General features: G+C 41.6%; 2 protein-coding genes across 6 annotated transcripts; both read right to left on the bottom strand.

Moving 5' to 3' along the window:
• On the bottom strand, positions 20,773-46,678 carry SAAL1 (serum amyloid A like 1). Of its 3 annotated transcripts, none has more exons than XM_003122940.4 (12): positions 46,500-46,678; positions 44,803-44,916; positions 39,360-39,443; positions 35,214-35,293; positions 33,499-33,558; positions 33,251-33,366; positions 32,418-32,598; positions 30,143-30,225; positions 29,866-30,054; positions 26,450-26,646; positions 24,500-24,592; positions 20,773-23,748 (listed from the first exon to the last, which is right to left on the bottom strand). In XM_003122940.4, exons 1-12 carry the CDS (start codon positions 46,629-46,631, stop codon positions 23,656-23,658), a joined length of 1,422 nt encoding a protein of 473 aa, XP_003122988.1. In that variant the 5' UTR covers positions 46,632-46,678; the 3' UTR covers positions 20,773-23,655. The 3 variants fall into 3 exon arrangements, with proteins under 3 accessions (XP_003122988.1, XP_013849962.1, XP_005661153.1); XM_005661096.3 differs by having other exon boundaries at positions 21,000-23,748; positions 26,450-26,643; positions 46,500-46,669; XM_013994508.2 differs by lacking the exon at positions 44,803-44,916.
• SAA3 (serum amyloid A-3 protein) lies at positions 49,401-54,002 on the bottom strand. 3 transcript variants are annotated; one of them, XM_013994502.2, is made up of 4 exons: positions 53,856-54,002; positions 53,177-53,271; positions 50,114-50,252; positions 49,401-49,711 (listed from the first exon to the last, which is right to left on the bottom strand). In XM_013994502.2, the coding sequence occupies exons 2-4, from the start codon at positions 53,265-53,267 to the stop codon at positions 49,549-49,551; spliced, it is 393 nt and encodes a 130-aa protein (XP_013849956.1). In that variant the 5' UTR covers positions 53,268-53,271; positions 53,856-54,002; the 3' UTR covers positions 49,401-49,548. The 3 variants fall into 3 exon arrangements, with proteins under 3 accessions (XP_013849956.1, XP_013849957.1, NP_001038017.1); XM_013994503.2 differs by having other exon boundaries at positions 53,177-53,268; positions 53,856-53,980; NM_001044552.1 differs by lacking the exon at positions 53,856-54,002 and having other exon boundaries at positions 49,549-49,711; positions 53,177-53,267.

Raw genomic sequence — 66,273 nt, 5'->3', positions numbered from 1 at the left:
ATCGAGTTGGAAATTCCCTCCAAATCAAAAGATAACGTCTCCTATTAACATGACATCTCCGTTGGCTTGTACTGCTTCTCCTGCTTTGCAACCAAGGCAGGAACGCCTCTACCGCCCAGATAGCTCTGTTTCTAGGTTAAGTGATAGTCCAGTCCTGCCTCATCATTCTCTTAGTGACTTCTCTCGTTACTTAAAGCAGAGCAATCATTGACCTTTTTGGAAGGGAAGTGCTCAGTACGTTTCCAACTAAAAAAACTTCAAAGCTGCAAACAGATGAGCATGCTGTATTAGCAGAAAATCTTATGTAAACAACATGGCACTGAAGCAAAAAATTTAGACTAGGTTATTTATTGACTGAATGCACAGCCCATAAGATCTTGCCCTAAAGGGCCATGTATGTAACTCATTATATTGTAAGACATTTTTTTGCTTCAATTTTTTCACGTTTATTTTTTTCATTATAGCTGGCTGCTTCAATTTTTTTTTTTTTCTGTCTTTTTGCCATTTCTTGGGCTGCTCCCACAGCACATGGAGGTTCCCAGGCTAGGGGTCGAATCGGAGCTGTAGCCGCTGGCCTACGCCAGAGTCACAGCAACACAGGATCCGAGCCGCGTCTGCAACCTACACCACAGCTGATGGCAACGCCAGATCCTTAACCCACTGAGCAAGGCCAGGGATCGAACCCACAACCTCATGGTTCGTTAACCACTGAGCCACGATGGGAACTCCTCTTTCAATTCTTTTTTTTTTTTTTTTTTTTTTTTTGCTATTTCTTGGGCCGCTCCCGCGGCATATGGAGGTTCCCAGGCTAGGGGTCGAATCGGAGCTGTAGCCACCGGCCTATGCCAGAGCCACAGCAACGCGGGATCCGAGCCGCGTCTGCAACCTACACCACAGCTCACGGCAACGCCGGATCGTTAACCCACTGAGCAAGGGCAGGGACCGAACCCGCAACCTCATGGTTACTAGTCGGATTCGTTAACCACTGCGCCACGACGGGAACTCCCTCTTTCAATTCTTTAAGTCAAGTTTGTTGATGTATAATTTACACAGTAAAATTAACACTTTTGAAGGCGTTCCCATTGTGGCTCAGTGGAAATGAACCCAACTAGTACCCATGAGGATGCAGGTTCAATCCCTAGCCTCGTTCGGCGGGTTAAGGATCCTCTATTGCCATGAGCTGTGGTGTAGGTCACAGATGCGGCTCAGATCCCATGTTGCTGTGGCTGCGGTGTAGGCCGGCAGCTGTAGCTCTGATTCAACCCCTAGCTTGGGACTTTACACATGCTGCACCTGTGGCCCTAAAAAACAAACAAATAAAAAATTAACACTTTTTAGATGTACATTTCTGTGAGTTTTGACAAACATATTCAGTTGCGTAACCACTAATATTTAGAATAAAGAACATTTCCATCACCTCAAAAGAGCTCCCTTGTTTCAATTCTCTCCACCCACATCCAAGCTCTGGTAACCACTGTTATTTATGTCCCTCTAGTTTTTCCTTTCCTGGAATGTCACTTAACATTGGTATGTATAGGTTTTTGGCCCTTGGCACTTAACATGATGCTTTTTAATTTCGTGCATTTTGTTGCATGTAACAATAATTTGTTCCTTTCCATTGCTGAGTATAGGTATACTTTAAAATGCAGGACATCTACGGCTTTCAAATGCATTTTTTCTTTTATGTGCATGATAGTTCTTTTTTTTTTCCTCTTCTTTTTAAGGCCTCACCTGTGGCATACGGAAGTTGCCAGCTTACACCACAGCCACAGCAATGCAAGATCCAAGGCACCTCTGCAACCTATACCACAGCTCGTGGCAATGCCAGATCTTTAACCCACTGAGAGATGCCAGGGATCAAACTCTCATTCTCACAGACACAATGCCATGTTCTTAACCTGCTAAGCCACAACAAGAACTCCTCTGCATGATAATTCTATGAGGTAAATATTATCCTCATTTTTCAGGTAAAGAACCTTAAGCACAGGAGTTCCCATCATGTCTCAGCAAAAATTAATCTGACCAGCAACCATAAGGACACAGGTTCAATCCCTGGCCTTGCTCAGTGGGTTAAGGATCCAGTGTTGCCATGAGCTGCGGTGTAGGTAGCAGACGTGGCTCTGATCTGTTGTTGCTATGGCTGTGGTGTAAGCCAGCAGTTACAACTCCAATTCGACCCCTAGCCTGGGAACCTCCATATGCCGCAAGTGTGGCCCTAAAGCAAAACAAAACAAAAAAACAAAAAAGAGAGAGAGAAATAAACTCAAGCACAGGGAGGCTCTTATGACCCTTTTCTGGCACAGGCTGGTAAACAGAATCAAGAATCAAGCAAAGGCATTCTGACTTTAAATCTAGTGTTCTTACTATAATACCATGAAAAACACTGGCCAGGTAGAGACTTTTCAGAACCAAGCTGAAGTCAAAGATGGCTTTCCTAAAGTTGGGTCTATAGAAGGGCTTGGACCATCTCTAGTAAAGAAGAGAGACAGGGGCCACATCATTCAGTGAGTCCATTGCCAAAGAGATCAGGATAGCAGGTTGGGCACTGGCCCTAGGTGGAGAAACTTGAGAAGCTGATATAAAGACGCCTAATGTTACCTCGAAGGATTGAGCAAAGCAGGAATCTTCTCTGAGCCTCTCTGAACATACTTAGATCCTACAACCCTGGGAGACTCCAGGCATCCAGGCTTTCCCACTTCTCTGACAGAATTCTAAGATGACCTTGACCCTTCCCAAAAACATCTCCAGCATTGTGCCACTAATTAAGAATTTTCATTAGACTCAATGATGCAATTTAAATTCACATACTGTGACACAGAAAAAGATCTATCAGCTGCAGAAATTATGTTTCCATATTAGAAGTGTTTAATTACTTCTTAATACCCAATTGATAATCACAAAGTGAAAAAATGACATTTCCATGGAAGTTATGGAAGATGTAAACAAATCGACACTTGAAGAAAAGCAGCAGCATTAGTGAGCATATTCATTTTCCACTGTTGCTGTAACAAACTGCCACAAACTTAACGGTTTAAAACAACACAAATTTGGAAGTTTCCATGTGGCTCAGTGGGTAAAGGATCTGGTGCTGCCACAGCTGTGATGCAGGTTGCAACTGAAGCGTGGGTTTGATCCAGGCCCAGGAACTTCCGAATGCTGGAATTAAAACTATCCTCAGTCTATGGAGTTGCCATTGTGGCTCAGCAGAAATGAACCCAACTAGTATACACATGAAGATGCAGGTGTGATCCCTGACCTTGCTCAGTGGGTTAAGGATCGGGTGTTGCCATGATCTGTGGTGTAGGTCGAAGACCTGGCTCGGATCTGGCATTGCTGTGGCTGTGGCATAGGACAGCAGCTGCAGCTCTCATTCAACCCCTAGGGCAGGAACTTCTATATGCCACAGGTGTTACCCCCTACCCCACAAAAAGCAAACAGACAGACAGACACACACACACACACACACACACACACACAAACTACAAAGCTGCCCTCAGTCTAAATTAGATTCCCCATTTGTCCCTTTCTCATATCAGCCCTTTCACTTTAGAGCACTTGCAAACAACTTATTAGTTATTAGTGTGACTACTGTTTATTTACAGCCTGCCACAGGAGAAGAATTGTGTTGTTTTTTTCTTTTTATGGCCACACCCACAGCATATGGAAGTTCCCAGGCTAGGGGTCAAATTGGAGCTGCAGCTGAAGCTTAAGCCACAGCCATGGCAACACCGGATCTGAGCCACCTCTGTGACCTATACCACAGCCTGCAGCAATGCCAGATCCTTAACCCACTGAGGGAGGCCAGAGATTGAACCTGCATCCTCACACATCAAGTCCTTAACTAGCTGAGATATAAGCTAGTCATATCTCCATTGGCTACCCCCGTGCCTGGCACATGGTAGTTTCTCAATAAGCAATCATTCAAATAATGACAACTGAATGATAAAACTTATGTTTGATTATCCATGCATATATGCAATGAGGCTAGCATTTCTGTAGAACAGATTCTCAGATGTGGAATACTGCCAGATTGCCTTCCAAAAAGATGACACCAACTCACATTCCTACTCTCAAGAATATGAAACAACATCCTCATCCTAACCAACAGTGGATGTTTTCTTTCATGCTGGAGTTTAAAGGGCCTCCAAAAATCACATTTGTTTTCCCTCCTCTCAGTTCTAATGTGGACAGGTGTGGGGGTTGAGGACTAGGAGTGGTAGCAGGGAGACTGATAGAAAGGCTGTTGAAGGGAGTTCTCGTTGTGGTGCAGCAGAAACGAATCTGACTAGGAACCATGAGGTTTCGGGTTCAATCCCTGGCCTTGCTCAGTGGGTTAAGGATCCGTCATTGCCATGAGCTGTAGTGTAGGTGGCAGATGTGGCTCGGATCTGGCATTGATGTGACTGTGGTACAGGCCGGCAGCTGCATCTCCGATTAGACCAGTAGCCTGTGAACCTCCATATGCTGAGGGTGCAGCCCTAAAAAGCAAAAAAGAAAGAAAGGCTATTGAAGCATCACAGCTGAAATATGAGAGTGGCTATGGGCAGAGTGAAGGTGAAGAGAATAGAGGACCAACTGAGGATATGCCTTGGAGATGGAGCAGTAGGTCAGTTGATAGCAGGGGCTGGGAGAGGGGAGTAGTACAGGAAAGAGGGTTTCAAAAATAATTCTTAGGCTTTTTACTTAACAATTGGGTAGACTGTGGTTCCATTTATTGAAATGCAGATGGGAGAAGGGAGAGAAGGTGTCTCAAGGAGGAAAATATTAAGTCTTATTTTAGACTTGTTAGGCTTGAAATGTCTCCTAGTTATCCAAATGAAGATGTCATGTAGGCATTAAGAAATGGGACTCCATGGAGTTCGCATTGTGGCTCAGGGGTAATACCCCCAACTAGTATCCAAAGGTTCGATCCTTAGCCCTGCTCAGTGGGTTAAGGGTCTGGCGTGACTGTGGCTGTGGAGTAGGCCAGCAGCTGCAGCTCCTCTTCCATCCCTAGCCTGGGAACCTCTATATGCCACAGGTACAGCCCTAAAAACACACAAGAAAGAAAGAAAGAAAAGAAAGAAAAGAAAAGAAAAGAAAAGAAAAGAAAAGAAAAGAAAAGAAAAGAAAGAAAGAAAGAAAGAAAGAAAGAAAGAAAGAAAGAAAGAAAGAAAGAAAGAGAAAGAAAGGAGGGAGGGAGGGAGGGAAGGAAGGAAGGAAGGAAGGAAAGAAAGGCAGGAAAGAAAGAAAGAGAGAGAGGGAGGGAGGGAAGGGAAGGCAGGCAGAAAGAAAGAAAGAAATGGGACTCCAGGAGTTTTCTTGTGACACAGGGGGTTAAGGATCCAGCATTGTCACTGTAGCAACTTGGGTCCCTGATGTGGCTCAGGTTCAGTTCCTGGCATGGGAACTTCCACATGCCATGAGCATGGCCAAAAAAGAAAAAAGAAAGAAAGGAAAGGAAAGGAAATAGGACTCCAAAATTTAGAAAGATCACAGGCAGAGATATAAATTCAGAAGTCACTATATAAAGATTATATACACACACACACACATATATACAATCATACCTACATGTGTGTGTGTGTGTGTGTGTGTGTGTGTGTGTGTATGAATGTAATGTCACAGAGCCAAGAGGAGAATGTGTTTTAAGAAGATTCCTTCGATTGCCTTTAATGCTAGTCCAAGTTGACAGAAGTATAACCACTGGATTCAGCAACAGGGATCCCTGGGATCCTTGATAAGAGCAAGGTCAGTGAGCTGGGACAGACGAGAACCAGTTAACTTGAGCAGAGGTGAGTTTAGGACAGAGATGATGTCAGCTCTTTCAGTTTGGTTGTAAAGAGAAACAGAAAAATGTAGCATCTGGAGGGGAACGTGAGGCAAAGAGAGGGATCTTTTTTCTAAATAGGAGATACTAGAGAAAGAATGATCAAGTAGGGCAGAAGAAATGGATGATTTAGGAAAGTGAGAAGATAACTGTAGAAGCAAAGTCCATCCCATTGACCTCATTAGTTCTGATCGGATAGTCAGGTGAGATTCTTGACTTCCTGGGTATATAATCATATCTTCTGAAGGGGCACTTGGAAAAAATTATAGCACTTTTCAAATAAGTGGTCATTGTAAAAGTCAGTGTAATGGTTTGTTTGGGGGGAAAGCAGGAGTTATGACTGAGAAAGGGCCCATAGAGGGGTGTCCGGTTGACTGACAAAGTTCTATTTCTGATGGAAACAGGAGTATTTGATTTTTAATTATTCAATAAGATATAGTTTTCTGCTTCTGTTTTATTTGATTAGAAAAAGATTGATGAAAAAGAAGTTATGAAAAAAGAATATTTTTGACCCTTTCTTTTTAATATTTAAACCTTATACCTATTTGTTTTTCATCCTATTGTATTAAGAAGGGCTGTCAGAACAATTTTCAATAACAACATCCTGTTTTGTTCCAGACTTTAATGGGAATGTTTCTAATGTTTCAATTAAGAATCATATCTGCTATTGGTATTATGTTAATGAAATATTATTTTATTTCAGACCCTTTGTCTGAAATAAAAATAAAAGTTTTTATAAAAAACTTTTATAAAAAGTTTAAACTTTTTATAAAAAAACTTTTATAAAAAAAATAAAGTTTTTCTGTTAAACTTTGCCAAAAGAATTGTTGGCATTTCCTAAAATGATCACATGGCCCTTCTTTTTTTGGTCCATACACAAAAATATTTTCTAATGTTATATTATCCTTGCATTCATGGGACAAACTCATCTTGATAACGATGGTTTTTTGGAGGGTTTTTTGCATTTTTTTTTTTTTAGGGCTGCACCTGTGGCATATGGAAGTTACCAGACTAGAGTTCTAATCAGAGCTACAGCTACCAACCTACACCACAGCCACAGCCACAGCCACGTGGGATCTGAGCCATAGCTGCAACCTATACCACAGCTCATGGCAACACCGGACCCATAACCCACTGAGCAAGGCCAGGGATCAAACCCACATCCTCACAGATACTAATTGGATTAGTTTCCACTGCACCACAACGGGAACTCCTGATGGTCTTTTTAAATGTATATTTTTATATTTTTAAAAAATATGGTGCTGGTACAACCACTATGGAAAAGAGTATGGAGGTTCCTCAGAAAACTAAATATAGAACTACCATATGATCCAGCAATCCCACTCCTGGGCATAAATCCAGACAAAACTACAATTCAAAAAAATGCATGCACCCCTATGTTCATAGCAGCACTATTCACAATAGCTACGACATGGAAACTAACTAAATGTCCATCTACAGATGAAAGGATTAAGCATATATGGTACAATGGAATACTACTCAGTCATAAAAAGAATGAAATAATGCCATTTGCAGCAACATGTATGCAACTAGAGATTCTATTCTAAGTGAGGTCAGAAAGAGAAAGACAAATACCATATACATGTGGAATCTAAAACATGGCAAAACAGAAACAGACTCACAGACATAGAGAACAGACTTGTAGCTGCCAAGGGGTAGAGGGGAGGGATTGGAATGGACTGGGAGTTTGGGGTTAGTAAATGCAAACTATTACATTTAGACTGGATAAGCAATGAGGTCCTACTGTATAGCACAGGCAACTACATCCAGTCTCTAGGGATAGACCATGATGGAAAATAACAAAAGAAAGGGAATGTATATATATGTATGACAGAGTCACTTTGCAGAAATGGGCATAACATTGTAAATCAACTATAATAAATAAAAATTTTAAAAATATGGTGCTGAATATTATTTGCTAGTTATTTTGTTTAGAATTTTTGCATCCATACTAAAAATAAGATTGGCCTGTAGTTTCCTTTTTGTGTGTGTGACTGTTCTCATCCAGTTTTGTTAACAGGGTTATCTCCACAGAAATAATTCAGAAATTTCCCACCATTTTCTGTTGACTTGAGGTAGAGAAACTTTCTTCATCCAGAAAACAGACAATATTACCTCCCTTGTGAGACTGTTGTATTAATACTACTATATATGTAAATCCTCCAGATCAGGTCCTAGTATACACTAAGTACTCCATAATTTTCTTACAGCTCAATATAAAGTAGATTATCACCACAGACAAGAACATTTATTTTAATACATGTCTTAAGCATAAATTTTTTTCTCCTTTTTCAGCCACACCACACCATATGCAAGTTCCCAGCTCGGGAATCAAATCTGAGCTGCATCTGTAACCTGTGCTACAGATGTGGCAACACCAGATCTTTAACCCACTGCATCACAGCAGAAACTCCAACCTTGAAATCTTAATACAAATATCTTATAAAAGTTTGAAAATTAACAACAGCATTGGTGATCTGAATAACTGTTTAAAAGTTGTAGTCCCAACATGTCATACTTCTAAGATAGCCAAAGGCATGTTGAATTTTTGGTTTTGATTAAATATACATCAAACGGGGGTGTGTACTGTATGAAACATATGGAGAACTTTCTTTTTTGTGCAGTTACACCTCACATGTTAGAAGCCATATGGGATTCTACATTTTCAAATGGAAATTAGTTTGATGAGGCAAAGGGATGAGAAGAGAGATCAGGTCAGACATAATCTCTTTTGAGTCCTCAAGATCTAAAGCTACTAAATCTCCCTCCAAAAAGCACAGTAATCTTCACAACATGGTGCCATCAAGGATCTCTCATCTCTGGTAACACCCGAATGGCTTTATGGGAAGGGCTGGTACAAGTCTGTTTATACACAGCTTTATGCAAGATTCACTCCAAATCTGCTTCGATTCTCAATTACACTTTAAAAATTACAAATGGAAACCCTGTTTTTCACTTGAGTATCTTTGCTTCAACACATTACTCCAAGAGATGGTGGCTTGTGGTCATTTCAAACACATTGAGCAAAAGAGCCCAGTTACTATCAGTCATGACAAAGCCTTTTACTTGCTGTACATTGTAGCTTGCCTGAAGTCACACCGAGGGTGACAGAGAGAGGCCAGAATCCAAGAACTCACTTAACCCAGAGAATTTTCCACCTCAATGAACCACAAAATTTAAAAAAATGTAAAAAAAAGGACAAAGGAAATCAAAAGATTTATTTCCTTATTTGTTTGTCTGTTTGTCTTTTTAGGGCCGCACCCATGGCATATGGAGGTTCCCAGGCTAGGGGTTGAATCAGAGCCATAGCCGCCGGCCTATGCCAGAGCCACAGCAACGCTGGATCTGAGCCGCCTCTGTGACCTACACCACAGCTCATGATAATGCCGGATCTTTAACCCACTGAGAGAGGCCAGGGATCAAACTCACAACCTCATGGTTCCTAGTCGGATTTGTTTCTGCTGCACTGTGACGGGAACTCGTATTTCCTTTTTCAGTTTCTTCAAGTTTCTAGATTTCTTTGACTTTTTCATCAAAGTCATATATAAACTCCCTAGACTGTTATTAAGAGATAATATTTTTGTCTTTTGAATTGGAGCTACATTTGCTGGCCTACACAACAGCCACAGCAACACCAGACCTGAGCCATGTCTGCGACCTACACCACAGCTCACGGCAACACCAGATCCTTAACCCACTTAGCGAAGCCAGGGATTGAACCTGCATCCTCATGTATACTAGTTGGGTTTGTAACCCACTGAACCACTTAAGATAACTATGAAGGCACCCAATACCATCTGGAAAAGCCAAGACATCCATGGAGCATGATTTACATAAAAGACAAAGAGAAGGGTGCTCCCTGGAGTTGCACAATACAGCTTTCCTACTCAAGTTTATTTCATAAAGCACACAGTGAGAAAATGCCACTGTTTGGAAGTGGTGGCTATTCAGATTTTTAGGATGACAAAGAATATCTTACAGCCTGAGAAGCAACTGCACTTGGAGAAATAGGGCCCAGTCAGGGCACACATGGTTTTCCCCCCAGTGTCTGATGTCTTAATATTTGCTTTGTACTGTTTAAAGAGACATTATTACCCCTCTTATTCAAAGCAACAGGTCATTCCTCCTACAAGTCAAATAGCATGTGTTGGGGCTACAGAAAGCAAAACCAGTATCATTTGTCTAATTAATGATCTCTGAAGCGTTTATGAAAGGGTATCCATCACTGAATGTATACCAGGGAAAATGAGCAAATTTGACAATTAACATCCTTTCTTTGTTCTCCAACTGAGCTCAAGTGTGGTGGAGCTTTCACAGTCATTAGGAAGATTCTCAAAGACTGTATGTGCCCAATTGGAAGAGTCAAGAGAGGAAGGTATACCATTCAGACAGATGAGGAATGGCATTTCTGGGGGTCCACGAGGCCAGAAAGGGGAGACTGGAAAATCCTATCTACCTGGCATTCTGACCTTGGGCCCCACCCCAGTAGAAATTAGTTGGGGACACAGTTTTCTTAGGTGCCAGATATTAGGTGACTTTATAGACTCTATTGGGGCAGAAGTTAATCCCAAAAGCCCAGTCTTTCCCTACAGAGAAGCAGTCATGTCCTTAATCTGCCATTAGTCATCACTAGGGGCTCTGGCTTACATGTTACATAATATTTTCCTGAGAGGGCAACAAAGCCACTGATAATCAGATGCAGAAATACTTGGATGCGATCTGCTAAATGGGTGTTTGATACACAGAAGGGCCCAAGAGAACTCGAAACAAAGCATGGCTGGGAAAAGGGAGCCTCAGAGAACCCTGAGCAGCCTTTGTACTCTGTGGATCACATGGGTAAATACAGATCACACGGCCACTTAGCAAGTTCAGAACCACTTCAAAACACCACTGAGAGCCTCTCATCGCCTCCTGCACAGCGAGTGGCTCCAGTCCTTCCTCTTCAGACTGTGGTCGTGCTCACCCCATTGAGAGTCATGGAGACACACTTCCAGGCATGCACCTGGCCAAAGGCAAAGAAGAAGAAGTTCCACACGTGGCCATCCTGTCTGCCAACTGGCCCACATCTGCAGCAGACATGGTTATTGTTTGCCTCTGTAATAAAATCATTGAATAAATGTTGTAGAGCTTTAAATCAGCCTCATAAGGGTTACCAGGCAACTCCTCTAGGAAAGGTAAGGGGGGATGGGGAGGTACAGAACTCCAGGGATACAGTAAAAAAGATCAGGGTGTCACTTAAAATGGCCTTGTACTGGAAACACTATGAAATCAAACTTTGGTGCCGATCATGAAATTCAATCAACACAATGGTCTTGGAAGAAGCCCAAGCAAGCGAGGGCCCTAAGCCAGTGGTCCCCAAACTTTGCTGTACATGAGAACCACTTGGGGAGCCTTGAAAATCCTGATGCCCAGTTTGCACCCCATACCAATTAATCCTGAATGTCTGGAGGTGAGAGCTGACATCAGTGGTTTTTTATAAAGATCCCTAGGTGATTCCTATGTGTATCACAGTTTGGGAACCACTTTAAGCTTTATTAGCTTCAGGTAGGTCTGCCTCTTGATATGGAGCATAGTTCTTGTTCACTTACTTGATATTTGTGGAACAAATGCTGCATTCCAGCCACTGTGACCGCAGCAGTCAGCCCTGGACCTGACACATAGCTGGCAGTCACTAAATGCTTGTTGATGTATAAATGAACACTGCTTAGGCACTCTTCTTTTTCACCGAGACTGGTTATACACTAGATTTGGAATTCTCCTGTTTTTTTTTTTTATTTTAGATGTGTCAGCTTTTAAAGGAACAATGGCTTTAACCCCCAGATCTAGCCCCTCCGTGGCTCCACCATACGCATGAGGTGATCCCTATGGATTCTAAATACAAAAGATGTCAGTCAGCAAGCCTCCTGAAATGTAACGAAATGTCTTTTTCATCCATTGTTCTCCTTTTTGTTTTCCTGGAAGTGAATCTTTACTGAGTATATCTGACTGTAAAAATTCCAAAACAAGTGTGTAAGGATTCTCAGTGCCAAAACTCTGGCACCTCCATCTCCCCTCTTTCCTCATGCTACAGGCTCTCAAAATCCAACTTACACTGTTACTCAGATGTGGAGAGGAAAAGTAACAGCTTCATTTTGTTACCATAACAAATCTGGTATTTCTCTGGAGCCCCCAGCTGTAATAGCAGGAAAATTAAAAACAAAAAACAAACAAACAAACAAAAAACCCATAGGTCCAATTCCATTTAAATCACTCTAGTCCAATAATTTAAATAAGCCCTTTAAGACAGTACAAGCTTGGGAGTTCCCACTGTTGCTCAGTGGTAACAAACCCGACTAGTATCCATGAGGACTCAGGTCTGACCTCTGGCCTTGCTGGTGTTGCTGAGCTGTGGTGTAGGTCGGAGACATGGCTCAGATCCAGCGTAGCTGTGGCTGTGGTGTAGGCCAGGAGCTGCAACTCTGATTTGACCCTAGCCTGGGAACTTCCACATGCCGTAGGTGTAGCCCTAAAAAAAAAAAAAAAAAGACAGTGCAATCTTTAATTTAAAAAAATAAAAATGGTTGGACTCTTATATAGCTGCCTCCTGAGATGGTGTCCAGGTGTAGAGGGGTGTAGCTGAGACCTCATGGTGGGTGTGAAGAGGATCATGCTCTTTGCAACTCTTACCCCTTAGCTTCCAGAATGCTTCTATAAGTTATTCAGGACAAACAGCACAGCAAGAATGTTTGCTGCTTCACTGTCCCTTGAGGTTATGTCCTAAAGCTTCTGCAAATTCAGAATTCTGTCTCTTTGGGAATGGGTCAGGCTCCACAGTGCTCCCTGAGTGCCTAGGCCTCATCTCAGTTCCCACTGGCAACAAACCCTTGAGTGCCCTACGTACACATCATTCCTCCAGCCTCTGCTGTGCCATCACCATGTCCAGCTATGGCAGGCCTGTTAGCATGTCTACTAGATCTGAGAGCCTCCCTCTGCAGATGGGATGTGACCCAGCTCTCCGCCGCTGGACGTGCTTTCCATGTAAGGTCCCACAAAAGAGTGGGGGTGAGCAGTTATCTGATGTTCTTAATTTCCATGGAGGATGGGCAATGGTGGAGGGGAGCTTGCTGTTGGGCCTGCATTTAACTGCAGGGAACTATCCACCCACAACAGACCTATAAATCTTACACTTATGTAAATCTCAAGAAAGCCCTCAATCTCTGACTAGCATGTAACTTGGAGAAGTAAAAGTATATCATTTCCAGGAAAGTGACATGAACTCTGACTTTTGGAAACTAATGGAATAAATGGCTATTAATTAACTATTTTCCTCCTGTCTCAGATGGACAACTTCTTAATCCCACTGAGCATAGGACTTAACATATATGGCAAGTTGAACATATTACAACTTACTGTGGCTGAATGGAGGGAAGAGTTCATCCGCAATTCAGTTCCTCTCTTACTGGTTCGGGAAACGCCAACAAAGCACTTACTGATCACATATTAGAAGTTTTTCCCTGACTGAAGATGTGACGGGAGACCCGTGTTCTTTGAACATCCATTTTCTTCCCCAGAGAACTAAATCTTCTGCCCGCTGAAATCCTCCGAGGCTCAGCAGCATCATTACAGCAACCAACACTAGTGCATAGGGTGAGGGAACTGGTCAAGAGTGATGGCAGGTGCTAAAAAGAACTGAGCTCAAATTTCAGAGCCAGAAAAGAATGAATAGATTTTAACCAAAGATAAATATTTCCTAAATGCCAGGATGTGGCAAATAAACTCCACTGTGGTAGAAGTGGACACAGATAAAAATCACTAAACCAACCCAATTCATTGGCTAACAACCACAGCAGCTATACAACCCCTTTCTGCTCCCTCTGCACTTACTTCCAAGAGCAAATGCTCACAGCTTCGCAGACAACCCTCCATGTGTTTCTTGGGTCCAATGCCCAGTGTTTCTGTTGTTTAGAATTATTTAGGCATTTAGGCACAACCCTTTTCCAGCACCTACCTCCTCCCCATCGTCCAAGTGCTTTGCACTGGTTCTTTACATCCAGAATTGCAAAAGAAAATAAATATCCCAGCTCCTGCTGCCAACAAACCCTGAATCTCTTTTTGTATCACTTATTGGGATGAGAGGTTTGGAGGGGAGGCAAGGGAGGAAGAATCTTTTTTTCCCCTTTTCAATTAATTTCCATTTCTTTCAAGTCTGAGTAAACTCTGGGCACAGAGCAACCAGGATGATTTGATTATGGAAACTATTAATCTCTCCATTAAAGAAGAACCAACTCATGGTTACGGAGCAGTTGGCACGTTCCTCCAAAGGGCTTCTGCAGCCTAATCCTCTTGGTTTCCTTTGGGGCCGTAAGTGCTCAGGGCACAACCTGTGGCAACTTCCTAAAAGATAAAATAATCTTTGAGTGCTTTGTGTGTTGTTCTGGAAAACTGATTTTTCCTGCAATTACTCTAAAGAAATAGCCAACCCACATTAAAACATACACAAATGAAAGGAAAGAGAAAAATTTACTAAGATTTTCAGATCACTCAAGACATGTGAAAATGCGAATCTGGATCTTTAAAGACATCATTTGACATGAGCAAGAAACAAAGGGGTGCATTGGGAGGAAGAGGTCTCCAAATGCACGAAACATCGAATACCATAATCATAAACATTAAAATAACTTCTATAAGTTATTTAGGACAAACAGCACAATTACATGGTCCAAACATAAAAAGAAATTAGAGAATTCAACTTAGGGTCTTTGTTCCAAGGTCCACAACAACACATTTTCTCCCCCTACCAATGGTAACAGAGTACAGGCTTCCCTGGGATGCGGAAGTTAAGGCACACAAGTTGGCTCCAGAAGTGCGTGCTGACTGACTAAGTGAATGCTTGTTCCTGCGTACAGGGAGGAAAAGTCCAACACCAGTTGCATTTTAAAGAAAACACACTCATAGATTTACAAATGCCGCCGGCCTTCCCAAATATAGAAAGGGTTCATTTCCAGAGATGCCAAACTCCTTAAATGGTATGGGGTCAGTAGAAACCACATGATCCTATACTGAGTGACTGACAACAGGGCCATATACATGCATTCTCTAGAACTGTGGATTATGATAAAACTACAGTCCCCATTAACCCACCCACCATGCTTTCCACATACACTCCTTTCCAGAAACAAGCCCATACTTCAAGAAGTCAAACTCCTCCAGAATACAGAAACCTTCTTGTCCTTTCCTCCCACTGTCTCATCATTGGAGTCTGTATGCACGATGGGCTTGCCCGAGCAGGAAATTATCAGTTCCATGAAGGGGCTATTCCCAAAAACGTTTCAATTTCTCATGTAATCATATAAACCCTGAATGGTAAGGAGAAAAACCCATAAAAGTAATTACAAACAGATCCCATGATGTCAAAGGAAAAGCAGCTAAAGAAAGAGTTTAATAAGCAGCCTTCTTTTATTACAATAGACTTGACGTCATTATTTATTATTTCCAACACTGAAACACAAAGCCACTTGCTACATCGTGGACTGGGATGAAAAGGATATGTGGACTTTGCTGAGTATTTTAATATCCTCTTATTGACAATAGATAGAAGATCTGAACAAGGACTGGAAACAGGAAATGATTTTAGTGATTTCATTACAGTAACAGAGAAAAGCATTTCCAAAGGCAGGGATTGGCAGATGGTCTCGTAAGGCTTCAACTTCTAAACAGTCTGCAGGTCAACAAGCCCAATATTGATACAAGCTCAGTATGTAATTAACTGGGTGTCCTGGGGAGCAGAAATGTTTTTATAAATATATACTGTAGCCTTACCAGTGGAACAGAGAAAGCTGGTGTTTAAAAGTTAATTTAAAACCATTTCACAAGGAAAGGTATTTAGAGGCAACAAGAGGCATACAGTAAAGACTGCAGCTAAACCCTAGGGAAAAATAAATGTGGTTGCAGAATTTTCAGATTTTTGAGACTTTCCAAATCTCATTCAAGAACACCTAAAAAGCTTCATAATATATTTTGAAATCATGAAATCATGCCATGCAATTGTGCCTTTTTGCTCAAAACTGCTTCAGCTATTTGGAGTCTTTTATGATTTCATACGTATTTTAAGATTTTTTTTTCTACCTCCATAAAAATATCATTGAGATTTTGATAGGAATTGCACTGAATCTGTAGATTATTTGCATAGAATGGCCAATTTAGCAATATCAATTCTTACAATTCATGATCAATTCATGTCTTCCCATCTGTATCTCCCTTAAATTCTTTTTGTCAGTGTTTTACAGGTTTTTAGTGTACAAGTCTTTTACCTCCTTGGTTAAACTCATTCCTAAGTGTTTTATTCTCTTTGATGTTATTATAAGTGGGATTATTTTAAAACAGACTTACAGACCAATAGAAGAGACGAGAGCGCCCAGAAAGAAATCCACGCACATACGACTGATCTTTGACAGGTGTCAAGGAGTTCCTGTTGTGGCTCAGTAGGTTAAGAACCTTATTAGTATCTATGAGGATGTGGGTTCAATTCCTGGCCTCACTCAGTGGGTTAAGGTGCCAGCATTGCTACAAGCTGCAGATGCGGCTTGGATCCCGCATTGCTGTGGCTGTGGTGTAGGCTGGCAGCTGCAGCTCCACCTTGACCCTAGCCTGGGAACTCCCATATGCCGTGGGTACAGCCCTAAAAAAAAAAAAAAAAAAAAAAAAAAAAAGACAGAGGTGCCAAGAATACATTGTGGGGTTGGAAGGATAGTCTCTTCAATGAGGGGTGTTGGGGAAAACTGGCTATCTACATGTAGAAGAATGAAAATGAACCTTTATTTTCACCATACACAAAAATCAACTCAAAATGGATAAAAACATAAATATAAAACCTAGACTGTAAAAACTCTGAGAATAAAACATAGAGGAAAGCTTCCTGACAGTAGTTTTGGCAATCATTTCTTGAATATGACACCAAAAACACAGGCAAAAATAGACCAGTGGGACTAAATCGGACTAAAAATCTTCTACACATCAAAAGAAATAATCAACATAATGAAAAGGCAACCTATAGAATGAGAAAAAATATTTCCAAACCATCTATCTGATAAAGTATTAGTAGCCAAATATATAGGGAACTCCTGGGACTCAAAGGCAAAAAAAAGCTCCAATAGAAACCTGATTAAAAATTGGCAAAGGAATTGAACTGACATTTCTCAAAAAAAGACATACAAATGGCCAACAGGTTACTGTTGAAATGTATGAAAAAGTACTAAACATCACTAATCGGGGAAATGCAAATCAAAATCAAAATGAGATACCACTTCACACTAGTTAGCCCAGCTATTTTACACACACGCACACGCGCGCGCGCACACACACACACACACACACACACACACAAAAGCAAAGCATCGGTAACTAAAGGTAAGTTTTTGGCGAAGAAGTGGCGGAAAGGGAACCCCTGTATACTGTTGCTGGGGGTATAAATTAGTGCTGTTACTGCAGAAATGGTAGAGGGTCCACAAAAAAAAATTAAAAATAAAACCTAGTCACACCTAGTCAAAATGCAACAAATGGAGAGTTTACGCTCTTTGCAAATAGAAAGCGACATCTCAATAATACTGGGACAAGTCGATCTGGATTAGTGTGTTCCAGATTAGCCTTATGCTGACAGAGACAGAAAAAAATCATTATCTCAGGAGAAAAGAGTGGGGGGAATGAATTAACCATTCTCTTAGCTAAGTTACTTAATGCTCCAGCAATCTCCTACCTGGGTATTTAACCAAAGGAAATGAAATCAGGATCTGGAAGAGATAGCTGTACTGTTATGTTCAGCGCAGCTTTATTCACGAAGCCAAGACACGGAAGCAACCTAAATACCCACTGACAGGTGAAGAAAATGTGGCATATACATATAACAGAATACTATTCAGCATTTAAAAAGAATGGTATTTTGAGACATCCGCTTCATTAACATTCCACTGGACAGAGCAAAATGACTCGGTCAAGCTCAAAATCAAAGGACCAGGAAGTCTAATCCACCTATCAAGAACCCATGGCAGGAGTTCCCATCGTGGCACAGTGGTTAACGAATCCGACTAGGAACCATGAGGTTGCGGGTTCGATCTCTGCCCTTGCTCAGTGGGTTGGGGATCTGGTGTTGCCGTGACCTGTGGTGTAGGTTGCTCGGATCCCGCCTTGCTGTGGCTCTGGCACAGGCCGGCGGCTACAGCTCCGATTTGACCCCTAGCCTGGGAACCTCTATATGCCTAGGGAGCAGCCCAAGAAATAGCAAAAAGACAAAAAAAAAAAAAAAAGAACCCATGGCAAAAGAACAGATACACAGGAGTGAAGAACTGAGAACACTGATCTAATCTGCTACAGGATGCATGACCCCCTGTGTCCCTCTATGCAGACCAGCTTCCTCCTCTGTTACTCTACACAAGACTCTACAATACAAGCTCCCTTTGGCAAGAGTCTTGTCTTTGTTTACTACAATACTTCTGGTATACAGATTGTCTGTTTAGTTCACTGCTGTCTTCCTAGTATGTAGAACAATACCTGGCACATAGCAGACAATAAACATGATTGTCTGCCCCATAATAGGGTCCTCAGCCTTGCAAGTGACATGATCTTTAGAGTCCAATGCTCCTGGATGAGTGGGATTTGCCCAGCCTGGATCAGGAATCAACCATATACTATAACTGGAGGAAGAATGCAGGTAGCTCAGGGACAATTCTCAGAGAAGGGGGCAGAGATAAGCAGATATCCCAGGTATCTATCCAACAGGATATATATGGCCCTTCACCATCTGGCCCACATGCACCTACAGGATGCGAGTATAATATAGGGATTAAAAGAACATGCTTTAGGGTCAGGCAGCCTGGATTCAAACCCTGGGTCAGCTACTTACTTTCTACGAAACTTTGGCCAAGTTATTTAACCACTTTGAATCTTCATTCCCTATCTGTAAAATGGTAGCAAGTACCTTTTGAGATAATTTCAGAGTTAAATAAGAAAATATATGTAACAATCTTTATATAGAGTGCCTGGTACACAGTAAACCCTCACTAAATTGTGGCCATTTCTACAAGGCATATCAGTCTCGTGTGTACTACAACATTCTGTATCCTCATATAAATTCTGTATCACATTCATTTTAATTTCAACTTTAGTTGATTACATTAGGGGTGCACACTTAGCACAGAGTAGAAAACCCACAGGTTGGTCAGTGACTCACAACTACCTAATGTACAGAATCTCTCTCTTTCAGGTCTGCTTTCAGTGTGGCATGGCTCCTCCCCAGAATTTCACTTCTTTCCAGGGCCCGGAGGCATGGAAAATTAGAGTACGATGAGAATGGTACTCCATGATGCTGCTACTTGTAGTAAGTCTTGGTAGCAGAGAGTTCCAAGGAAAATACATCTGTTAAAAAAGGGCAGCCATTGGGAATTCCCATTGTGGCTCAGCAGGTTAAGAACCCAACATAGTGTCAGTAAGGATGCAGATTCAATCCCTGGTCTCGCTCAGTGGGTTAAGGACCTGGAGTTGTCACAAACTGCAGAGTAGGTCACAGATGTGGTTTGGATCTGATGTTGCTGTGGCTGTGGCATAGGCCAGCAGCTGCAGTTCTGATCCCACTCCTAGTCCAGGAACTTTCATATGCCACAGGTGATGCTATAAAAGGAAAAAAAGGGAGGGGGAAGTCACATGGGCACAACAGTCATGGTATAAGGAGTAGCTTAATATTCCAAAATCTTTGGCTTGAAAATCAAGTAGAAACCTATGGAGGCTCTTCAGTTGTTATATTACAGAATGTTCCCTGAGTTGCAGAAGATTGGATTTATGCAAATTTGACTTTTTATATATTAACCTAAGGTACATCATAGTATCTCTGCAACACAGACTCTGAATTATACACAGAGATATAGAGCAATCAGGGTGACAAGCAAAAACCATGAGGTGAGAGTGGAAGGCTCGAAGCATCCACAAGATCTCCTCTTGCTTCCAGTTTCATCTCATTTCCTTCCATTGCTGCTTTAGGTCTGGCCTTGGCCCTCAGGACACCAGCCCAGACTCTTGTAGGCTTGACTAGCCCAATGAATAAGCACTGGGACACAGGTAATGTCAGATAATCTACCCACCTCTAAAATACCATGATTCTGCTTCTCTTAGTCTCCTCTACCCACAAAATACATATTAAAGATCACCAATAGAATTTTTGTTAGTAAAAGTACCCCACTATGGCGCTAAAACATGTATCAGTTCCTAACTGGTTGGTAGTCATCCATATTCCTCATGACGAGTCTCATTGTCAAGTTGGCTAAAACAGCAAAGAAAGGGAGTTCCCATTGTGGCTCAGTGGTTAACAAACCTGACTAGTATCCATGAGGACACAGGTTCTATCCCTGGCCTCACTCAGTGGGTTAAGGATCTGGTGCTGCCATGAACTGCGGTGTAGGTTGAATATGAGGCTCAGACCCCGTGTTGCTGTGCCTGTCCAGCTCTGATTGGACCCCTAGCCTGGGAGCCTCCACATGCTAAGGCTAAAAAAACAAAAGAAAAAAACAAAACAAAACAAAACAGTGAAGAAAATAATTTTTACATAATTGGTCATGTACTGATGATAATCTTTCCTATCAAGAATTTGTGTTGGTTTTCACTGTGCTGAATTCAAGAGTATTTAATGCTAATACAATAGCTTGAGTTTTATTTAGACATAAAAGAAATAGTATCATTCATAGTTAAATTCAGGTTTAAAATCATGTGTATGATTTACCTGCTTTTAAAGAACATTAACAGGAAGCCTCAAATATATACAAAAAAAGGGACAAGAGTATAACAGATCTCCAGCTACCACCACCCAGCTTCAGCAATTCCAATTCATGGCCAATCTTGTTTCATCTACTTCCTTAACCCACTTCTTTCCCCTCGCCCCAGACTATTTTGAAGGAAATTCAAGACATCATATAACTTCATTATAAATACATAACTTTTAATAAGTGTTCTTAGATTAAATCTCTTGCCAATAATAAAAAGAAAAATGTTGATATGGACTGAGTCAAGAGGGCTGTTTACCTTATTTTCTCCTTCTTCAAACTTCTCCCAGGAGCAAAGGGGAAACTAGAGTCACCAAGTGGTAAAACGAGAACATGTGTTCAAGGAGAATACAAAGCTCAGTTCTAAATTAAAATGGATCTTTTTTTTTTTTTTAAGGCTATTGATGAGTTTTTTAAAAATACCAGTTAAAACAGGCAAGATAATCTATAATCCCAATATTCCTTTTCTTCCATTTACTCAAATTCACAGTTAACATTCAGATCAGCATCACTATAGCCCAGTCCAGCAGAATATAAAACGTTGTTAAAAAGTTCAGGCACTAATGATTCTCTGAACCCTAAACAGAGGTTGCTTCTTAATATCTATGTTTGATTTCTACATATGCTTCATCCAAAAAAAGTATATAGAGAGGTGGCTTTCAAACTTTTTTCCACTTAAATGCCAAAGTCATTCAGGGTAACTAATTACAAGCCAAGGCAGGAAAACAGAATGTGAATTTATGCACCAAGGTAAAGACGACAATAACTTGGGAGTATTACTCTTAAGGGCTTTACCTGCATTTTAACCTTAAACATCAAAAGATAACAAAAGTGGAATTTGAGTACTGGCTGCAGGTAGGAGTGATTTCATTGATGCTTTAAAAGCTCATGTTAAAGTCATGTTCAACCTGTGGATAAGGTCGTCATTAAAGACACATACATAAAGTAACCTACCAATTAAGAGTTTAATCAGTATGATTTTACTTTCATAGTTCATTTTTTTCAGCAGGGACACTTTCAACATTAAAACGACTTCCAGGAGTTCCCGTCATGGCTCAGCAGAAACGAATATGACTAGCATCCATGAGGACGAAGGTTCGATCCCTGGCCCACTCAGTGGATTAAGGATCTGGCATTGCCATGAGCTGTGGCGTAGGTTGCAGACATGGCTCAGATTCCACATGGTTGCGGCTGTGGTGTAGGCCAGCAGCTACAGCTCCAACTTGACTCCTAGCCTGGGAACCTCCATATGCCATGGGTGAGGTCCTAAAAAGACAAAAAACAAAAAAAATAAAAAACTACTTCCAGACTAGAAATTATGCATCTCTTATAAAAAACACAGGGTACCCCTATGTTCTATCACTAAGAGTCATTCAATGAAAGAATGCAAGGAATGAGGCCAGACCAATGCTTTAAAGCCCAAAAGATTCTGCAATAAACTGGGAAGAGGATGTACCAGAAAAGAGGTTTAAAAAGCTGGCTTTTTGCTGGGAACTATGTCTATTCACTTATGATGGAGCATGACAACTCAAGAAAAAAGAATGTATACATGTATGTGTAACTGGGTCACTATGCTGTACAGTAGGAAAAAAATGTATTAGGAAAATAACAATTGAATACAATTAAAAAAATAAAATAAAAAGATGGCTTTTTAATTCATAACTAATATTTTCTTAAAATCCATTAAAAGCCCACTTTCAGTAACTGAAATAATGCAAACTGGGTGCTTCCTATACATATACCTGGTTGATTCTCTGAATATGTTTCATTAGGAAGCACTATAAAGAATGATAAAGTATGAGAGAGAAATCATACCTAGCACAGTTTGTATATAATCAGAAGTTATGAAACTCCCTCAATCTTAATTTTAAAAATCTAAAGTCACTCAAGCAAATCATCTTCTGACATTAAACCACTGGAATTCTATCTTCTCTGAAGAGAGAGAATTTTGCTAATGTGCTTTCATCACCATGTTAGCATTTCTCTATTCATATATAAAACACTAAAAAATACACTGAACTGTAACAAAGCTAAACTAGTAACTGCTTTTGACTGTTACTATAAATCTAGCACAGACTCAATACAATTAAAATGGACAGATGTGTCTACATATTGCAGCAAACACCACGGGCTGGTTACTCAAAAGCCATTCACATCTCCCTCCTCTCTTGCCTTTCTCTCCTGTAGAGGCTAGAAAGAAAAAAAGTACTTGTTTTCAAATACTTGCAGTTAGGGATGGCCATGCCACATGGTTCTGGCCAGGGAGGGCTGTCCTTTCCAAATAAAAAGGTAAAGACTTGCTAAGAGAAGCCCCCTTTGCCTCTCTCTCCTTTTTCTTTCCTGAACGTAGACGAAAGGACCAGAGATATTATAGTTCCCTTAACCACGAGACAATAAAAATGAACACAAAGGTCTGCCTGGCAGACCACATGGAGGTGAAAGGAGTCAGGGTCCCTGAGCCACCTTATCAGGGCTGGACTGCCCATCTCTGGACTTCTTATTGCATGAGATACATAAAAGTTAGCAGATTAAGCTATTATAGTAGGGTCTTCTATTAGTGCAGTTGAATACTTACAGTGGATACAAATACAAAACTCTTGTGTAAAAATCAAATTAAGAATTATTGTAGTTCCTGCTGTGACACAGTGGGTTAATGATCCGGTGTTGTCTCTGTGGTGGCATGGGTGTGATCCCCGGCCTGGCGCAGTGGATTAAGGATCTGGCATTGCCGAAGCTGAGGCATGAAGATAATCCTCGCCGACCCTACGGATGTTCTAAAAAGAACCTCAATGATAAGCTTATATTTTGCTTTCTTTACCTCAAGAAGACAAATATTGCATAACCAACACAAAAAGGGGGAGATGGGGAGGACAGTTTCTAGAAGTGAGACTAGATTCCAATGCCAAACAAAATGAGCTAAGGCTAGAGGAGAAGCGTATGCCTATAATACCAGACAATTATGGTCTAATATTTCCCACTTGTCAAATTCAACTGTCACCAAGGAAAATAAAGTTTATTTCTTGGGTAGAAGGATTCCAAGAGTTTTTAAGTCTGAACCTTCAAACTTGGAAAGCTTTCCTCCAGATTACCAGCAAGGGTCTTATCAACTTCATGTAGGATTTTGAGAAAGTCTTCCACCTGTGAGGTGAACAAAAGAACCAAATAAACATAAGTAGAGTAAAAAGTGTTTTAAGATACTGACTGTTACTATAAAAATGCTTTAACCTATGTTTTCTAAACAGTCCAATGGAAAAGAAATGTTGACAGATCCTCAGATCAAAGTATTGGTACTTTCTGGAGAGTCCTTTGAAACATCAAGAAGTGATGTGGTTTTTTTTTTTGGCTGTGTCCACAGTATGCAGAAGTTCCTAGGCCAGGGATCGAACCCAAGCCACAGCTGTGACAATCCGCTGAATCCCTAACAGGCCACCAGGGAACTCCATTTCATTTACTTTTAAACTGGTATTTACCAGAGTTTTATTATCATCTTCCTTGCTGACACATTCTCATACTCCCACATTCCATACTTCATTTTCCTAAAAAATGTTATTTTGAAATTGCCTCTAATAATAGCAAATGTGAAATGCAATTTGAAAAACCATAAAAACCTACTGACTGTACCTAAGAATCCTACTTTTTATTAATATATATGCTATACCAGAAAGGGGTACTATAAATTCAGTGTTGATTTCTTTCTCTTAAAATTTGAATGGTCCTATTCAGGTTAGTTCCGCAAACTATCCAGCAGTCATTTATCTGACAAAGCCATTAAACTATATGCATTATAGGTACTCTCTTGACAACAGCCTCAAACATCAAGTGCTTACTTAAAACCTTTCATTTATTAATCCTCTGAAACTCAGCCACCTACACACTTACTCCTACTCACCACAGGGCTATAGAAAGGAAGAAGGTTTTCAAAGGCACAGGAACACTTCTGTTTGCTTAACTGACCCTCCTTCAGTCCCTGAGCTACAGTCTCCTAAAACAAAAACAAAACAAAAAAAGATCTGACGTCAAAAAAGGAAAATTTCTAAAGCTACATCTGGTGAATGAATACAAATCAATAGATCTGATTCCCTACTGATCCTACAGGCATTTCAAATGTCCCAAACTGAACCCACCATCATTCCTGCTTGTGTAATCCAAACGTGTGCTCCAGTTCAGTCCTTATTTTAGTGAAGGCACCACCACCCACCCAGCCTCCTGCACAAACCAAAAATGTGGGGTAGAGCCAATACTTCTTCCTCCTCTGCTGCTAGCCATTCCCCCTAAGTGTTTAATTCTACTCTACTGAATCTCCTTCCACCCACACTTCCACTATTTAAGCTCTCATTATTTTTCAGATGATATTTATTTATGTATTTATTTTGGTCTTTTGTCTATTTAGGGGGGCATATGCAGGAGGGCATATGCAGGTTCCCAGCCTAGGGGCTGAACTGGAGCTGTAGCTGCTGGCCTATACCACAGCCACAGCAACACCGGATCCTTAACCCATTGAGCGAGGCCAGGGATTGAACCCGAGTCATCATGGATACCAGTCGGGTTCGTTGAGCCATGACAAGAACTCCTTTCAGATTATTCTTGAAAATTACTGGCCACAAAAGCCTGCTGGGTAGTCGCCTGGTCTCCAGCCTCAGCTCTCTCTAATCCTCTCTATTACTTTTGGAATAATCTTTCTAAACAGACTACATCATTTTGATGCTTAAAATAAAAAATCTATAGTAGCCCCTCAATTTCCTCAAGATTAAGTCCAAATTCCATTAAGTACGGCATATCCGAACTGTCATATCATGGTTTATTCTCAGTCCACTTTTCTCCTATACTCACATGAAAATTAAGAAACATCTATGTCCCTCCCTCTAAAAAAACAATGGCAACAACAAAAAATGGGGAAAATACTTGCAATGAATATGCAAAAGATATAGAATTACCCATAAGTTTATATAAGTAATCAAAATAGATAAATTTATAAAGCGGGTAACACAAATAATATACAAATATATGGAAAGATATCTGACATAATAACAAAAATGCAAATCAAAATAAGGCACAATTTATCTACCATTGAACTTTACATGATATAAAAATTATAACACACATTAATAAGGACCAAGTAAAACCAACATTTACACATATCAAAAACATTTTGGAATATGTAGTCGCCATTTATGTCTCAGTCATCTTCACATTATCATGCTAAATCCAGCGACCTAGCTTCTTAAAAACTAGGCTAAGGTAATAATCCTAAATCTGGAAAAGGAAAGCAGGATAATATAACCAGGGAAAAAAAAAATCACCAGAATAACTGACACGTTTTAAGGAATATTCTTTAAAAAGCTCATGAATACAAATATATTCTTCATAGTTATATTTATAAACATATTTTTTCTAAAACATATGCATAGAAAGAATATGCTCAAAGAAAGGACATGCTAATAATCCTGAACATATTCAGGAAGAATATACCTTACAAGATTACAATAAATTTTGAAAATTAATTTTTTGGCAAATTGGGTATTAAACTGGCTCTCAGAGAAAAGTCTTTCAAAGTGAATTGATCTAGAGTCAGGAAAAGTGCTTACAGTATGTTAAGTGAAAAGAGGAACATCTAAAAATTGTATAAACTGGTGATAAGTACATGGAAAACACAAATAAATATACCAAACTACATGAGCTGCTGAGTTTAAGAGAATAAACTCATGGTGATAAGTTTTTTCTTTCTCTATTTTTCCAAATTTATATAAAATAAAAAATAATAACACTAATAATAAAATTTGGAGCAGTAAACAACTCAAACTTTCTTTTGCTGAAGAAAGTATTAACACATCTTTCCTACCTTTGTTAATACTTGGAAAATATTAGAGAGAAATTCACATGAAATATCCTTCAAGATTTTCAAGTGGAAATCATCTTGGGTTAAATCAGACTTTTTCGTTTCTTCTGTGTTAGATTCTGCTGAGTTCTCTGGTTTCTTCTGACAATGTTCCATATTTTGCAAGACACGAATCAGGCTGTCAATGAGAGGAAGATCTACTGTACAAACAAATCAAGAGACACGGAATCACCCAGTTAAATTTGGTTACCGCTCAATCATTCATTCCTGCACATGTACTGAGGACCTGCTATTGCTAGACACTGTCTTTGAGGTACTGGAGATATTAGTGGCAAACCAGAGCATTAGGCCTCAGCCTTCAAGAGGCTTACATTTTTATCCTCTCTAATAAGTAAATGAATACAACAGGTAAAAGAAGAAACCCAAAAAGATGAAAAAGGATATCTGAAAATATAATTCAGGAAAACCCTCCACCCCCAAGACTAAAATTTGTAGTTTGAAAGTACCAGGAAAAATTGACAATGAATGGTCAACACTGAGAGATACCTTTTAAGTTATTAGATTTTAAGGATTAAAAGAAATGGGGGACAGATATAAGTATATTTTGAAACAGTTTATAACCACTAGGACAAAAATACAAACTTTCCTAAATGTCAGAAATACACACAAAAACAAAGCAAATAAATCATATACTGAGGTATTTTGATATAAATGTACAATGGAAAAATATGACCGCATTCAGATCAAATATACCTATCAATACATTTAAACAAGTTTAACTCATTTATGAAAAAGAAATCAGGAGTTCCCATCATGGCACAGCGGAAACAAATCCGACTAGGAAACATGAGGTTGTGGGTTTGATCCCTCACCTCGCTGAGGTTAAGGATCCGGCGTTGCCATGAGCTGTGGTGTAGGTCGCAGATGTGGCTCGGATCTGGCGTGGCTGTGGCAGTGGCGTAGGCCAGCAGCTGTAGCTCCTAGCCTGGGAACCTCCATGTGCCGCTGGTGTGGCCCTAACGAGACAAAAAAAAAGAAAGAAATCAACACACATAAAGTATTTAGAAAAGCTGAAAGAATAAGACAGACAAAGGTACTGGGGCAAATGTAAACAAAAGGAAAACAGAGGATGTGATCTTTCTATCTGATATAAAAGGACTTAAGCAAAAAAAACCCAAAAAAAACAAAAAAACAGTATTATGAGGGACAAAGACAGGCAATTTATAATGAACGTCTATGTACCAAATAATATGCACTGACATTCATTAAGCAAACTACAAATGGTAAAAAGAAAAGAACATTTTGGTAGTAAAAGATCTTAACTTTCCTCTCATTCCACATTGAATCAAGCTGAAAGAAGTAACTACGGTTCTAGAAGATCTATTCTAGCTCAAGCCTCTCCCCTCAGGTCCAGACTCAGACTGTCAGCTCAACAGCTCCACTTGGACACTTGAGTAGTCATCTCAAACTTAACATGTGTTAGACCAGTCTTTCCTATCTCAGTAAATAGCAACTCTTTTGAACAAAAATGCCAGACAGAGCTTGACTTTTCTCCTTACCCTCCTCATCCTACAGTCAGCAAATCCCATTGGCATTACCAAAAAATGGTCAGACTCTGACTATTTCTTTTTTTTTTTTTTTGTCTTTTTGCCATTTCTTGGGCTGCTCCCGCGGCATATGGAGGTTCCCAGGCTAGGGGTTGAATCAGAGCTGTAGCTGCCAGCCTACGCCAGAGCCACAGCAAATCAGGATCTGAGCCTTGTCTGCAACCTACACCACAGCTCATGGCAATGCCGGATCGTTAACCCACTGAGCAAGGGCAGGGATTGAACCCGCAACCTCATGGTTCCTAGTCGGATTCGTTAACCACTGCACCACGATGGGAACTCCAGAATCTGACTATTTCTGCACCCCCCACCCGTCACCACCTTCATCCAAGTTATTCCATCTCTTGCCTCAAGTTCAGAGCAGCCTTCTAACTAGTCCCACTTTGGTACCCTTGCCCCTCTACATTTCTTAACAGCATACCTGCCAGAAAGACTCTATTAAAGTCAGCTCATGACTATCCATTCTCTGCTTAAAACCCTTTACAGCTCCTTAATTCATTCAGAATAAAAGGCAAAATCAGGCCCTCTGCACTCTGGCCACTGTTACTTCTCTGGCCCCAGGTGCTATTAAAAACATTAAGAGAATTCAATAAAGTTACTAGACACAAAATATACAGAAGTCAATAGACTTCATATATTCCAACAACAATAATCAACAGAAGACATCACAGACAATAGTATCTTAAGAGTAAAATAGCTAGGAACAAACGTAATAAGAAATATTCAAGATCTGCATGAAGAAATCACAAAACATTACTGAGGAGTTCCTGTCGTGGCGCAGTGGTTAACGAATCCGACTAGGAACCATGAGGTTGCGGGTTCGGTCCCTGCCCTTGCTCAGTTGTTGACGATCCGGCGTTGCCATGAGCTGTGGTGTAGGTTGCAGACGCGGCTCGGATCCTGCGTTGCTGTGGCTCTGGCATAGGCCGGTGGCTACAGCTCCGATTGGACCCCTAGCCTGGGAACCTCCATATGCCGCGGGAGCGGCCCAAGAAATAGCAAAAAGACAAAAAAAAAAAAAAAAAAAAAAAACATTACTGAGAGACACAAATAAGACTTGAACAGAATTCCTGTTGTGGCTCAGCAGGTTACGAACCCGAATAGTGTCCATGAGGACGTAGGGTCAATCCCTGGCCTTACTGAATTAAGAATCCAGTGTTGCCATGAGCTGTGATAAGGGTCACAGATGCACCTCGGATCTGGCATTGCTGTGGCTGTGGCGTAGGTTAGCAGCTGCAGCTCTAATTCAACCCCTAGCCTGGGAACATCTACATGCCATGAGTTTGACCCTAAAAAGACTTAAAAAAAAAAAAAAAAAAAAAAAAACAGGCAAAAAAATATGTGGATGTGGAGTTCCCATCATGGCACAGTGGTTAACAAATTCGACTAGGAACCATGAGGTTGCAGCGTCAATCCCTGGCCTTGCTCAGTGGGTTGAGGATCCAGCATTGCCATGAGCTCGGCTCGGATCCCCGAGTTGCTGTGTCTCTGGCGGAGGCCAGTGGCTACAGCTTCGAATAGACCCCTAGCCTGGGAACCTCCATGTGCTGCAGGAGCAGCTCAAGAAAAGGCAAAAAGACCAAAAAAAAAAAAAAAAAATGTGGATGTGAGTGTATAGTAGTTACTTCTGAATGGTCGGATTACAAGCACTAGGTTCTCCTTCACAAATTTTATAAATTTTTTTTATTGAGCTTGTAGTATGATTATATTCAAGGGCATAAAAGCACTAAAAAATGGGAGAAAGAAATAAAATGAACAATAAACGCATCTGATAGACTAGGATTTAATTTAGTGAACTAAAGTTATACTTGCCTTTTTCTATTTTTAGATACTCCTGTTCAGCCTGTGAAGCATAGATGGCAGACAACACTGAAAAAACAGAGGCTAGCACTGTTTTCTGTTCTTGAAGTATGATGGGTGGGTCGTCAGACTGGCAAAATTCATGGCAGACCAGGTCAAAAAGTAAATTCCAAGTGTCCTTCCCAGTATCAGGACTCTGTACTTAATAAAGATGACCAAAGAAAACGGTAATTTAAAACAGAAAACAATTGTATGAGTAACTACTGTGATTCCCCATATGACATCTTACCAATTGCTTGAATTCCATCATCCACTGTGGTAAGCAGTTGTAAGATATGCATGTAAACATCGAGCCCTTCTGGGTTTTCAGAACTAGATACAAAAAGCAAAAGCACTGAATCAACTTTACTGTCTATGGGATTGCAATCATTCATTTATTCAATAAATATTCAATACATATCAGTGACTGCCATAAGGGCTAAGGACAAAACAGGGGACAGGACAAAGTCTCTGTGTTCACCAGAGCTTGCATTCTAATGGGGGAATCAGTCAAAAAACAAACAAATATTACACAATACAATCAACAGACACGGGACAAGAAGGACCTGCCCCACGAAAGCAACAATATAGAAACCTACTAGGTGATACTTCATCATTCTGGTTTACTTGAATAATCAGGACAAAAAATGACTGAGACTTTTACAGAATGAATATAAGGCCCAGGGCACCAAACACTGACAATAATGATGTTCTTAAAACTTCACAGTATCATCTTAGCTCTCTAGCTGAGAATACTAAAACCACTTAGCTAACATTTTTATGATCAATTTTGGATTCCTAGAAACTCACAATCCTAGTTCTTCAACCACACAATTACATGAAAAGACAGTGAACAATTATAAGATGGTTCAGGAAACAGTCATGTGCCTACTGTTTTCAGGCACTATGTCAGAGGCTGGGAAAACAGATGTAGAAGATGTTGTCCCTACCTTCATGAAATTTATAGTCTAAAAGAAAAGACGATAATTAAAGGGGTAATAACAACAAAGTACTATGAACTTAACACTACAGGAAGTCCAAAGTGCTAGAGGACCACATAGCAAGTAGACTTAATATAGTCTGGAGAGTCAGGGAAGGTATCTTAAGAGAAATGGTTACGCAGAAACCCGAAGGAGCAAAGAAATGTTGGAGGCAGAGAGAAAGTGGTGTGCAATGGCTTGGAGTCAAAAGAGTTGGGTTCAGTTGAAGAAATGAAGGAAATTTCATATCGTTGAAACAGAGGATAAGGAATAAGGATGGAGAAGTACTGTATAGGGCCTGATAGGTCATATTTTTCAAAAATCTGGACTTCATCCTAAGGAAGGCAACTGAAGAGTTTGAGGCATGAAAGTGAGATGATCAGTGTATGTTTTGGAAAGATGGTTCTACAGCCTAGATTTAAAATGCCCTAGCCTCAAGGCTGGGAACTCAGGTAAGAAAATGTTGCAGCTCTCCAGGGAAGAGAGAGTTGCCTGATGGTGGCACAGATGGGCTTCAGAAAAAGTCAGGAACGAGATTTGGAGGTTAACTGGCCATGGGAAAAGAGTGGGCTGAGGAAAAGTGTGTCAGTAACAGCTTCCATGTTATCCAAATGGAATAACGATTACACCATTTACTGAGACAGAATACTGAAGAAGCAAGTTTGGGGGGAAAATGGACAAAGGATATAAAATTAAAAAGCATTAACGGAGTTCCCGTCGTGGCGCAGTGGTTAACGAATCCGACTAGGAACCATGAGGTTGTGGGTTCGGTCCCTGCCCTTGCTCAGTGGGTTAACGATCCGGTGTGGCCGTGAGCTGTGGTGTAGGTCGCAGACGCGGCTCGGAGGCTCGGACCCCGCGTTGCTGTGGCTCTGGCGTAGGCCAGAGACTACAGCTCCGACTGGACCCCTAGCCTGGGAACCTCCATATGCCGCGGGAGCAGCCCAAGAAATAGCAAAAAGACAAAATAAATAAATAAATAAATAATTTTTTTAAAAAACTCTCATAAAAAAAAAAAAAAGCATTAACATGGGCTATAAAGTACCAAGAATGTGCAGCTGACCAATAAGCAGATCAATTCATAAATTAATTTTCTAGTGACTAGCAATAAACAGGTTCAATAACCTACAAGACTGTAACTACTCTTGGGAAGACACCAGAGCCCCAGAGCTGGTCACCTAAGACTAGTTCATACACACAAGGAGAAAGAAAACAAGTAATGTCTGACTAACTGAAGAAGCTGTCAAATGTCCGATGGAAAATAAAGCACAAAGAAAACCTTTTTGATATAAATTACATAAACTGCAGAAGATTTTGAATAATAATCATAATTACTGCTGAACAAGCCAAGTAATATGAGAACAGGTACTTTGCAACCATTATGATTCTTGCAAAAAGCAAATATATTGTCACCACAAATACTAGTAGTGAGTCAAACCTGACAAAGATTAGCTATGTGCTGTAAGGAAACTAAGAAGATGTATCTAAGGATACTTCTAGCAACTGGATTTTCCCAGAATATTTTGCACAAAAGAGCTCACCTACCGTACTTGTTTGGCAGCTTCAAGTACACAGGGCACAATTCTGAACACGGGTTGCTCTTCAGAATCTTCCTGGGGTTGGTCCAGAGGCTGAAGAGCCCCATTGCGAATCCATTCCAACATTAGCTTCTCATCCAAATCAAAGAGCTTGTCCACAACCTCCCCCACCTTCACCAGCAAGTCAACTGCAGAGAATAAAACAGACACTGAAATTAGAAATAAAATTTTTTAAGCAGCAAGTCTAATCAAAACTCCTACAGCTAGTCCAAGGAAGTCAAATCTTGGCAAAGCATCACTGATTCCAAAAGCAATTTCTTTTTGTTTTTTTTTTTGTCTTTTTTTTTTTTGCCTTTTTGTCATTTTTGTTGTTGCTATTTCTTGGGCCGCTTCCGAGCATATGGAGGTTCCCAGGCTAGGGGTTGAATCGGAGCTGTAGCCACCAGCCTACGCCAGAGCCACAGCAACGCGGGATCCGAGCCACGTCTGCAACCTACACCACAGCTCACGGCAACGCCGGATCGTTAACCCACTGAGCAAGGGCAGGGACCAAACCCGCAACCTCATGGTTCCTAGTCGGATTCGTTAACCACTGCGCCACGACGGGAACTCCAATTTCTTTACCACCTTTATTTAAATTTGCTTGTCTTCCTTTATTTTCAGGTGGGGGATCTGATAAATCTGTATCCTGGGAGTTTAAGGAGAAACTTTACATCTTGAACTGAAATACTTTCTCATCTTACACTTAGTTGCTAAGTGACCTTCAGAAACAGTTACCTGGTTTCCTAACAACTAAACATAATTTTCAAATTTGTTTTCTAGTTTACACAGTAGACTTACCATTTGTTGAACTTGACATGATGAAGCACATGCTATCATAAATAGCTGGATGTTCCCGGATTCTTTCAACCCAGACACTGGCCACTTCTGACTGGGAAAGGCAAGTAAGCAACAACCTACGTGATAAATGTGAGCTTAATATGTATCTTTCAAAAACAGTAAAGGAAATTCAAGAGTGAAAGAGCAACTCTATTTTCCTTGATTCCCTTATGGATAAGTAGGTAGAAGCCATAAAAAACAAAGCATACCTGCTTGTTTCCAGCAGAGTAGGAGGGTCTGAATCATACAAACAGTGCAATAGTACCTGGCTACAAAAACAACAACGTTAATAACCCAATACACCTCACTTTTCTCATTTCAAATACCAAAGCATTGTTTCCATTTAACTTTTTAAACATTTTAACTGTGAAATAGAGCATATATACATAGAAACCTGTGAGATGCAAATCCATACTGAGTGAATAATTATAAAGCAAGAGACAGAACAGAGCTGCATCATCACAGCCGTTGTGTGTCCCTTAGAAATCACAATTCCCTTTCCTACTAGAGATCCGACTACCCTCCTGACTTATCCAGCCATTATTTCTGAGCTCTACTCTACAGTTTAATTATTTTATATATTTTGGGTTATGGTTGTGAACTTTGTATGAAAGAAACTGTACTGCCTATATTCTTTTGAGTGTGAGTTCTTTTGCCCAACATCATGTCTTTAAGATCTACTCATCTTGCCCCTGTAGCTGCAGATTCATTGCTGCAGTACATTTCATTGTATGACTACAACACAATTTTTCCAGCCCACTACTGATGAACATTTGAGTTGATTCCACTATTTCAAGCAATGATTCTATAATACTTCTGTATGAGTATCGCAATGTACGTGTGCACCGTTCTCTTACCATATACCTGCAAGTAGCATCAATGGGTCATAGCATATGTGTATCTTCTAATTTGACTAGATGATGCCCAACTGTTCCAAAGTCATCAAACGAATTTATACCTCATCAGAAATGTAAAGTGTTCCACATAATTTTAAGATCAGCACTTAATTGTTATTTATGAAACTTGTCAATATTACTCATTTTCAGATTTTTAACAGGGATCACCAGAGATCAAAACATAATCCTGAGTCATTTACTCCATGAGTGACTGTAAATTACTGAGGGAATAAATACCTTAAACTAAGATCTTAAAGTCTTTCCACACTTAGAAGAGGTAACTACCTCTATTTAGAGCTCCCAGATACCTGAATCCTATGATTAAATCCTACAGCCCTAGCTGAAAATAACTCTTAGACCAGTTTTCTTAACCTATCATGGCACAAATTTCTTTGAGATTCTGATTAACAGCCTACAGCATCTGCCTAGAAAATGAATATACTCATAAAATGTCGCACACAATTTGAGGGTGTTCTCAGACCTCTTAAAATAACCACCAGGGTTCCCACAATTAGAAACCCTCGGCCCAAAACTTTCCTGCATGTGGAAGAGAACTAGCCTCCAAGCAGCAACATGAGCCTTTGAATCACGGGGCAACCCTGCATCCTCTAGTCTGTTGGCAAGTCCCACACCCTGAGCTAAATCAGAATTCTCAGGGTGACACTGGTCAGCAAGTCTAGTTTTTCTGGTTTCTAGCTCTGGGTCCTTGGATTCCCTGAGCCTAAACTGTTTTGAACTCTGGTCAGGTGCCTCTATCTTCAAGCTTTGCCCCACTGGTTCTTATCCTAAGTGGCTTACCACTTGCTGACAATTTTCCTTCTAATACATACAAAAGGACTAAACCCTGAATCATGTGGAAGCCCTCAGCTACCATCAACACACAGTCAAGTTCCTGGTGAATGCTTACTGGGAGAGAGGAAGCACAACACTTCATATTTTCCTGCCTCTCCTATGTGTGGGATTTCCTTGGGGATATGAAGTATGAATCTATTTTTTTTAAAAATATGTATCATATAATAAAAACTTACCCAAGATTTTTATCACTGCTGATGGACAGACATATCTCCTGGAAACAGGCCATATTACCTAAAATTCCCACACAGATTTCCTGCCAAATCAAATTTCAGAGGTCACAATGGCTCTGAGGTGAAAGACACATATATAAAAATAATAACTTGGGAAAAAAACCCTTTCACTGAACCAAGTTTGAGGGAAGAAAAAGAGGGGGCAGTGGTAGACAGAAGTAGACTGCCTGCATCCTAACCGGACAAGTTTCCAGGAGTACTTGAGAGGAGAAGAAAGATATAAGATCAAGAAAGATTAAAGGCAGGCAGGAGTTATGGAAGAAGAAATCTTATGGATGAACTGAGTCATAAATGACTGGCAGGACTCAAATATGTAAACAAGAAGGCAAACAAGGGGAAAAGTATCAGCAAAGGCAGGAAGGGAATAATGTAATAGAGTGGACATGACTAATATGGTGGGAACCGGCCACTACAGAAAGCTGCCTGGCTGTAGCATTATAGTGGGAAAGGAGTGTGACACCAATACGGCAGGGAAAACGGATCAAAATTAAGAGCCCTAAATGCCATGTTGAAGGGTTTAGACTTAATCTAGGCGGTTATTTGGAGTCATGAAGGTCCTTGAGGAAGGGATCAACATGCTGCAATATTTTAGCATGATTATTTATGGCAACAAAATGCATAATGCATGATAGTGAGAAAACCAGAAAAGAAGTTAATAACTCAGTACTAACAGCTAATATTTACTTAGCACTTACTACACCCAGGCACTACTCTAAGTACTTTACATGTATCACTTCATATAATAATTTATGAGATACATACTATTATTGTCCCCATTTTTCAGAGGAGGAAAACAAACCACAGAGAAGTTAAACAACTTGCCCAAGATCACCAACTAGGAAACAGCAGAGTCCCAAAGCCTGAGCATTTAACCACTACACCTTACTGCATCTCTGAAATCAAGGTGCAAGAGGATGAGGGTGGTGATGACAGGTGTGGGAAGGGATGAAGGTGAGAAAGACTCAAGGTGAGAGGGGAATAATTTAATGGGAGGAAAGGGAGAAAGCAGTTGAAAATAACTCTGAGGTTTTAAGTTGTTTCATTTCTCCAGTAAGATTGATCCCCTTGACCAAAAAAATATATATATATAAATATTGGAAAAGAAAGCAGAGGTGGAGTTCCTGTCGTGATGCAGCAGAAACGAAATCTGATTAGTATCCATGAGGACACAGGTTCGATCCCTGGCCTCAATCAGTGGGTTAAGGATCCGGTGTTGCCATGGGCTGTGGTGTAGGTCGCAGATGTGGCTCAGATCCCACATTGCTGTGGCTGTGGTGTAGGCTGGCAGCTGTAGCTCCAACTGGACCAGTAGCCTGGAAGCCTCCATATGCCGTGGATGTGGCCCTAAAAAGACAAAAAAAAAAAAAAAAGAAAGAAAGAAAGAGAAAGAAAGCAGAAGCAGGACACAATGAGTTCAATTTAAGAGAGTGCTTCCAAACTTGCTAGAACATAAAACGGACTCAGGGAGCATGTTAAAAATACCAATTTCCCAGTCCTATCTCAGAGCTACTGAATCGAAATCTCTAGGTTAGAGTCTAGGAAGCTATTGTTTACCGAGCCTATCATGTGATTTTTCAGACTAAGTGTACAATCACTGAGTTAGGGCATACGGAATTTTGGATTGGAAAATGCAGCATGCACATAGAAAACGCTTGAAGAAAGATGGAGATAGAGCACCAGAAATTAGAAGGGAGGTCACCACTTTGATTCCATAGGCATAGATTTGCAACTTCATGGTGTAAACAGTGGATGACCTCACTAAGGAAGCGCCTACAGAGAGAATAAGGAATCTGAGTCTACACCTTAAAAGGAATCCACACTCAGCGTGTAGGAAGAAAGTAAAAATCCAAAAAAAAAAAAAAAAACAGAGAAGTGACTAAAGAGGTCAGAGATCAGGAAAGTGAGGTGAGTTTCAATAAAATGTAGGCGGCCAAATGTTGGGAAAAGATTGCAGTTCTCATTTGGCTCAGTGGGTTAAGAATCCGACCAGTATTCATGAGGATGCGGGTTCAATCCCTGGCCTCGCTCAGGGGGTTAAAGGATCCGGCATTGCTGCAAGCTGTGATGAAGGTCACAGATGTGGCTTGGATCTTGCATCCCTGTGCCTGTGGTGTACATAGGCTGGCAGCTGAAGCTCCAATTCGACCCCTCGCCTAGGAATTTCCATATGCTGCAGATTCAGTCCTAAAAAGACAAAAAAAAAAAAAAAAAAAATGTTGGGGAAAGATTAAAATAGAGTAGAGGCAGAAAAGAAATTAACACATTTCCCTTAAAAAGTAAAGAGGGACTAACTGAACTTCAAAGTCTTGAAATCACCTGGGGGACTTTAAAGGCTGGAGCCTCACACTTGGAGAGACAATTTTAACTGATCTGGGAACGGCCTAACTTGGGATTTTTTTAAAAGCTCCCTAGGGCCAAGCTTCCCAAAATTCGGGCCAATGTGACTAGCATCCCCTGGAAACTTGTTAGAACTCCTCGATCCTACCCCAAAACTACTGGATCAGAAACCCTGGGGGCAGACCCAGTAATCAGTGATTCTGGAACACACTTAAGTTTGAAAGCCCGTGTCCTAGGTGGTTCCAACGTGTGGCCAAGGCTGAGAACTGCTGCCACAAATAGGCTACGAACTGCAGACAAATATAATAATATGACTAACTCCTGAAAGGGGCCATTCTTAACATAAGCTTATTTTCTTTAAGTACTAATTGTGAGTTAATGTACTTAAGTAAGAAAAATCCAGGAGAAAAGCGCATAACTATCAAACCTTTATATTAATATAACAACACAAGGAAAAAGAAGTTCATTAGTTCATCAGACCCCAAATCAGGTGGAGCACTGTAGTAAATAAAATTTAGATTCAACATTCAATGTGTAAAAATATCCTACAGAATTCATAATTCTGTAATTCATAATTTCAAAGAAAGAGAGATAATATAGTACAGTGGTTACAGTGAAGTCAAGCAGGCTAGGCCCCAATCCCAGCTCCATTCTTTCCTAGTTGTAGGACCCTGGACAAGTTTCTTAACCTGAAACTTAGTTCTTTTATTTACAAAGTGGAGACAAATGCCTACCTCACAGAGTTGTAAAATGAAATACTCAGGAAAGAGCAGTTCGTAATTATAATTACTTAATCATCCATGATATACAATGCACACGGCAACCTAAATGGCGCTAAAGAAAAGTAAGAGAACTGTTTTGGTGCATTTACTATCATCATGGCCACTGAGAGCTTACTTATTTGAGAAGGCTTGGAAGAAAAGTACCACCCTGGATAATAGATGTGAATATTGAGAGGGGATGGAGGGCATACAAAGGGAGACAAGGAGATGGTGATGATCAGAGGAAGCTCCTGAGATGAGCAGACAGGCTGTGATAAATTAGAAGGACTACTAGAGTGTAGATTTTTTGCCAGAAAAATGATTTCAATTCAGATTGTGGAAAGGTGTGAGCAACAGGCTGAGGTCAGAATGGAGGTTTTGGTTTTTGGGTTTTTTTTACAGCCACACCCGTGGCACATGCAAGTTCCCAGGCTAGGGGTGGAATTGTAGCTGAAGCTGCTGGCCTATGCCACAGCTACAGCAATGCCAGATCCCAGTCACGTCTGTGACCTACACCACAGCTCACGGTAATGCTGGATCCTTAACCCACTGAGTGAGGCCAGGGATCAGACCTGAGTCCTCATGGATACTAGTCAGACACATGACACTGAGCCATGACAGGAACTCCAGAGTGAAGGGGTTTAAGCAGTGGAGGACTTTATGAATAAAAATGAGCAATAAACTGACAAATGGGCAGTCTGGGCACTGTTCCCTGTTCTGCCACATATTAGTAGCATAATTACGGTCATGCCCATCTGGTGTCCAGAGCTGTTAAATGAAAGTATTGATCTCCCCGGTCCGGCCTAAATCTAAAATTGTATGACCAATAATTTTACATAGCACATTACTTAGTACCTGGTAATCATCAATAAACATCTGCAGACTGATCTGTAGCCAGTAAGAACATTAAGTGAGAAAAAAGAAAGAGACTACCCAGCACTACCCACTGTTATTGCTCCAAAGAGGCAGCGTTAGAAACGCACATACTTACTCTTAATCGAGGACATCTGGATTTGGCCAATACGCCCATAAATATGTCAGGAGCATTAAATTCTTGGAGAAACAAAGCCACATCCTGAAAATAAAGATGAGTATTAACACAGATCCTAAATATTCCTCCTTAAACCCCATAGCTTAGGCAACCAGAAAAATTTAATTCCATATATACCTCCTTTCAGGCACAAGGGCAAAAAAACCTAAGGTCAGGAATCGTTTCAACAGACAAAAGTAATGTTTGAGCGACTCTGGGGTATGTGGTTCCCTGGCACTGGAACAATTCCATAAACAAATCTAAGCTAAATGTGATATTCCAGAGAACTGTTCTCCTCCTTCTGTGTTGTATGTCTTTACCTTAATGATCTTTCTACCCACCAGGAACTCTCATTAACTCATTCAAGCACATCTGCTGATTGGCAGGTATTAACGCTAGAAAAGGGAGTAAGGAAAATAAGTAGGAGTTTCTGTCATGGCTCAGAAGAAACTAATCTGACTAGGATCCATGAGGACGCAGGGTCGATCCCTGGCCTCACACATTGGGTTAAGGACCCGGCATTGCTGTGAGCTGTGGTGTAGGCTGCAGACACGGCTTGGATCTGGCATTGCTGTGGCTGTGGTGTAGACCACCGGCAACAGCTACAATTCAACCCCTAGCCTGGGAACTTCCATATGCCTATGCCGAGGGTACGGCCCTAAAAAGAAAAAAAAAAAAAAAAGAAGTAAAAGTCATAATTCCTGTCTCCTAAGAGCTTAAAACTCGAAAGAGAAAACAGATAAAAACTCCACTGGGTCATGCCCAAAATCAGAACTTTTGCTTTCAAAATCCTCAGCAGAATAAAATGCTGATCACAATGTAACAGCTTCACATCTCCTTCGGAAGTTTGCCCAGTCCCCAGTGCCTCTGAAGAGATACCACACAGGACAATGAACGTGGAGAGGGCATGTGGCCTAATCTCACAAGGAATGTGGGTCCCCAAACCTAATCAATTAGCTGTGGAAATCTGCATTGTAAAATCTTCAAATAAAATTAAGTTTCTGGCTGTCTATTGCCTCAGATTTTCACCAAACTTGAGACACGTATTTGCGATAGCTTTAGAACACATGCTATGTAGCTTATGTGAAATGCACTTCAAAGGGCCCTGGTAGAACAGCTAAGAGAGAGGCAATATTCCTTCAAAGCAGCTGAAACTGGGGTAACCTGCATGGTTGTTGACTAGGAGAGACATACTGTACTTATTAAGAGATCATGGCCAGAGAGAACAATATTTTCAAAGACATACTCCAAAATGAAAGCAGCAGATGCTCTCCACCCTAAGTGATCAAGCTGTCTGTCATGAGGATAACTCTCTGCAGCATGCAGGGATTTATTTATTTAATGACAATTACTAATTCCTGGAGTTGGAGTTCCTATCGTGTCTCAGCAGCTAACGAAATCAACTAGGATCCATGAGGACGTGGGTTCAATCCCTGGCCTCGCTCAGTGGGTTAAGGATCCAGCATTGCTGTAAGCTGTGGCGTAGGTCGCAGACACGTCTCGGATCCCTAGTTGCTGTTGCTGTGGCTGTGGCGTAGGTTGGTGGCTACAGCTCTAATTCGACCCCTTGCCTGGGAACCTCCATATGCCCCAGGTGTGGCCCTAAAAAGCAAAAAAAAAAATAAAAATAAATAAAAAACTGATAAAATATGTGAAACCTTAAATACTGAAAACTACAAAACTGTGCTAAAAGAAATGGAAAGCTATCTCTTGTTCATAGATCAAAAGACTCATTGTTAATCTATAAAGTTCTTCTCCTAAACGATCAATCACTTCAACTCAATCCCAAAATCCTAGAAGGTTTTTTGTAGAAAGTGACAGGTTGATTCTAAAATTAATTTGGAATTTGCAGATGACATGATACTATACCTTGAAAATCCTAAAGACACTATCAAAAAACTGTTAGAGCTCATCGAAGAATTTGGCAAAGTCGCAGGACACAAAATTAATACACAGAAGTCGACTGCATTTCTACATACTAACAACAAAAGATCAAAAAGAGAAATTAGGGAAACAATCCCATTTACCATCACATCAAAAAGAATAAAATACTTAGGAATAAACCTACCTAAAGAGACAAAAGACCTGTACTCTGAAAACTATAAGATGCTGATGAAAGAAATCAAAGAGGACACAAACAGATGGAAAAGCATACCATGCTCTTGGATTGGAAGAATCAATATTACCAAAATGCCTATACTACCCAAGGCAATCTACAGATTCAGTGCAATCCCCATCAAATTACCAAGAACTAGAACAAAATATTTTAAAGTTTGTTTAGAAGCACAAAAGACCCAGAATAGCAAAGCCATCCTAAGAAAGAAAAATGGAGTTGGAGGAATCAAGTTCCCTGACTTTCGACCATACTACAAAGCTACAGTCATCAAGAGTATGGTACTGGCACAAAGATGGAAATGTAGACCAGTGGAATAGGATAGAAAGCCCAGAATTTTTTTTTTTTTTTTTTTTTTTGCTTTTTAGGGCTGCACACGCAGCATATGGAGGTTCCCAGGATAGGGGTCCAATCGGAACTACAGCTGCTGGCCACAGCGACAGCAACACCAGTTCCAAGCCACATCTATGACTTATACACAGCTCATGGCAACAATAGATCCTTAACCCACTGAGCAAGGCCAGGGATTAAACCCGAAATCTCATGGTTCCTAGTTGGATTCATTTCTGCTGCGCCATGATGGGAATTCTGAAAGCCTAGAATTAAACCCATGCACCTACAGTCAACTAATCTGTGACAAGGGAGGCAAGAATATACAATGGAGAAAAGACAGCCCTTCAATAAGTGGTGCTGGGAAAACTGGACAGCTACAAGCAAAAGAATGAAATTAGAACACTTCCTAACACCATACACAAAAATAAACTCAAATGGATTAAAGACCTAGATATAAGACCAGACACTATAAAACTCTTAGAGGAAAACATAGGCCAAACACTCTCTGACATAAACCACAGCAATATCTTCTCAGATCCACCTCCTAGAGTAATGACAATAAAAACAAAAATAAACAAATGGGACTTCATTAAACTTCAAAGTTTCTGCACAGCAAAGGAAACCCTAAACAAAACAAAAAGACAACCCACAGAATGGGAGAAAATATTTGCAAATGAAGACACTGACAAGGGATTAATCTCCAAAATTTATAAACATCTTCTGCAGCTCAATACCGAAAAAAAAAAAAAACCCTGTCAAAAAATGGGCAGAAGATCTAAATAGACAATTCTCTAAAAAAGACATAAAAAGACATACAGATGGCCAAAAAACACATGAAAAGATGTTCAACATCACTAATTATTAGAGAAATGCAAATCAAAACCACTACACGTACCACCTTACACCAGCCAGAATGGCCATCATCAAAAAGTCTACAAACAATAAGGCTGGTAGAGGCCAGCAGCTGCAGCTCCAATTCGACCCCTAGCCCAGGAACCTCCATATGTTGCAGATGTGGTCCTAAAAAGAAAAAAAAAAACAAAAAAACGCTTTGAAACAATTTGATCTTTTCTTTAAAAATCAAACAACATAATGTCCATACATACTTATACAAAGTTCACAGCAGCTTTATCTTGGACAAACTCAAACATCCATCAACAGGTGAACAGATGAATCAATATGATATAAACATATAATGGACTACCACTTAGCAATACAAAGTATTGTTTTTATTTATTTATTTTTTTTTTTTTTGTCTTTTTTTGCTATTTCTTTGGGCCGCTCCCACGCATATGGAGGTTTCCGGGCTAGGGGTCGAATCGGAGCTGTAGCCACTGGCCTATGCCAGAGCCACAGCAACGCGGGATCCGAGCCGCGTCTGAAACCTACACCACAGCTCACGGCAACGCCGGATCCTTAACCCACTGAGCAAGGGCAAGGACCGAACCCGCAACCTCATGTTCCTAGTCGGATTCGTTAACCACTGCGCCACGACGGGAACTCCACAAAGTATTGTTTTTTATAGATAAACTATAGGTAAACAAGAACTTGGATGATACTGATGTTGAGTGAAAGAGCCAGACACCTACAAAAAATTCTTCTTGGAGTTCCCTGGTGGCCTAGTGGGATAAGGATCCAGCATTGTCACTGCTGTAATGCAGGTTTGGTCCCTGGCCCAGGTCTTCCACATGCTGCAGGTGTGGCCAAAAAAAAATTTTTTTTCCCTAATCATATACTTTAAATACAGAGTTTAATACTTCAATTATACTTCAAAATATATGCAGTTTTTTGTGTGTCAATTATATCTCAATAAAGTTGCTCTTAAAAATGACCTCACTCAGTGGGTTAAGGATCCAGTGCTGCCACAAGCTGCAGTATAACTCACAGATGCTGGTCAGATCAAGTGTTGCCAGGGCTGTAGTGTAGGCCCCAGCTACAGCTCCAACTCAAACCTAGCCCAGAGAACTTCCATATGTCACAGATGCGGCTATAAAAAGAAAAAAAAAGTTGAAGACAATAAGTAGCCACTGACGAATTTTAAGACAGAAGAATACAATTAAATCTGTGTTTTAGGAAAAAGAAAACTTGAGTGGCAATGTGGACAGAAGGGAGATGAAAGAGACACAGGATTTTAATTGGGAACCTACAGCAAAAGCCCAGGTTATAAAAATGAGAGAGTATATCAATTAATTTCTTTGTCTCTCTTTTTTCCCCTTCTTTATAGGGCTGCACCTGTGGTACATGGACGTTCCCAGGCTAGAGGCTGAATCAGAGATGTAGCTGCCAGCCTATGCCACAGCCACGCCAGATCTAAGTCACAGCGGCAACCGGCACAGCAGCTTGCAGCAATGTAGGATCCTTAACCCACTGAGCAAGGGCAGGGATGAACCTTCATCTCACAGACACTGTCAGGTTCTTAACCAGCTGAGTCACAAGGGGAACACCCCTTTTCTTATCTGTAAATTAAGGTTACTACCAATATTACAGGCTTACTGTGAAGAGCAAATGGAATATACATGAAAATGCCTTCAAGCTATAGAATACGATACAAACATTAAAATATAACTGCAATTATATACATGTAATTCTTTCTTGTCTCTTTCTTCTAATTTAATTGTGGTGCATCAGTGGTCTCCTAACTCTGAACCTGCTCTCAAATATAAGTGCAGTGTTCTTTTTAGGCAAGTAAGTATGAGACCTTCCCTGGGCTACAAGTATTGCAGCATTCATGAGAACTATCTAAGCGGCCCAAATGTAAGGTCACTCAGATTCTCTACCTTCAAAGACAAAGGTTTAGCATTTATAGCTCCTGGGACCTCATTTCCTGTACCATATATAGGAATAACTACAGGTATTAAAGTTTTTTTCCCAGAGACTTTGGGACTGAACCTTTAAAAAAAAAATCCATTCACTACCTCTTTACCCAACAGTCTTTTCAGTTTCATTTCCAAACCGTACCTCATCCATTGACATATCCCATACTCTGCAAATTTCATTCTCCATTTCTTCATCAAGCTCCATCTGCTGCTCCTCATCATCTGAGCTGGATTTGGTGTTTTCAGGGCTAACAATCTTCAGAAACACAAATGGAGATGAATAAAGGCTGTCCACAGTACTTTTCAAGTAATGATATCCCCAAATCATTTAGAAGTCACAAAGACAGCATCTTCAAAATATCTTCTCTTGTAAAAAGCTTATTTTAAAAAAAATTAGGGAGTTCCCATCATGGCGAGGTGGTTAACGAATTTGACTAGCATCCACGAGGACACAGGTTCAATCCCTGGCCTCGCTCAGTGGTTAAGGATCTGACGTTGCAGTGAGCTGTGGTGTAGGTCACAGACACGGCTCGGATCCTGCATTGCTGTGGCTGTGGTGTAGGCCAGCAGCTACAGCTCCGATTTGCCCCCTAGCCTGAGAACATCCATATGCCGCAGGTGTGGCCCTAAAAAGCAAAAATAATAATAATAATACCCTGGGTACCTTGGGTAAATACTGTTGTTAGGCACTGGGGTAGAAATGCAAAGATGAATAAGATTTAATCCCCTGCTTTCAAATAGTTTAGGATCTAGTGGGGAAAAGACACACAAACTGATACAACAGAAAAGGCAAAGAGATTCAAATGAATTACGGACAAAGAACTGTAAGAATAAAAATGATGGACCAATGACCTAAGTCTGGAAGAAGTCTTCCCAGCTTCTCTTAGGAGGTGATAATGAGGCTAAATCTCTGAGGAGGAAGTGGAGTTTTCATGTGAAGAAGAGAGAAGAGCGTAAGAAGAAAATACAAGAGTTCAGAATCAAGAAAGGGCCTAGCATGTGTGGGGAATGTTGAACAGTTTAGTGTGTCATGGGCAGGTGAATCTGAAAATGTTGCAAAGAGCCCAAGCAAAGAAAGCTGCATTTTTCTCCTGAAGGCAAAGGAAAGTATGATGAGTTCCCAAGGACAACTTTTTTTTTTTTTTTTTTTAATTCTGGCAGCTGTGTAGAAGATGCGCTAGAGAGGACAGTGATTGGAAGTAGGGGAAAAAGTAAGGGAAACATAAGAACGTTCACATTTACTGAGAGGCTCCTGTAAGGCAAACACTATGGTAAGCACTCTATGACCACTATAATATTAGTTCATCTACACATTAACCCTATATAAAATAACATATATGTTATCATCCCACTTTATAGAAACCGAGAAAGAAATCGGCTAGGCGACTTGCTCAAAGTCACACAGGGCAAGCCTCGCTTTTGGTATCTGGGTTGTACGACTTCAAAATCGGCATTTATTCTACAACTTTAAGTCCAAGAGATTTCTCAGTTAGGACCTGGGATTCCAGAATTACAGTGGAATGGCGAGCAAAAACCTAGCAATGTGTTTACATGGTCATGTTTTTTGGAAAATTTGCAAAAGTAAAATATTTTAACTGCAAGCATTCAGCATCCCTGCAATTACAATTCCTTTTGTGTTGGGCGTAACAGGGAGTGGATCCCGGCAGCTTTGGGGTCCGCGGAGACCGCCAGGACGCAAGGGGTGAGACCCAGCCTCTGGGGCCTGGGAAGGGGTCGCCGTGGGGACCGCGGCTCCCAAGGCTGGAGGGGGCCGCCAGAGGCGGGGCGAGAGTCTAGGGGAACGTACGATGAGCCCATGAGAGGCGCGAGTTTCCGCACCTGGATGAGCCTGCTGAGGACGCCGAAGAGCCAGTGCTTACTGTACACGGTGCTGCCAATGCAGTCACCCCCGGCCGCCTCCTCTTTGTCCTCGTCCCCACTGAGCGGCGGCGGCGAAGGGTTTCTGTCCATGACGCCTCTGGCGCGCGGGAGCCGCTCCGGAAGCCGCGGGAGGAGGCGAGAGGCCTCGAGGTGCCAGAGGGCCCGGCGCGGCTCCTGTCACAGCGCCCCCTGTTGCCCGGCACCCTAAGTGCGGCCCAGTACGCCCATCAGGCTAAGGGTCCGCCCAATATGCCCATCAGGCTGGGAAAGACTTGATGGTCCTCAACGCTCTATCCAGGACCTCAGTGCAGTTATTTTCATAATTGTTGTTTGTCACCCTAACTGAACCAGCTACTCCATGTCTCCAGGAGCTCTTAGCTTGATTGGAAGGGACGAGAGTGGAAGGCAGGAAACAGGACAATGACCGGTACAGATGCAAAGCTATCCGCTCTCTGATCTCTGGGCAATATTACCACTCTCATCCGTTTCATTCTTCCCCCAGGTGTGATCGGAACCCTGGGAAAGACGAAAGTCAGCAGTAAGAACGTCAGTATGACAACTCCCTGTACATTCAGTTCCTGCTTCTATTTCGTCGGTTGGTACTCAACCTCAAACCCAGTGCTCCCCTGCACCCCACAGCAAATATTTAATGATACCACTTAACTTTAACGAAATGAAATTTACAGATCATTAACCTACCTCAACACGTAATTTCAATAATTTCAATACGGTTTCCTTACAAAAACCAAAAATAAAATTAATTTAAATAATATGTATGTTAATGTTTTAAATGTTCAGGCACAACTGTGCTAGAAGGCACAATAAAAATCTCCAATTTTGTTCCATATACATTAAAGCACTGTGAGCCCAACATTTGTAAATGCCGAATGACAGAGTTGTGGTTCCATCAGGACCCTGCTTCTCAAAATCATGAACAGATGATGGTAAAATTTCTACTGAATTTAAGTTCCAGTTACACAGCAATAGCACTTGTAGAAGTTCTAAAGTATATTAAAACTGGAGAAAAAACACTCTGTTAGTACATAAAATACAATTGGATCCTTGGCTCAAATAATTATAAACGTTTTTTCATCTTATGTGCAGGGGCAGACCCGAGTTTTGTGGGGCCTGAATTATGCAATTTCACAAGCCCCTTTTAGGGAGAACAGTACAAACGTACAAATATTAAATTAGTTACAATAGGAAATATTTATTTAGAATGAGAAAAAAGAAATCACAGCAAATTACCAATTTTAAGTAGCCAAAAAATACCTTAAAATGAAATTCAGAAAAATATCCAACTGTTTTTATTAATAAGTGGCCTGGCAGACTTCCACAATCCTTTTTCTTTTTTTAATGGACTTTATTTTTGGAGCAGTTTTAGGTTCACAGCAATCATAAGCAGAAGGTACAGAGATTTTTCCATAGAACCCTTGTCACCACTCATGCTTAGCCTCCACCGTTACCAGTATTCCCCATCAGATATAATAAACAACATTTGATACAATGAGGAGTTCCTTTCAGGGCTCAGCATTAATGAACCGGACTAGGATCCATGAGGACATGGATTCGATCCCTGACCTCACTCAGTGGGTTAAGGATCTGATGTTGCTGTGATCTGTGGTGTAGGTTGCAGACGCGGCTCAAATCCCACGTTGTTGTGGCTGTGGTGTAGGGCGGCAGCTGTAGCTCTGATTCAACCCCTAGCCTGGGAACCTACAAATGCTGTGGGTGTGTCCCTAAAAAGACAAAAAAAAAAAGGCAACAGTTGATACAATGCATGAACCTACATTGGTGCATCATTTTCACCAGAGTCCGTAGTTTACATTAGGGTTCGCTCAGTGTTGTACATTCTATGATCTAGCAAATTCATAGTGGCATATATCCACCGTATAGTATCACAGAGAATAGTTAGTTTCACTGATGTAAAAATCCACTGTGCTCTGCCTATTTACAATCTTTTTTAAATATAATTTTTGCTGAGATTGCTTTAACCATCTTTTTCTATGACAAGGACCTTGTAAGATGATTTTCTATAACAAAAAATAGGTAATTTGTCTTTAGCATAGTTGTTTAAATTTTTTGAAATTATTATTGTTAGCTGAAAGTTTCTTTCACAACTTGTTATTGGTAATATTATGTAAAGTTTTGCTGCTTATATTTTCCTTTGATTTTCATAGTGTCAAATATTCCTATCTTCCTAGAAAGGATGGAGGAGTATTTTCTCTTTTACTTTGCAGAATTGTTTCTACAAAAAAAAATTTTGCTTTTTTGAAGGGTTAAATTTGTAAGCAGAATCATCTGGGACTGCTGTTTTCTTTGGGGGAAGAGTTAATCTTTTACAGTAATTATAGAACAATCCAAGTTTTCATTTATTGCTTTTTGAGTATGTTTTTGTAAGTTGTATCTTTCTAAGAATTTGTTGATTTTTATCAAATTTTAAGCTTCATTGCTACAATTGTTCATGGTATTCTTATTATCTGTTCCATGATTTATAAATGGAGTTACGGACTGATAGTTGGTCCATATAATGGACCATGTATGTTCTACATAGTATGGCTGTGTTGCAGCCTTCCAGTCAGCTGTATGGTGCGTTCCGATGTGGAGATGTAGAGAGCCAACTAAATCCATGTATATGAGGCACTTAGTGTTTGTGGATTTTGGTATCCGCATAGGGTCCAGGAACGAATCCCCAGCAGATACTAATGGATGAGTGTGTACAGTTTTACCCCAAATTGTTACTAGTGTTAATTAGTGCTTTTATCTCCTTTTTAAAAACGGTGATCATCCCCATGGTATTAAATAGGCTCAGGTTCCCAAGAAGAATGTCATATACTATTTCAAAACGCCAAGGACAAATTGGAATTCACAAGCATTTATTACACATTTTTATATGCTTTTTACCAACTATCAAGTACTACAGATGCACAATACTATAACCTAGCTCAGCACGAAGCCTGCTCACAGGAGGCTCACAGCCCATCTCCTGAGCAGAGGCAGAGGCAGCTCAGTACTTGTCAGGCAGGCCACGAGGTCTGAAGTGGTTGGGGTCCTTGCCACTCCGGCCCCATGCATTGGCAGCCTGGTCAGCCCTTGAGTCCTCCACTCCGTGGCCACTGTCTCCATGCTTAAACAAGTCTGTGACTCTCTGGACATTCTCTCTGGCATCGCTGCAATGGAGGAGGGCAGCAGGGAGGTTAATCCAGGGCTGAGGAGCAGCAGCCCCACCTGACCCATGGCTCCTCTTCCAAGGTGTTGATGACTCTGAGAGGAGCCAAGGAAAGAGGGGCTAAAGCCCTGAGGCCACCTGGGCACAGCCCGCCTCAGCCCTGCGGGTCCCCCTTATGCTGGGTGAATAACACCCAGAGGGGGAGGCTGGGGAATGGCCTGTTGCACCAGCCTTGCTCGGCTCTGCAGCCGCTCAGACCTCACACAGGGCACAGAGGGGAGGGTGAGAAGAGGAGGAGGGGCCCCAGCCCTTCAGGAAAGTTCTGCAGGGGGTGGCCCCTCCAGGCTGCCCTCTGCAGGGAAGCTCTGCTCACCCACCCCTGCATCCCTAGGGCCCCTGCTACCTGATCACTTTAGCAGCCCAGGCGCCCCCAGGTCCCCTTTGGGCAGCATCATAGTTGCCCCGGGCATGGAAGTACTTGTCCGAATTTTTGTAATTGGCTTCTCTCATGTCCGAGTAGGCTCTCCACATGTCTTTAGCCCCTGGGAGGAAAAGAAAATGCTGAGATGAATGTGATTACATCTGGACAAAAAAGAGAAATAAAACATTTCCTCCCCTACCCCATTACAGATTTCAGCCTTTGACTAAGCCTTTGGAGAATATTACATTGGCTTGAGATGAATATTCCTTTACTTTTCACCTCCCTGCTTTACAGTTGTGAGATCCACACTTGGTGCAGGTTTTCATCTGTTTGCTTCCATTCTAAGTCTGTTGGTATTTTGTTTTGGGTTTTGTGTGAAGAAGAGCTGAGAAGGTCTTTAAGGGATGTTTGATTGTGCAATGAACCTCTACCTGGAAAAAGACAGGAAACCCTCTGCCCAGGGCTTGAGAACAAAGGTGACTCTGAGGAAGGCTGCAGACTCAGGATGCCTGCAACCTAGTCAAGGGGAGAAAGTCACCCCTGTGGACAAAGTGAGGACAACTGGGTCTGAATACATCTGACTGTCTGGGGCATACTTGGCACCTGGGCGCCTGTCAGAACTCAGTCAGCAGGAGATGAAGGTGAGTTCCTTAAGAGAACAAGGGAATCAGATGCAGAGAAAGGGCAACTGCCCCACCAGCTCCAAAGTTCAGTGTCCCCTCCAATAAAATAGAGGCGTATTGCCTCCCTCAGAGTGGTTATCCGGAAGAACCAAGGAAATACAGGTCAACTTCTAGAACACTGTATATGTCACTTCTCTGGTCCTTAGGAATGAGTGAAACAAAAGAAAAAGGAACAGAAAGAACTGGGAGTTCCCGTCATGGCTCAGGAGAAATGAATTTGACGAGCATCCATGAGAATGAGGGTTCCATCCCTGGCCTCACCGCTTAGTGGGTTAAAGATCCAGCGTTGCTATGAGTTGCAATGTAGGTCACAGATGCGGCTTGGATCTGGCATTGCTGTGCCTGTGGTGGAGGCCAGCAGTTACAGCCTTGATTCGACCCCTAGCCTGGGAACCTTCATATGCTGGGGTGTACCCCTAAAAAGACAAAAAAAAAAAGGAAACAGAATGAACTAAGATGAGGAGCAGAGAGCTAGAATATGATCAGCTAGAATAATTAAATGGCAGTTAAAGAAGAAACTTATCAGGGAAAAGGGGAAAATCTAATGTAGAGTTATAACCACGGCTTATATAAAGGCTCCATAAGATAACATCTTCATTTTATATATTTGTTGTTTCTGGCATTTGGAAAGATAGTTTTGTTGAGAGGTATGATATTCCTACCATACTTATTCCCACTGAGTTACTCACTTAAATAGATCCTTTGAGTCTAGACTGCCCTAAGAACTATTTTCAAAGAGTTCCGTAGTGGCCTAGAGGTTAGGGATCTGGTGTTGTCGCTGCTGTCGCTCAGGTTCAGTCTCTGGCCTGGGAATTTCCTCATGCTACAGGCACAGCCAAAACAAAATAGTATTTCCAAAATGCCTGGCATATCTTGTCACATAAGGGTAGCGAATCCAGGGATACAGCGCACACTTCAGTGTGCACAAAAATCAGCTGAGGGTTCTTGAAAAAGGTCATATTTTCAGTGTCAGCCCCAGTGATTGTGATTCAGTGGAAGAGGTGAGTGTGGACCTAGGCGCCTGCCTTCCACAAAGCACCCCAGACCACGGTGGCCCTAGAACAACCCTTTGAAAAATATTGACCCAAGCGATGAAAAGATATTTTTAGCTGGTCTGTGAGAATTTAGCCAGAATTCACAGCACCCTATTAAAACAATTCAAAAACTGTCACGGTGAAATAATAACATAAAATAATTTTGTGAAACAAGCAAATTTTTGCCACTTGACTCAGGCTAGTGAGGTAGACCTATCTCTCACTATAGGTTTCTGGCCAGGTCCCAGCCCCAGTACAACCATCATCAATGTTATTCATTATGTTTTTATTGTGGGGAGAGCTCTGTAGAGTTGCCTTCCAAAGGCACCATGTCCCCCACTATTTGCCATTTATTTGCTCAGATAAAGAGCGGACATGTGTTCGCACATCCCTCACTCTCCCACCTGTACTTTCATCTGGGAGGCAGTCAAGTACCACCGTTACTGGCACGGTCTGGGGAGCTCAACGACCTGAGTTAAATCCTGCTCTGCCTGAGGACTTTCTTAGGTGTCTTAGCCTCTTGGTGCCCCTGTTTCTATTAAGGCATAATGGTCCCTACGTTGCAGGACTAAAGGATTAAAACCCGAGAATGAAACAAGTTATTCGTACATATTAAGCTCTTAGAGCAGTGCCTAGAAGGTATTAACAGCTCAGTGATTTGGGTCATAATTACTAGATGGATGGGGAGTGTGAACACTCACTCCCCATCTGATGCCCCCCAATTCCTGACTACCTGAGACGTGGAAATGTGCTGTCCCTGGTTCCCACGAGGGGGCAGCAGAGCCACACTTGTATTTAGGGACCATGCACCCCCCTGACCCAGATCTGTTTCTCACTCCAGCTGAAACTTGGGGCCCACATTTTATGTGATCTCAGGCTTGGGGATCCATACAAAAGATTTCAAAGCTGGCCCCAAGAGCCTGGGGAAGTGCTACCATAAAAACTAAGCTCCTTTTCTGCTAACTTATGGCTTTTTGCCCTGAGGGGATGTGGCCTCTGCTCAGATGAATCATAGGAGCAGTCTTTTTTTTTTCTTTTTGCCTTTTCTAGGGCCGCTCCTGCAGCATATGGAGATTCCCAGCCTAGGGGTCGAGTGGGAACTGTAGCCGCTGGCCTACGCCAGATCCAAGCCGCATCTGCAACCTACACCACAACTCATGGCAACGCCAGATCCTTAACCCACTGAGCAAGGCAGGGATCGAACCCGCAACCTCATGGTTCCTAGTCAGATTCATTAACCACTGAGCCACGACGGGAACTCCATAGGATCAGTCTTTTGCAGCCTACTTCCCCCTACCCCAAACTCCAGCCCATCCTTCAGTCCTGACCTTGACCAGCTTCCTTGAGGAATGATGCCCATCTCTGGCTGCTGACACCCAGGATCAGGAAGCAGAAAATGATGCCCGTGGAAAGCTTCATCCTGCTGCAGAGAGATGAGCAGACACAACCAAGGATGAAAGGTATGGGGTGTTTTGGGGAATGTTGACCCATCCTTGCATTCCCAAAATAAATCCCACACATTTTATCTCTCTATATATAGATATAGATACAGATACAGATGGATGGATAGATAGATTGTATTTCAGAGGATCCAGTTCTCATTTCCACGTGTCTCACTGGAATACCAGTAATTTACTATAGGAGGGATTTCAGTGAGCTTTTAGTTTAAACCACTTTCCACTCCAATCATGCCTTATCAGCCCTGAAACCCAACTGCACAGTAAGTTTCCAGGAGGCATTAGGGGGTTTTGTGCACTGCACCTCTCTAATGTGAAATGAGGTAACCAGTGCACGAGTATTTATAAAACACCTGCTCTGCTCATCACTGACTTCACACAGAGAAGCACCTGATGAAACCCCAACCCAAAAGTATTCACATCTTGTAAATTCGGATCATCAGGATAGTAGACTCAGGAAGGAAGCAGAGAGCTGGGATGCAGCACGAAACGCTGGTGAAGAGAGAAGGTCTCCAAGGAGGAGAAGCATTGGAAAGTTCTAGCCCCTCACCTTTGGCTGTGCCTTCCTGCCAAGGCTCCTGGTGAAGCTGAGCTGCCAGTGCCGCCTTCCTGTGAGGAGCAGCTGGTGCTTTATATACCAACACTTGGCTAGTGGAGCAACTGAGAAGGCAGGTTTGAAGGAAGAAAAAAAAAAAAAAAAAAGAAAGAAAAACAAAGAAATTTGGGAAATCCCTCTTGGCCAGAATACAGCATCCAAAACAGCAGAGTTTATTCTTCACACTCTAATTTTCCTGGGTTGTGCAATCAGACCGCTTTCAGGAGTGTAGCAAGTTGGGATTTTTCTGCCCATTTCCAGTCTCACTCCTGGTGGGGAAAGATGATTTTCCCTCCACACTAATGGACTGACATTTGCTGTGAAGAGGAACCAATGTTAGAAAAAAAGGGCTGACAGTCTAAAGAATGTAAGAATGTAAAGAACCATTGTGGCACAGTGGAAATGAATCCAACTAGGAACCAGAGGTTACAAGTTCGATCCCTGGCCTTGCTCAGTGGGTTAAGGATCCAGCGTTGGTGATCTGTGGTGTAGGTCGCAGATGTGGCTCAGATCCCGCATTGCTGTGGCTGTGGTGTGGCCAGCAGCTGTAGTGCCGATTCAGCCCCTAGCCTGGGAACCTCCATATGCCATGGGTATGACCATAAAAAGCAAAAAAAAAAAAAAAAAAAAAAAAAAAAGTGAGAGTACAGGGCAAATGGAAGAGCAGGACGGGGCACTGTGAGACACAGCTCAGGATGCAGCTGGGACCCCAAGGTACAGGAGTAGGAAAGAAGGAAATAGAAACGGAGGAAAACCAAACTTCCAGCAGCCACACAGGGGGGCTCAGCGCTGACTAAGGGAGGCCTCCACTCAAGTGTATTTATGAGCAGATGCCATTTGATGGCAGGTTTATTTGGAGATCACTGCAGCCCAGGAATGTGGAACTATAGTGCAGAATTTGTTACAATGCTATTTAGAAATGACACATCATAAAAATCATTAGAGGAGTTTCCCTATGGCTCAGCAGTAACAAACCTGACTGGTATCCATGAGGATGTGGGTTCAATCCCTGGCCCCACTCAGTGGGTTAAGGACCCAGCATTGCCATGAGCTGCAGTGTAGGTCGCAAGCGCGGCCCAGATTCCACCTTGCTGTGGTTGTGGTGTAGGCCTGCAGCTGCTGCTCCCATTTTCCTCCCTAACCTAGGAACGTCCATATGCCACAGTTATGGCCCTAAAAGGAAAAAAAGAAAAGAAAATCAGGAAATGGCCATTGCCAGGCCCACTTACCTTCCCCAGTCTTGTCCTTTCATCCAAAAGGGATTTTTTTTTTTTTTTTTGAGCCATACCCACAGCATATGGAAGTTCCCAGGCTAGGGGGTCAAATCAGAGCTACAGCTTCCAGCCTACACCACAGCCACAGCAACGCTGGATCTGAGCCAAATCTGCAACCTACACCAGAGCTCACAGTAATGCCAGATCCTTAACCCACTGAGTGAGGCCAGAGATTGAACCTGGGTCCTCATGGATGCTAGTCAGATTCCTTTCTGCTGAACCACGACATAAGCTCCCAAAAGTGACATTTTAAAGACCATGGATTTCACCAGAGAAGAAAGGGTGATGCGTGTGTACATGGCAGAGACAGTGGGGGATGCAGAGGACATCAGCACTGTCCCTTCTAATAACAGAACCCTGGCTGGGGCCTGTGGACAGCAGCAGGGCAGTAAGGCCCAGCCCAGGGACACCACCTCAGGACTTTCTCCTGAGTATTTACAGGAGAAAAGGAATGTGAGCCAAGCATTGGAGACACAGGCAAGTGACCTACAAGACTGACTAATACAAGCAAATCATGGAGACTTGACAGCTGACCTGTTGGAAGGTGGTAAATAACAGTCAGGAACCTGTGCTCAACTAATTATGCCAAGAAAAACAAGGATGAAGAACTTCCAGTTTGTGATAAGACTCTGGGAAATATGAGTAGGATGTTAGAACGAAGAGCACTGGCCCAGGAGGGAGCAGATCAGGTGAAGGATACACTGGTGTCTGGGAGTCCCTTAGATCAGGGCCCGTCAAGATTAGGATAATGCTAATTGGTCAGTGGTTAACGAATCCGACTAGGAACCATGAGGTTGTGGGTTCGATCCCTCCCCTCGCTCAGTGGGTTAAGGATCTGGCATTGCCGTGAGCTGTGGTGTAGGTCACAGACGCAACTCGGATCCCGAGTTGCTGTGGCTCTGGCATAGGCCATTGGCTACAGCTCTGATTAGACCCTTAGCCTGGGAACCTCCATATGCTGAGGGAGCAGCCCTAGAAAAGATTAAAAAAAAAAAAAAGATTAGGATGATGCCTCTTTCTGGGTTTGGGTCCCATTTCATTCCTTGTAGGTATAATGACATGAACATGGGGGACAGTTAACTGTCTAAAGGATTTCTCGGTCCCTTTGATTCTTATCCAGGGCTAAGCTAAGCAACCTTCACGTATTCCCAAGACAACTTACATCCTTGGGAAAGGTGGGGTTCCCTGTGGTGGGGGTAGCCCAGGTCCCTGAGCCAGCCTGGCTCACTTGGTCCCAGGAGTAGTCATGGTGGGTGAAGGATGCGTTGTCAACCACCCACAACCAGGGGCCCTGGGCGTGCACGGTGGCTGCTTCACAGAGGAGGCTGTGATGTCCACACCCTCCTCCTACTTTCCTGGGGCAGAATCCTGGGCCAGCGCCCACCACATCCTGTTACGGTTTGTTTGCACTCAGCCATTCAATGCTGGAAATCCCTCCCCACCTCAGGTCAGGCCAGTCACTGTCTTCTTTGATAGAATCTTCAGAGAGAAAAAGCACGTACAGTTTCTAGACACCAAGTCAAGCATTGCAAATTCCCTTCCTTTGTTACGTAATGTGCTCTGTCTTCCTGGAACAGACACACATTTTCTTGCAGGACTTCACTTAGAACAGTGGACAACAGCAGCAGTCAGCTATTTTCACTTGTTTCTCCTGCAAAAGAAAGCTGTCCTGTGATGGCAATGTCAGAGTCTTCAGGCCTTAAAGAGATTTCCTAGGAGTCTCCCATGAGTCTCCTGGTTTGCAGAGATTGTCTCTGTTAGGCTTATTGTCCCAGCTTAATTTTTAATAGCAACAATCAGTAGTTTTGCTCTTGAAAATAATTGGTTTACGTAATAAATTAGATGGAACCCTACCTCTAACAGCCATGTGTGACAAGGGTATTGAGAAGCTTAGGGGACCTGCATTTTCTCTTATTTTTTGTATTTTATACTTTTAATTTCTTTTTTTTTTTCCTTAGGGCCACACCTGTGGCATATGGAAGTTCCCAGGATAGGGGTCAAATCAGAACTGCAGTTGCCGGCCACAGCTACAGCCATGCAATGAGGCTACATCTTCGACGTATGCCACAGCTTGTGGCAAGGCTGGATCCTTAACCCACTGAGTAAGGCCTGGGATCGAACCCACATCCTCACAGAAATTATGTTGGGTTCTTAATCCGCTGAGCCACAATGGGAACTCTTATTTCTAATTTTCTTTATTAAACTATCGTTCATTTACAATATTATGCCAATTTCTGCTGTACAGCAAAGTGACCCATCATACATATATACATTCCCTTTCTTTCTTTCTTTCTTTCTTTCTTTCTTTTTTTCTTTTTTTGGTCTTTCTTAGTGCCACACCCATAGCATATGAAAGTTCCCAAGCTAGGGGTCAAATCAGAGCTGGGGCTGGAGCTGCCAGTCTACACCACAGCCACATGGGATCCTCAATCCACTGAACGAGGCCAGGGATCAAACCCGAGTCCTCATGGATACTAGTCGAATTTTTTACCTCTGAGCCACCACGGGAACTCCATTCTCTTTCTTATGTTATCTTCCATCATGGTCTACCCCAAGATGCATTTTCTGCTATAATTAATTTAAGTGGAAGAGAAGAACACTAAGGCTATGAAGAATCAGAAAAAAGAAAAACCAACCAAAAAGCTTCACAGGTTATCATGCCTATGAATGGCATTTTGATGAACATTAAAGCTTACCTTTGTTGTAGTTTTTTTTTTCTTTTTCTCAATTAGGAGCCATCTTTTAAAGTGGAAAACCATCTTTTTTTTTTTTTTTTTTTTTTTTTTTTTTTTTTTTGCTTTGCTTTTTAGGGCCGCACCTGTAGCATATGGAAGTTCCCAGGCTAGGGATCAAATTGGAGCTATAGCTGCCAGCCTACACCACAGCCACAGCAATGCCAGATCCAAACCACATCCATGACCTACACCACAGCTCACAGCAATGCTGGATCCTTAACCCACTGATCGAGGCCAGGGATCGAACCTGTGTCCTCATGGATACTAGTCATGTTTGTTTCCACTCCACCACAGTGGGAACTCATGGAAAACTATCTTATTTATTCCTCAGACAAGCAATCCTTTAACTTAAGGATTTTACTCAAGTTACAGAATACATATAACTTATGATATAGTTATGTTTACAAGCACTGTTGGAACAAAATTTCCATTTTTTCTCTCAAGATAGAGAGTTCTTTAAAAGCTAAAACTTTTTAAAAGAGTTAGTTTTGTTTTGCTGTCTTTTTTCACCTAGGGAATCTTTCAACTTAGATTCAAAAGTATAGCTGGTAGTCTCTACCCTTTGGAAGTGGATTACTCTGTGTGTGCTGGAATTAGTTCATATTAGTTCAGGAGACCTGACTGTTAAATTTTCAGGGATTTTTAAAGCCAATGTTAAGTCTTGGTCATTTGAAGTTAGAGGTGATGGGAATATTTACACCATGGAAATTGACACACACCTAAGTCAGGGCTTTATTTTTTTATTTGAGAGAGCCCGCTATTAACTCGCAGCATATGCCTGGACTACTCCTAATTCCAGGTTCTACAAATCCTTTCTTTCGTCCTTCTAGGCACTGACAAGCCAGTCCTGAGGCAAGGGTAGCTTCTGCAAATGCAGAGCTTCAGCACCAGAAAGGCTAGATTCTCCCCTCCTGATCCTCTAATTCACTCAGGGAGATTAAAAGAGAATATTACATTCAAACAACTGAAGAAATGTTAAATTCTTCTGTGCACTCTTGGTTATTTGGCTTCATTTTCTCCCCAAGAAAACAAACATGAGGGGCAAATGCACACCAAGAAAAGGAAACATTTTTTACACAGCAGCTCTAGGTTCCTGTGACCAGAACCTTCACCTGTATTTTTCTCCAGTAGAGGGCAGCAGCTCCCTGAACCGACTAAGAGGTGGGTGGTTTCTGCTGGGGGCGGGGGGCGGGGGTGGGGTGTCCTCACTCGGCTCCTGGCTCGGTAAGTGTGGGGAAACGGCCTATACTGGACTGAATCCTAGAATAACACGCCAGTCTAACACCACTCACTTTCAAACCTAGAAACAACCAACTAATAGAACAGATTTACCACGTTTCTCCTCTCAGCCCAGCTGTCTGGTGGCTCACAGTTTAAGACTACACTTGGAGTCTTCTGCCAGAAGCCACAAGATAGCAATCAACAACAAGACTATAACACAACACAACACAATAATTATTGTCAATGACTACAGCACTTTTTCAGCATGAAAGCTTTTCACAGGAGCATTCGGAGTTGGTTAGAACCCATTCACAGAGACAGATGGATTCCTTTATATAGACTCAAAGAAGATTAATCTGAGTTCCCCTTTCCTGGTTCAAATTTAGGCTTAACACAGGGTCACTGTTCTCAGAACTCAATATAATCAACTCATGATGACAAACCATTTGTTAATTTAGATGAACTAATACCCTCAAAGTCATCTTTTTGATACGAAGAGACACATCTTTAGGAAGCCAAATAAGTATTAGATAAGTTGAAGGGACTGTCAAAAATCTCTCCTCTCCAGTCTCTCCCACTGAGGCCAGATGATTTTTCAAAGGAAGTCTGCTAAAATTTCAGGGGACAGTTAATTCTGTGTTATACAGATTGTTTTACAAAACATAAAAAATGAAATTGGAGAGCTCATTTTAAAGAAGCTAAAATGGGAGTGCCCTGGTGGCTATGGTTAAGGATCCAGCTTTGTCACTGCTATGGTGCAGGTTAGATCCTTGGCTCAGGAACTCCAGCATGCTGCAGGTATGATCAAAAAAAAAAAGAAAAGAAAAGAAGGTAGAATAACTTGATTCTAAAATAAGAGACGAGTTCCCGTCATGGCTCAGTGGTTAACGAATCCGACTAGGAACCAGGAGGTTGCAGGTTCGATCCCTGGCCTTGCTCAGTGGGTTAAGGATCCGGCGTTGCCATGAGCTGTGGTGTAGGTCACAGACTCGGCTTGGATCCTGCATTGCTGTGGCTCTGGCGTAGGCCGGTGGCTACAGCTCCAATTAGACCCCTAGCCTGGGAACCTCCATATGCTGAGGGAGCGGCCCAAGAAATGGCAAAAAGATACAAAACAAAATAAAAATAAAAATAAAAAATAAAATAAGAGATGGGCAGAGTTTCCATCGTGGCTCATCGGTTAACAAACCCAACTAATATCCATGAGGACCTGGGTTCGATCCCTGGCCTCACTCAGTGGGTTAAGGATCCGGCATTGCCGTGAGCTGTGGTGTAGGTTGCAGACCCAGCTTGGATCCTGCCTTGCTGTGGCTATAGTGTAGGCTGGCAGCTACAGTTCCAATTTGACCCCAAGCCTGGGAACCTCCATATGCTGTGGGTGCAGTCCTAAAAAGACAAAAATAAAATAAAATAAAATAAAATAAAATAAAATAAACGATAGGCAATACAAGAAAACAATAGTCCTATTTCACTCTCAAAGACGCAAAAATTCAAAACACAGCATGTTACCAAATCAAATAGGAGCATTAAACATGTCTCACGGTTGAGCATGATTTATTCTTGGAATGCAAAAATGGGTCTACATTACAGAATCAGTGTAATTTACCACAATGATAGCCTAAAAGAGAAAAACAATATTATCTCAATTGATTTAAAAAAGCATTTGATAAAGCGGAAGGCATATTTATGGTTTCTTTTAAAAATCATTTAGAAAACTACGTATCAAATTGAAATTTCTTAATTTTACAACATCATTTGCCAAAAAGCTGCAGCACATAATTTGTTTAATGGAAAAACCTTTAATTCATTGCCTTTGTGGTTCTGGGGTGAAAAAAGGAAGGCTGCTATAACAACTGTTGTGTAACACAGTCTTGGAAGCCCTGCCCATGCCAGAAAAAAATTTTGGAAGTAAGACATACAAGGATTGGAAAGGCAGAGATAAAACTGTCATAATTTGCAGTTAGTATAATCTTTAACCTCAAAAAACCACAATATCAGTAAACTACTAGAATTAATAAGGAAATTTAACAAGGTTGGCCAATACTCGATACAAAAACCAACAGCACTTCTCCACAGCAGAAATAACCAAATGGAAAATATAATTAAAATAATAAACAACAGGAGTTCCCATCATGGCTCAGCAGAAATAATCTGATTAGTGTCCATGAGAAGGCAGGTTCAATCCCTGGCCTCACTCAGTGGGTTAGGGATCCGGCTTGGCTGTGAGCTATGGTATAGGTCATAGATGCAACTCGGATCTGGCATAGCTGTGGCTGTGGTGTAGGCTGGCAGCTGTAGCTCTGATTTGACCCCTATCCTGGGAAATTCCGTATGCCATGGGTGCAGACTGAAAATAAATAAATAAATAAATAAATAAATAAATGAACAAACAATGGAGTTTCCACTGTGGTGCATTGGGTTAAGGATCTGGCATTGTCACTGTGATGCCCAGAGTCCCTGCTGTGGCACAGGTTCAGTTCCTGGCCCAGAAACTTCCATATGCTCTTGGGGTGGCCAAAATAATAATAATAATAATAATAATAATAAACCATTCATGGTAACATAACTATAAAATTCCTAAGAATTAATTTCACCAGGAATACACAGCACCACAATGGAGAAGACTTCAAACCTCTAATAAAAACCTTAAAAGGTGATTTAAATAAATGGAGATAAGTTCTCGGCTCACTGAATTTTCCAGGATCTGAAGAAAATTACTCTAAAATTCACATCAGGAAATAAAGATCCATGCTTACAAAAGTCAATCTTAAAAAAGACTATTAAGAAGAGGCACTTACCACACCAGGTATTAAGACATACAGAAAAGCACAGTAATAAAACAGGAGTATTTGCTCAAGAAAAGACACATTGAGGAGTTCCCGTCGTGGCGCAGTGGTTAACGAATCCGACTAGGAACCATGAGGTTGCGGGTTCGGTCCCTGCCCTTGTTCAGTGGGTTAACGATCCGGCGTTGCCGTGAGCTGTGGTGTAGGTTGCAGACGTGGCTCGGATCCTGCGTTGCTGTGGCTCTGGCGTAGGCTGGTGGCTACAGCTCCGATTCGACCCCTAGCCTGGGAACCTCCATATGCCGCGGGAGCGGCCCAAGAAATAGCAACAACAACAACAAAAAAGACAAAAAAGACAAAAAAAAAAAAAAAAAAAAAAAGACACATTGACCAAGGATGGGACAGAATAGAGAGCACAGAACTAGGGCTACATGTATAGGACATTAGTATATGATCACAGAGATATCACAAATCATTGAAGAAAAGACGGATTACTTGATAATTTTGGAAAGAGAAAAATAAAACTGGATTCTTACCTAACACATATACAACTGCCAACTTCAGAAGTATTAAATACCTAAATTGAAGGTAAAACTATAAAGTTAATAGAAAAGAATATCAAAGAGGTTTGTGATCTAGAAATGGAGAAAAATTCTTAAATAAAACTTCAAAAGCACAAAACATTAGGCATTAAGATGGTGAATTTCATGACATGAAAATTAAGAATTTTCAGATAAAGAATGGGAAAAGAAATGTCTAAAATATGGCAAAGGGAGTTCCCATTGTGGCTCAGCGGTAAGAAACCCAAAACCGACTAGCATCCATGAAGATGCAGGTTCAATCTCTGGCCTCAATCAGTGGGTTAAGGATCTGGTGGTGCCATGAGCTATAGTGTAGGTCACAGATGCGACTTGGATCTGCGTTGCTATGGCTGTAGCGTAGTTCCAATTCAACCCCTAGCCTGGGAAATTCCACATGCCACAGATGTGGCCCTAAATAGACAAAGAAAAATGAAAAAAAAAAAAGCTGTCATGTTATATGTACTAGACCAGAAGAAAGTTATATCTACATGGAGCCACATGTATCAAAGGAGTGATATTGCTGGGTGTATCTTTATTTTCACCGTGAAGTGTCACACTGCTGTCCAGGACGGCAGCCCAGTCCTCCAGCAGTACTAAGGATTTCAACAGCTCCACCACCTTGCCTTGGCATGATTCAGCTATCCACTTTTCCAGTCTATTAACTCAAACAAAAAGAATTTTGCCTGTGGCTGTGGCTGGCAGCTGTAGCTCTGATTCAACCCCTAGCCTGGAAAATTTCATATGCCATGGGTGCAGCCCTAAAAAAGAAAAAAAAAAAAAAAGAATTTTTCATCTGGAGTTCCCTCTGTAGTGTATTGGGTTAATGATCTGGCTAGTCTCTTTTGAGGCGCTGGTTTGATTCCTGGCCCAGCACAGAGGGTTAAGGATCTGGCATTGCCACTGCTGTGGCCTAGGTCACAGCTCTGGCTTAGATTCAGTCCCTGGGCTAAGAACGTCCATATGCCACGGGTGCAACCAAAAAACAAAACAAAACAAAAAAAAATAATTTTGCTTCAAATACAGAAATTAATGTGTACATAATAAATAAAACACACAGGGTTTTGTTCATAGGACATAATGATAACCTCTGCTCTCTCTTGTTTTTTAAAAAAACTCCTTTGTTAGAAATAGTTTTTGTAGATACAGTTCTTATTATTCTATCTGTTATTCTTGCAGCTACAGGAGAGGGACAATTCCTGTTCCTTTTTTTTTGTCTTTTTAGGGCTGCACCCACAGCATATGGAGGTTCCCAGGCTAGGGGTCAAATAGGAGCTGTAGTCACCGGCCTATGCCACAGCCACAGCAATAGCAACGCCAGATCCGAGCTGGGTCTGCAACCTACACCACAGCTCACAGCAACGCCGGATCCTTTAATCCTCTGTGTAAGGCCAAGGATAGAACCTGTGTCCTCATGAATGCTAGTCAGATTTGTTTCGGATGATCCATCATGGGAACTCCCTATTGCTTATTTTAAAGAAACTTCTTTCCCCAGAGATTAGTAGAGCCTGTCATTTTCAAGACCAAGTACTAGAAACACATTGTTAACCTGAAAGAGAACACCTACATATGGGAGTTCCCGTCGTGGTTCAGTGGTTAACGAATCTGACTAGGAACCATAAGGTTGCGGATTCGGTCCCTGGCCTTGCTCAGTGGGTTAACATCCGGCGTTGCCATGAGCTGTGGTGTAGGTTGCAGACTCGGCTTGGATCCCACGTTGCTGTGGCTCTGGCGTAGGCCGGCGGCTATAGGTCCGATTAGACCCCTAGCCTCGGAACCTCCATATGCCACAGGAGCGGCCCTAGAAAAAGCAAAAGATAAAAAAAAAAAAAAAAAAAGAATATGTACATATGAATATGTATACAAAGACAGGAGGAATAATGCCTATTGTTTTATGTTCTGCTTTTTCACTTTACAGTTTATCATAATCATTTTTGCATGTTACTACCCTTATCTACTACAAAGTTTGTGGCAAAGCTGAAATTCAAACTAATCTGTGGATTAAGGGTTTGGATTCTTAGCCATAAGTTATAGAGCTGCCACCTGCACTTGGCAGCCATATGGCACATAAACAAATATGTGTATAGTATATTTTAATTCAATTTAAATACTAATTAGCTTAATAATACCTCTCCCAGTGGAATGTTACCCACAAGAGAGCACTGACCTTGTCTAACTTGTATTCCCAGGGCCCAGGAAATTACCTGCCACCTACTGGGGGGATGATTAAATAGGTGTCAAATAGTGACTAGAAGGATGAACCAGTTCCATAGGCATCTATAGCAGAAAGGAGAATTGAGGCTTTTAGAGGTTCTGCATTAGACTCTGTTTTGAGCAGTCCTAAGTCCTTCTGCAGAGAGAAAGGAAGGCTCTGTGTACCGTGGCTCCCTTCCAGGCCAGCGTGTTCAGGCACGAGGCAGGCTGGCCCAGCCTGGACCTCATGTGCATTTGCCCGGATCTGTCAGGAACATATAAGCGGGTCATTGATGGGAGATTTTGCAAACTTGTTTTAAACAATGTGGTTTGACAGGGCTCCGTGGATGATAAATGTGTGTGTACACTAAGCCCACTGTTCTCAGAGAGGACCTGGATCATCTTTCTCGTAATTACAGATTTCAAAAATTGAACCTGGGAAATTAGAGAATTGTGAAAGAGCTCCCTTTGCACCCAAGTGTGAAAACCAGGCAGTTGAGTGATGCTTCTTTCCCGTCACCCACAGCTGAGGACAATGTGTTTCTAAGTACCCCACGTCCTAGAGAGGGTATCCAGGAAGAAGGGCCGGGTCCCATAAGCTCCCAAGCTGAGGAGGGGCAGCAGTGATTCGACCCCTAGCCTGGGAACTTCCTTATGACATGGGTGTGGCCCTAAAAAGACACACACACACACTCACACACACACACACAAAGAAGTCTAGATGGATACAGCCACGAGTCAACTGCCCGAGGCTTATCATAGTACGTGAACAAATTCCACGTCTCACAATCAATGTTTTCATAGAGCAGGAAAACCCTACAGTGTTTCTCAAGTTTAGGGTTATCACATGCTTCAAGGACAAAGCTTATATTCTGAGATTTTTTTAGATTTTATGATTAATGATAGCTCAAAGCTTGTTATTTCTTCTCAGTAAACATAGTGTGAGAGAGAAAAACTATGTAGGTTTAAATTGAAATATCCATAAATAAATAAATAAATAGAAATATCCTATTTCATCTCTTCTAAGGCATAGATTTTTTTTTTTCTTTTTAGGGCCGCACCCACAGCATAAGGAGGCTCCCAGGCTAAGGGTCAAATCAGAGCTACATCTGCTGGCCTACACCACAGCCACAGCCACAACCACAGCAACGCAGGATTCGAGCCTCGTCTGCGACCTACACCACAGCTCATGGCAACACCCTTAACCCACTGAGCAAGGCCAGGGATCAAATCCTCGACCTCATGGTTCCTAGTCAGATTCATTTTCACTGCATCGCAACGGGAACTCCAAAGGCATAGATTTCTTGATTATAAATTTCTACAATTAGGATGTGTTTTGCATTCACAGATGACCAAGCAGCACTCATGAAATGGTTATCATTGCTTTAGGATTGACTCTGTGCATGCTTTCCTTTTTGTTTATGCACAAGAGTGATGTAAGATTAAGATCGATGTCTAAGTCTAAACGAACTCTTTCCAAAAGTGTAAAATAGCTTTTCCTGTGGGAGCTGGGTTTCGAGGAGTGTGGCCTTCTCCTCTCCTCGCCATAGTGTGGGCCTGCCCACTGATATCAGTGTACCCTGAAG

This window comes from Sus scrofa, chromosome 2 (genome assembly GCF_000003025.6).
Source record: "Sus scrofa isolate TJ Tabasco breed Duroc chromosome 2, Sscrofa11.1, whole genome shotgun sequence".
Taxonomy (NCBI): Eukaryota; Metazoa; Chordata; class Mammalia; order Artiodactyla; family Suidae; genus Sus; species Sus scrofa.
This window is presented reverse-complemented; position numbering and strand designations above follow the sequence as displayed.

What these genes read in the sequence shown, in the direction of transcription:
- SAA3 (XM_013994502.2), bottom strand. Translation starts at nt 53,267, where the DNA reads ATGAAGCTTTCCACGGGCATCATTTTCTGCTTCCTGATCCTGGGTGTC. An exon ending in CCTCAAGGAAGCTGGTCAAG is followed by an intron (nt 50,253 to 53,176) that starts GTCAGGACTGAA and finishes TTTTCCTCCCAG; the next exon opens with GGGCTAAAGACATGTGGAGA. An exon ending in TGGGCTGCTAAAGTGATCAG is followed by an intron (nt 49,712 to 50,113) that starts GTAGCAGGGGCC and finishes CCTCCATTGCAG; the next exon opens with CGATGCCAGAGAGAATGTCC.
- SAAL1 (XM_003122940.4), bottom strand. Translation starts at nt 46,631, where the DNA reads ATGGACAGAAACCCTTCGCCGCCGCCGCTCAGTGGGGACGAGGACAAA. An exon ending in GGGATATGTCAATGGATGAG is followed by an intron (nt 39,444 to 44,802) that starts GTACGGTTTGGA and finishes CTTTATTTTCAG; the next exon opens with GATGTGGCTTTGTTTCTCCA. An exon ending in CATGTCAAGTTCAACAAATG is followed by an intron (nt 32,599 to 33,250) that starts GTAAGTCTACTG and finishes TATTCTCTGCAG; the next exon opens with TTGACTTGCTGGTGAAGGTG.